Source organism: Plecotus auritus (assembly GCF_963455305.1).
Source record: "Plecotus auritus genome assembly, chromosome: 4".
Classification (NCBI taxonomy): Eukaryota; Metazoa; Chordata; class Mammalia; order Chiroptera; family Vespertilionidae; genus Plecotus; species Plecotus auritus.
The window spans coordinates 10,301,447-10,372,899 of record NC_137775.1 but is presented as its reverse complement, the minus strand read 5'-3'; the positions used below and the strand labels follow the sequence as shown (position 1 = coordinate 10,372,899).

Sequence of the window (71,453 nt, the reverse complement as noted above, 5' to 3'; positions counted from 1 at the left end):
ATTTTATGTGTCAATTTGACTGGGCCATGGGTGTCCAGATATTAGGTCAAAGATTATTCTGGTGTTTCTGTGAAGGTGTTTTGGATGAGATTAACATTTAAAGTGGTAGATGGAGTAAAGCAGATTGCTCTCTCTAGAGTGGTGGGCCTCATCCCATCAGTTGAAGGCATGAATGACACAGAAAGACTGGTTTTTCACTGAGTAAGGGAGAATTTCTCCTGCCTGACTGCCTTTGAACTGGAACATCAGATCTTTTTCTGCCTTTGGATGAGAACTGAAACTTTGGCTCTTCCTGGACCTTGAGCCTGCTGGCTCACATGTGTCTCTAGCCTGCGCACTCACTCTGCACATCTTAAGACTTGTCCACCACCGTGATCCCATGATCCAACTGCTTATAATAAACCTCTTTAAAACCTCTCTGTCTCTCTCTGTCTCTCTCTCTCTCTCTCAAGGCACACACACTCACATTTTCTATAGCCTATTCCATTTGTCTGGAGAACACTTAATACACACATCCTGCTCTTATCCTATATTATACCACCCATCAAAGCATCTTATCACTGCCTGTTTAATTGTGTCCCTTCATAAGCTCTGGGGGCGGGGGGGGGGGGGCAGGGACCAGCTCTGCTTGTTGGAGGCGGTATCCTCAGTGTCTGGTGCACTTAGGATTAGCACTAGCAGAATGCCTGCAGACAGACTGACCAATGGAATGAATGAGGTGCTGGGACCCTTAGGACGCATGGGACTGGCCAGGAGGAGGCATAGGAGGCAGTAGGGTTGGAAGCTGGAGAAGGATGTGGTAGCAGAGGTAACAACAAACTCAAGCATCTGGCCAAGAATGGGCTGGGGAGGGTGAGTCTAGGCCAGTGGTCGGCAAACTCATTAGTCAACAGAGTCAAATATCAACAGTACAACGATTGAAATTTCTTTTGAGAGCCAAATTTTTTAAACTTAAACTTCTTCTAATGCCACTTCTTCAAAATAGACTCGCCCAGGCTGTGGTATTTTGTGGAAGAGCCACACTCAAGGGGTCAAAGAGCTGCATGTGGCTCGCGAGCCTCAGTTTGCCGACCACGGCCCTAGTACATGAGAAGACCGACCTGGCTGGTGTGAGAGGCCCACAGCCTTCTTCAGACAACAAAGGAATTGCTTGGTAGACCCTCCAAGGGCCTGGTAGGCCTCTGGGGGTGGGAGGGCGTGCACTGAATTAACAAGGGTTTTCTGCTTCCACACGGTGTGTGGACAAAAGCTGTGCTTCGCAGGCAGCGTCTCCAGAGAGCTTCCTGACAGGTGCTCTGATTCTGCCACAGAAGCCACAGAAAGTTAGCATATGACTTTGCCTTCTCCGTCCCCAATGGAACATGACAGGCCGGGGCACGTCTGTCTAGCCTGCTGCAGCTCTTGCCTTGGCAAAAGGAGTGTCTGTGGCATCGCTGCCCATGAACATTCTTCTGAGGGCTCCCCACGGGCCAGGCCGCCTCTGATCCTGTGTGGGTGAGGGCAGATGGCCAATCTGGCAGACTCCTGGGCTGAATAACCAACCATCACAGCAGCTGGAGTTTGGGTTGGGTTTGAGGTTAAATAAAACCTCACACATCTTTTAGAGTCACATTTCAGTAGCTCAACAGGGCAAATTGGTCTTCAAATGATACTCTCAGGGGAAAACCACACGTCCGTTCTCCCTCCTCAAGCTCTGCAGTTGGCCCAAAAAGTTCTGAAATGAATTGCCTTCTCCGGTCTTTTGATGAGAGAGACCTGAAGGCACCAGGACGATGGTGAAACACTCACCCCGGGACAGTGTACTCTCCTTCACGCTCCTTCTCTCCACTAGGATTCTCCCCCCTGCTTTTCTTTTCATGGCTAACAAGTCAGAAGCATCCAGGAAACAGGGCCAGGGCCAGAGGAAGGGAACTTAGAAAACAGGAAAGTGGGGAGGTGCTGAGACGGTAGGGCTTCAGGTTAGAGGAGTGCCGGAAGCGTTGCCTTCTCTTCTTTGCCTTTACTTTTACCTGATGTCCTTTTTTCAGTTCTGGGATCCTATCCAAGGTACCACGTTGCATTTTTTCAGGTCTCCTTAGTCTTCTCTTCACTGGGGCAGTTTCACAGATTTCCCTTGTTTCTGATGACCGCGACAGTTGCGAGAAGTACTGACCAGGTATTTTGCAGGAAGTCTATCAACTGGCATTTTGGCTGAAAATTTTTCATGGTTAGACTGGGATTATGGTTTTGGGGAGCAAGGCCACAAGGGTCCACTTGCTGTCAACATGATTTACAACTGTTGATGTTGACCTTGATCACCTGGCTGAGGCAGTGTCTGTCAGTTTCTCCACTGTAAAGCTACTTGGGGGGTGGGAGGGGACAATGCTCTTTTAGCCACAAAAGAGCCATGTTCTCCAATTGGCTTTCTCAACAATAAAGCTGACATTTTGACCTCCATTTGTCTATCCCTTGTGTCTTATTTCTCTATTGGTTCCACACTTGAGAAAGGGAAAAATAAATGGATGTTAAATATTGAGCCCCTACGAATTCAATACTGTCCATCTGGCAAAATATTGTTCAGCCTTTAAGGCCCCACCAAGCATTGCCTTTGGAAGCCTTCCCTGATCTCCCCAGGCAGAGTCGATGTGCTCCCACAACCTCCACCTACATCCTGAGGGACCTCTCAGCTGGCTGTCATGATCCGTTCTCCCTGCTCTTTCCTCCACAGGACCATCACCCTCTCAAGGGCACTGGCCATGTTCTATTAGTCTCCATGTCCCTGCAACCCGTTCAGAGTCTGCAATTTAGAAGCTGTTTTGTAAATGTTCACAGAATGAAGAACCACTCCCCTGTCAGCAAGGGTGGCCTGACACCTCCAGGATGGTGACTTGGTGGGACCATCCTTGGGGATGGTTGGAGGAAGGCATGCATCCCTGAAGACCAGTCTCATTCTCCTTAGAGCTCCTTGGGAAGGAGACAGGGCTGACTCGCTGGTGCAGCTGGAATACTACTCGAGTCCAGGACCCATGTTCAATTTAGACTAAGGACACCATCAATATTTATAGTTGGTATTGAATGAGCAGCAGGAGGAAGGTCATCTTCTCTGGGTATTAGTCTTCCTGTTGGTTGAGCCTTTTTAAAAAATCTCAAAAAAGGAGTGTAGTTTTAGAAACTGATATATAGTAATCATCATAATAGTTATTATTGCTGAGCATATGTGGTAAGCACCATGTTAGATGTTTCATACATGTGATATTTAACTCTACAACTCTGCGGGATCATTGCCTGTACATTACCTGAAGGTCATATGACTAGAGACCCAGAGAGGTAAAGCAACTTGCTCAAGATCACACAGCCTTAAAGACCTGGACCTAAGTGGCTCTAATTCAAAGTTCATTCTACTTCTACTGATTGTACATGGATTCCCTTTATAAACTTTCTGCCTTTCTTCATTTCCTGCTTCTTTAAGTAGCTTAGTCTAAGAAACTGATGTGAGAAAGGACACAGTATTGGCCAGCAACGCACAGCAGATGGACTGAGGTTCTGTTATACATATATATTTTAAATAAGACTCCGTTTTGTAATCTTGCCCAAAAGAATGCTGAGTATAAACTGTTTCTGTACAGTTTACCTGAATCTTTATGCCACATGCATTCCTGCCACATAGAAACCTGATGGACATTTGCCCCAGAGGCCGAGACTGCCCCTTCTCACATCCACCCAACGGTTATTGAGACCCGTCTCAGTGCTGCCCAAAGAATATAGTCGCAAGTGCTCCATCACAAGGAAGACAGGTTTACAATAGCTGGGCCAAATGCCTAGCAAAGGCCCCAGGAAAGCGACAGAGTTGTTAGGCTGAGCTGAGGGATCCCCGCTCTTCCCAGCCTTTGTATTCCGTGATTCTTAGGAAGAGAGGAGCCAAACTCTGGTTTTGTGCAGTAATGAATAAAATGGCCTGGCTGTGTGTCAGCTGGCCTACCAAGTCTGACAGCTGGCAAGGAAGGAACAGAGAACTTTCAAGAAGCTGACTCGATTTGCATGTGTAATGTGTTCATATATGCTGTCTGCATATAGATTATATGGCATCCATGACATACAGAGAAGGACTTTGGGTTCCTGGGAAAGAAAGAGGCTCAGAAATAGACAATTCCGGGGTAGCACAAATCAGGATACAGATTCCGGTCTCACACAGGACGTGATCACAGCTGCCAGAGGACATTTTGGCAGCCAGGGAGGCACACGTGAGGACAAAGGAAGTCATTCCCACAGTCAGGGCTCCAACCTGAAGCTCAGAGAGGGAGGGGAGTTGCCTGGCAACAGCGGAGTCTTCCTGTCTCCCCAGCACCCCTGTCAAGAGCATGATGAGATGCCTTCTCCTTTTTTTTTTTCCTTTCTTGTTTTTTTTGTTCCTTCCCTAGACTTTCATTTTCTACTTGATTTCATCTGAAACTATTGGGAACCCAGTGTAATTTGTTTGAGGCCTCATAGGTTAGTGGGACCTTTCCTCATGGGGAAACTGAGTCCCAGGAAGCAAAATCTCATGTCACTGAAGAGTCTGGTTGCACTTATGGGCTTGTCAACTCCTCCTATGGGCAAAATGTGATGACAGATGCTCACAGCTAGAAGGGAGGTGACATGGTTCCAATGCCTGCAGAACAGCAAATAATTAATTTGTGTGCTTATTCCTACTGCAGCCCATCCTGATGTTTCAGAGACTCGGGCACTGGCTTCCAGTCCAAGATTCCCTCCTGGTTGTCGGAAGTCACTTTGCCTCTGGAGGCCTCTCACTCCCAACCTTCACTGAAAATGAACTCCCACCTCTCCCTGGTACTGTGCTCTTCTGAGATTTAGGTGAGGGTGAAAGAAAACTCATTGAATTATAAAAGCTCTTGAGGATGGGACCACCACTTTTTTTTTAATCACTGTGTTTTTAAAAAAATATACTTTTATTGATTTCAGAGAGGATGGGAGAGGGAGAGAGAGAGGAACATCAATGATGAGAGAGAGACATCGTTGGCTGCCTTCTGCAGGCCCCACACTGGGGATCAAGGCAACCTGGGCATGTGCCCTGACCGCTAATCGAACTTGTGACCTCCTGGTTCATAGGTCAACACTCAACCCCTGAGCCACGCCGGCCAGCTGGGAGCGCCTTTTTTTTTTTATTTTATTTTATTTTATTTTATTTTATTTTTATTTTTTTTTAAATAAATCTTTATTGTTCAGATTATTACAGGTGTTCCTCTTTTTTTCCCCCTAGCTCCCCTCTACCTGATTCCCCACCCCACCCCATGCCCTTATGCCCCGCCACTGTCTTCATCCATAGGTGTAAGCTTTTTGTCCAGTCTCTTCCCGCACCCCTCACACCCCCTCCCCTCTGAGAATTGTCAGTCCACTCCCTTTCTATGTCCCTGATTCTATTATATTCACCAGTCCATTCTGTTCTTCAGATTTTTTATTCACTTGATTTTTAGATTCACTTGTTGGTAGGTATGTATTTGATGTCATTTTGTTGTTCATAATTTTTATCTTTACCTTTTTCTTCTTCTTCCTCTTCTTAAAGAACACCCTTCAGCATTTCATGTAATCCTTGTTTGGTGGTGATGAACTCCTTTAGCTTTTTCTTGTCTGTGAAGCTCTTTATCTGACCTTCAACTCTGAATGATAGCTTTGCTGGGTAGAGTAATCTTGGTTGTAGGTTCTTGCTGTTCATCACTTTGAATATTTCTTGCCACTCCCTTCTGGCCTGCATAGTTTCTGCCGAGAAATCAGCTGACAGTCGTATGGGTGCTCCCTTGTAGGTAACTAACCGTTTTTCTCTTGCTGCTTTCAAGATTCTCTCTTTGTCTTTTGCTCTTGGCATTTTAATTATGATGTGTCTTGGTGTGGTCCTCTTTGGATTCCTCTTGTATGGGGTTCTGTGCACTTCCTGAACTTGTAAGTCTATTTCTTTCACCAGGTAGGGAAAGTTTTCTGTCATTATTTCTTCTAATAGGTTTTCAATATTTTGCTCTTTCTCTTCTTCTGGCACCCCAAAAATTCGGATGTTGGTACGCTTAAAGTTGTCCCAGAGGCTCCTTACACTATCTTCATATTTTTGGATTTTTTCTTTTTGTTTTTCTGGTTGGGTGTTTTTTATTTCCTCACATTTCAGATCTTTGGTTTGATTCTTGGGGTATGTTGATCTACAGTTGAGTTTCGGTATATTCTTTATTTCAGACAGTGTATGCTTAATTTCTGACTGGTCCTTTTCCATTTTTTTGGCATTCTCATTAAGGTCCTTGAAGGTCTCATCAAGTTTCTCGGCGGTTTTTAGAAGATTCTTGAGTAACCTTATAAATGTGGTTCTGAACACTATGTCGTCCATTAGTTTGCTTTCCTCCATTTCTCTCATTCGTGACATGTTTCTTTGTCTCCGCATTTTGCTGCTTCCTTATGTTGATGGAGTGGCTTTGTGTGGTAGGTGACCTATAGGGGCCAGTAGCTCAGCCTCCCCAATCACCTGAGGTGGACGCCTTTGGTACACCCCTTTGTGGGCTGAGTGCAAAGTGTTGGTGTAGTTAAGCCTTGATTGCTGTTGGTACACTGGGAGGAATTGACCTCCAGGCCAATTGGCTGTGAGGACCCGCTGTGTCTATAATGGAAGAACTGCTGCGCTGGAGACACGCTTATGGTGCAGGACTTGTTTCAGTGGGGCTTTGGTGCTCACTGAGTCTGCCTCTTGAATGTATCACTTATGGATGTGAGGAGTTGAAATCTGGTGTCTCACACTGACCACTAGGTACACTGGCTTCTGGATCTCCAATGGGGTGCAGGTCAGCTACTGTCTGAGGCCACCCAGCAGGAGCTACAGCAAGAACTATAGTTTTCTCCTCTTTGCTTGGAGTTTGGAGGTTTTGGAGCTGTCTGACCCGGGCTGCAAGTTTGCTAGGTTAAGCTGCGATAGGGCAGGCCATTCATATGCTAAAGCTGCTGCTTGGAGCTTGGGTGGGTTCGTAGATTGTGCAGGGCGGGGTCTCAGGGCGTGACTAGGCTAGGGCGTGGCAAACAGCCATGGCTGCCAGTAAGCCGGCTCTGCGGCTCCGACCCTGTCCCCGCGTCCTGCACCCCAGCACAGTAAACAATTGTTCCTGCGCACAGCCCTGCAAGCAAGCCTCCCTCACTTTCCGACCCCACGGCAGACAGTCCAGCTTCTCCCTGTAGGAGTTTGGGTCCCCCGCGTCTCCCCAGAAACGAGTTCGGAGTAATCGGGAGCTTATCTCCCTTCGGGCTGAAAACAGCAGCGCTCCCAGTCACCTGTCGCCAGCCCAATTCGCGCGTCTCCGTACCTCAGTTTTTCAGCGCTTGTGCACCCCTCAATGCTGTTTGCTCTTTCCGTCTAGTTGTAGAACTTCCACTCAGCCAGCTTTCCCGTGGTTCTGGGTGATAGACGTTCTGTCTTTTAGTTGTAGTTTTGAAATTGTTGTGCGAGGCAGCAGTTTAGGTGCTTACCTATGCCGCCATCTTGGTTTCTAAAGTCGGGAGCGCCACTTTTTAATCTCTGTGTACCTTGTAGGCACCTAGCATCAAGGCTTTTTTTTTTTTTTTTTTTTTTTTACATATCAGGTCCTCAAAAAATGTTCATTTTGTTGAATACTAAGATGCACATATTTCTGGGGCTGCCTGGCCCCTGGCCTTTCTAGTTACATCACACCATTTTGTTTGGATATTGAAAGCCAGGGTGACACCCAGAAGAAAGGCTTGGAACCGCAACAGCAAACACTTGGGTTACATTCTGAGACATTCCTGTGAAATGGCAGAGTTGGGATCACAGCACCCGGGCACTTGTGTAGATGGAGTTCGCCAGATATGCCCTCAGCCAGTACGTTCCGCCGGTGGAATACTGGAAGGGTCAAATGGGATTTAACACTCCTGGTCACTTCGAGTATCATGGGAAAGGGAGTTCACCGTGTGGTCGTGTGTCAGGTCAGAACTTCTCAGGGTTGTTTTACGGGGAAGATATGTTCTTCATTTCCTCGAAGCTTTGAGTTTTGGGACTGGGGAGAAGGGGAGAACTTGACTGGGAAGAGAAGTGATGTCGCTGACTGCTGGGCATTTCCTGACAACACAGGAGCAAATAAAGGGCAGGGGGCTCTGCAGGAAGCTCCGGACTTGGGACTGTGTGAGTGAGTCGGCAGGACTGGATGGAGACCCTAAGCTTTTGGTGGAGCTCTTGCATTAAGCCTTCGAGTTTGCATTTCTAGTGTGTGACCCAGCTACTTTTTAAGATGTCTCTTTTTTCTTGTTTTAAATTATAGTTTCTTTCTCTTGCCAGATCTGAACTCTCTACCACCGCCCCCCGCCCCTCCCCCAAAGTGAGCATTTATCTGCATGTCTGGTTTCTGAGTCCTAAACCTAGAGGAGAAGTAAAATGCCCCACTCCCTCCCCAAAGCGGACCAGTGAACTGAGCCCCATCCTCGTCTTTGTTCATTCTGACAGAGTAGAGGGTTCACTTGGTGTGTTGTTTTCTTTAGGAATGGTGGTGGTGGTGGCTGTCAATTTTGCAAAGTTTGGACATGGCTTTTCTAAGGCTTTCTCTGGTCATTCTAAGTCTTGAGCTTTAAGAACACTTATGCAAAGCTTACTTCTCTGATATTTCCTCCAAATAGCTGACAGTATCAAGTCTAAAGGTATGAAAGCTAAAGCTTATAAAGAGCCAGCTCATCTCTTTATAAAAACTAAAATGGATTCTTTAAACTTACCTCAGGGCATTCAGGTCTTTTTCCAGAGAAGAAGAGCGAGCACCAACTACACGGAAGGCCGCCGTCGAGCCCTGGTCATTGCTGTCAGAAGAGCAGCAACATTTCCAATGTGCGGAGACACATAGTAGGTTCTTCATCAGGCAGGTGAAGGAGCCCATGCACACCGAGGTGATATTATTGGCCTATAGCTTGGTCTCAAATAAATACTCAAATCATAATATTGTGATTTCTATATGTTTTTAGGGTTCATTGAAGTATAATTGACAATGAAAGTATAATATATTTAAAGCATACAGTGTGATGATTTGCTATACATAGATATTGTGGAGGGGTTCCCACCATTTCGTACTCCGCTAAAGGAATGAATATTAGCAATACTATTCTTAGGCAACAGGCAAGAGCCAAGATCTAGTCTCTTAAAAGTTTAACGAGTGCATCTGTTATCTATTGCTGCATAACAAATTATCCTTCCACTAAATGTCTGAACACAACAAACGTGTCTTATCTCACATAGTTGTCTGTAAGTCAGGCATCCAAGAGTAGTTCATGTGGGTGGTTCTGGCTCAGTCTCCCATGAGATCACAGCCAAGATGTTGGCCTGGGCTTGCTTGGAGATCTGGTTTCAGGATGGCTTCCTCTTATGACTATTGGCCAGAGGCAGCAATCATGGGGCTTTGATACTGAAAGAAAACCTTCTGAACTGAAGTGTCCCTCTGCGGCTTTTGTCAAGGGCCAGTTCAGCATGGTGGCTCCGAGCAAAGAGGAAAGTCGCTGGTGAATTGGTCCAGGGAAAGGCAGGTTTCAGTGCAGGCAGCCTGGGGAAGTGGCGGGGGGGAGGGGGGGGGAGGATGAGATCAGTTTAGGTTATACAATCCCAAAGAGCATCTTTGCGAAGCTGCTGTCTTCCTAGACACAAAGTGATGGCATTCAAAGCATGAGCGCATACCTGGGCAAGAGGTGTGGCATTTGATGAAGAGGATGTTGAGTTATGATGCAAAGGCCTTCAGCACCAGTGATAAGAGCTCGAAAAGAACCCACTTCTCCACCAATCACAGCTAGCCATGGGCGGAGTGGAGGCTGAACCATGGGTAAGCTGCTGCCAGAAAGAGTTTACTGAAAACTACTCATGAGGGGGAAAGAGCTGGATTCAACGGTTGCTTTTCATTTTCTAGAACTCCAGCCTATTCTAACTTTTATGTATCAGACATACATCTGTGAACTCTGCAGTAACATTCACATGCCTGAAATGTTAGCAGAATTTTTCCCTATCGAATTTAAGGATGATTCTTGTCCAACAACACCATCTTATAAGAATTCTAGGTTCCAAGAGTTAAACTGATATCCTCAAGGCCACAGAGTTGAGTGGCACATCCGAACCTCCTGTCTTCTGCCCGGAGGCCCAGACATTTTCTGTTTTTTCTATTATGTCACTAGAGAGCCTCAGGCAAGGCTTTAGAAGACAATGCCCGCCTCATTCCAATTCCCCAGCGAAAGTGCAGGGCGCACCACTCAGAGCTGCTCCACAGCTGGAAATACCCTTTCATCCGCAGACCTGAGGGCGAGGAGGCGGGAAGGGATTGCTTAGGAAATCCATTAGCGTGTCCTCTGACACCCAAGCCTTCTGCATTGTGACACAGGACACAGCTAACACTGACAAGCCCTCTGAAGGAATAAAGATTTGCGCCAGGAGCCCTGGCTCAGGGCTTTGTGCGGCTGTCCTGGGTTTCCAGAAACTAGCCTTCCCGTGACCTCAGGGGTCAGGGCACCCATGTCCTTTATTCCATTCCCTGCGGGCCACCCAAGGCCACCCAGGCGGACCCTGTTTCTGCCAGGAGAACCACAATTTTACTTCCCTGGGTCTTCAAAGCCTTCATGTGGGTGGCAGGGACTCCAGGCCATCCCCTGGCGAGATTGCGTTGACAGACGTCACCAACATATTAGTGTCAGCTTTTCAGAAACGCATGAAGACGTGTTCATGTCAAATCAGTCTCGACGGTGCATCATAGGAATTAGTGACTTGCTTTTTGAAGGCTGAGCCAGGAGAACAGAGGCTACAGAGCACCAAGCACTTAAAAGAGTGAGTCATTCATGACAGCGCTTCCTTCTCTTCATGACAGCGCTTCCTTCTCTGCGCTGTTCCTGTGTCAGGGCCTGGGGAGTTTGACAAGGAAGGAAAGAAGTCAAGATTGCAGCCCCAGGCTGATGGGCCCCTTCGGGGTATTTTCAGGAAGGCAATGGCTTTAGATGATGGCATTTGTCCCTAGATCCTGGCCACGATTTGCCTCTCACCCGCAAACTGACATCCTTTACAAGATAATTATTGAGATAATCTTTAAACTATGGTCCTAATTTAGTCTTAGCACTTATTGTCCCTTCGGCCCAACAATTTATCGCGCTCTTTCTGTGTGCAGCTGTTGAAGCACTGCGGTGTCTGCTCCAGGGCAGTGTGTGTGTGTGTGTGTGTGTGTGTGTGTGTGTGTGTGTGTGTGTGTGTGTTGGGGGAGGGTAGGGTGACCTAAACCAGTGGCTTGAGCAGCTAAGGAAGCAAAGATCAAAGCTTGATTGCAAGTGAGAATGTGAGTTTCACCCTGAGGCAGGAACCAGCGGGAATCAAGCAGTTAGGAGGTGTAGCAGACCAGTCACTGGGTGTCAGTTCAGCCTGATCCCACAGGCAGGGCTGTGCCAAATTTAGCATGTGGCTTTATTGGTGTTGACCAGTAGTATCCCAAGGATACAAGAGGCTAAGCAGAGTTTCCAGCAGCGTGGCCTGGGGCAGTGGTCGGCAAACTCATTAGTCAACAGAGCCAAATATCAACAGTACAACGATTGAAATTTCTTTTGAGAGCCAAATTTTTTAAACTTAAACTTCTTCTAACGCCACTGCTTCAAAATAGACTCGCCCAGGCCATGGTATTTTGTGGAAGAGCCACATTCAAGGGGCCAAAGAGCCTCATGTGGCTCGCGAACCGCAGTTTGCCGACCACGGGCCTGGGGTCAAGGGGGAAAGATAGCAGGAGTTGTGAGCTAGCTCCCTGGGCCCAGGAGCAGGCAGTGCTGGGTGTGAATAAGCAGGTCTCTGAGCTGGGGGTGGCAGGTCAGCTGGAGCCGTATGAGGCCAACTTTTCCCTTCACTGTGTGATAACATCAACAGCATGGCACAGAGGGAGCCAGGTTAGTTCTGGAAGATTCCCATCCCAGTGAATTTCAACTTTAACAATGAAAATAGGTTTCTCTTTCTAGCATAGGACAAACCAGATTGATTACAGAGATGTCAAAGATTTCCAGAACAAGTCACCCCGCGGAAAGGGTGTGACAATTATCTGCCTTCTGAATGCCAAGGGTGAAGGTACATTTTTATCTTTTTAAAAAAATATATACATTTTGTATTGATTTCAGAGAGGGAAGAAGAGGCAGAGAGAGATAGAAACATCAATGATGGGAGAGAATCATTGACTGGCTGCCTCCTGCACATCCCACACCAGGGATTAAGTCAGTAACCTGGGCATGTGCCCTGATCGGGAATCGAACTGTGACCTCCTGGTTCATAGGTCAACGCTCAACCACTGAACCATGCAGGCCGGGCACATTTTATCTTTTTTAGAAAATTGAAGCCTTTACCTGCCATCAGTGGGATGTATTGCTATGTATTCTAAGAGGGGTGGTGGGATTGGCCAGGGAGGCAGGGGCTGCTGGGAGTCAGAGCCAGCTTGTCTCCGTGTTTGTTTTATGTCAAGTAGCCTCATTAGCGTCTTCTCTACATGGAAAGTGACACGAGCATTGGAAAAGCGTACCTCTCCTTCCAAAGGCTTGGCTATTTCTGCATGAAATTTATGAATGAAGCTACAGATTTGTTTTCTTTTTTAGGAATCTGTTAAGTCCCTGGGGACTGTCCCTGAAGGCAGCATCCAAGGTGTTTGGTTCAGAGTCTGCCAGCGGCGGAGATCCTGGCTCAGCAGCACTGCCAGAGGCATGATGGGATCCTATGAACCTGCTCCCAAAGCGGGCTCTCCAGGCGCCCCCATCTGTGATTTAACAACAACAACAAAAAATGAGTCTAGATAAAGAGAAAAGCTTGATTTAGGGCTTAACCAATGACTCTGATAATGGTCATTTAAAGATAACAAACCCTTCTTTGGCTCCAACTTGGACCCATCACTCTATGACCTGGCTCAGAGCTTTCTTATCTGAGGTGAAAGGGCAGGTAAACAGCTCTTAGTTCCCCAGTTGCCCGAGAAGGCTCCGGACAGGGAACAGTGTCCCAGGCTCTTCCTTCTGCCTCTGGCCCAGAAGAGCCCCTCACCTGTGAGTCAGAGCTCGTCATTCCTCCTGCTTGGCTTTAACTCCGTGGGGAGGGCACCCATCACACCACGTTAGAGCTGGCTGTTTGCCTGCCGTTTTCCCAGCCAGACAGTGATCCAGTTCTATTACTGTGTTGCAAGTAAGAGAAATTTCAAACCAAGCCAACTTGGATAATCATTTATTGACTCATGCAACAAAAAAGTGCAGTTAGTTGTAGGCCTGGCCTGAGGTCTGGCTGGGTTCAGGCTGGGCCCCAGTCTCTCTCCTCCCATGGTGTTGGCCCCGTTCACAGGTGGACACGAGACATCTGCCAGCATCCTGTGATCACGCCCACCCTCTGTCACTTCCCATGGTTCCAAGGGGAAGAGACTTTTTCTTTCCCAGGAGCCCCTACACATCTCCTGCTTTATTAACTGTTCAGGTCAAACGTCTAATCTTTGAACCAATCACGAAGGCCAACAGGATGATGGGAAATAACAATAATTAGCAAAGGCTACTCAGGCTTCCCTGCCTCCTGGGCAGCTCACCCACCTGCCTGGCTGGGGACAGGGAAGCAGTGAACCCTCAGATCCCCAGGTGACAAGAGAGGCGGGGGCAGATGCTACAATCCCCTTCACACCTGAGGAACACCTGCGCTACAGCACTCGCCGCTGCTTGCTCTACACGCAGCTGTCCTGTTCCCTCTTAGAGGGTGACGCCTGCCTCTGTGTGACGTTGGTCTGCACGCCCAGGGCCCAGCATGTGACATTGCACAGCAGAGGTTTCCTGTGATGCCTTTGCAGTCTCCACTCTCAGAGGTGCCTCTGGCTGCTCCCAGGAGCACTGGCTCCAGGTCCGGATGGAGCAGTGGGGTCGAGAGGAGGTAAGTGGGGAACGGCGGCTGCCTGGGCCTTTGGCGGGGGCTCTTCCTGGCCAAGGGAAGGGCGTGGGGCCTCCATCCGTTCACCGTGGAGCAGCGCTAGCGTATTCCAGCATCGTGGGAATTTAATGACCCCCCACATTTAGGTCTTGAGACGACATTTACCACAAAAGGACACAGGTGGGAATAAAAATAAAACACCAACAAGCAGCCCGAGTTCCTTTTCCCAGTGCTAAAACTGCCTCCTCCGATCTCTCACAGAAAGAGATGGGTGAGTGGCAGGAGTGGAAATTAGCTTCCCCGCATTCTTGAGGTGCAATCTGGCATTTAGCTGGAGGCAGCTACTGTGAAAAGATCTGTGGCAGCAACTGCGCAAGAGAAATGAAATGTCAGGGTTTGCTCCCCGGCGGGGCCGGCACCAGGTCACTGCACAGGCATCCCCACCGTGCAGCGAGCGTGCTGAGAATATATATTAAAAAGTATTTGCCAACTTAGCAAACTATGGCACCCGAACATAACGGAATAGGAGCTAGCTAATAGGATGCTGTGTGAAAATGTTGATTAACGTGGATATGGCACTTGAAATCATGTAAGTTTAAAAAAAACAACAAAAAACCCAGAACCTAGAGCTCAAAATAGCATGAACACATTGACTCTAGCTCCATAAAACATATGCTCATTTTTAAATACTAGAAGAGTGTTTGGAGTAAAGTAAATAGAGTTTATGAAGGTGGAAGCCATAATTCATAATTAAATTAAAAAGATTTCTGCAGAATGGTCTTCTCGGGGCAAATACGTAAGGCATTTTCGGGAATTGGAATCTGCTCATCCCAGGCCAGTTGGATGTGGGCAGTGGTTTTAATCTAAAAGCCAGGTGTGGAGGTGGGCAGGAGTGGGAGTGACCCACGTCCTGCGTGGTTCGGGGTTCAGGTTCAGGGTTTGGGTTCGGGCTCTGGAGGAGGCCGCACACAAATGAAAGAGACAAGATAAGAAATACTAATTTGGAAATTGGGGGCCAGGCGGAAGCCTAAGGAAGGACTCCGCTTTGCCCTGGCCTTGCCATCTCTTTTATTCAGGTTTGGGGTATACCCATAGCCCTTAGGCAGGCAATTCCAGTAATAGCTCGATGATAGCCCATGGGCAAGGATTTACATGAGACTAAAAGGTGGACGTTGCTTCAGCTCCCTTTGTCTCCACCAGACAGTGGGTGTCTGGCTCTGACAAGGTTGACCAGCCTTCCGGACTCCTTGTCCACACCTCTCTGCTAGTGAAGACAATGGGTGGCTTCCCGCAGGAGAGGAAGGAAGGAAGGTTGGAGGGAAGGGAGGAAGGAAGAGGCAATTCCGGGGTTTCCCTGTCTAAGGATATCAAAGCTCAACATGGTCACCCTGCAGTTCTGCCAACCTAGAAACTTTCTGACCCCAGAGAGACTTTGGACAGATTGCTGTCCCCTGTCCCTGAAGCCCAGTCTCAAACAATAACGGCATGTTTATGGAGGACCTGCTGCTAATCCCTTGGTTAACATGTGGTGTCTAGGCCTGTGCTCGGAGCTATAGAGGGAACCACAAAAGTGAGACCCTGAGTCCTATCTTTAGTAACTTTCCATTGGGGAGACAACTATATAGCATATTAAACAACTGGAAAAATGCATAGTGAAGTGCAAGGTTGGAAAGTACCAAGAAAAATGCACGTGTACTATAATTGAAAAGAGCAATCAAGGAAGGCTCCTGGGAGGAGGTGACACTTACGTTGGGTCTTAAAGTATGACTGTGATTTGAATGATCACATTTCAGAAAAGGCACAAGGAACCTGTCCCCCAGCCCTCCTGGGCTTTGCTCAAAGGACACGTGGCCGCTGGTGGAGGTCCCTGCGCCAGGAGAGGAGCCTGGCAGCGCTGGGCACTGCTCACCGCTGCAGGTGAGGCCGACGCAGGGTGTCCAGGACAGCTCTGGGAATCCAAACCATTGCTGTGTCCAAGTTGCTTTTTGGAAGAAAACCTCTGAGTAGTGAATGACTGCAGAGCTCAGGTAAGGTAAATGCTTGAATGTCACGGGTGTCTGTTGAAAGAAAACAATTGTACCCATGCTTACTTTGATCTTTCCTGATGTGGGCCATCTGCTTTTTCGATCAGAGCTGGATTGCGTTAGAGGACACGGGAATAATTCACTGTTGATCAGCTTGTAACTTCCTGGTGGGGCTGTGAGAGCTGAGAGCTGCCCAGGGTGGCGGGGGGGCGGGGCGGGCGGGGGCGGGGAACGGTGTCTTCAGCACCATGCCAGCTCCGCCCCAGCGACCTCATGTTCCTTAGATTCCTGCAGCCAGAAAGGCGGTCCCTAGAAACCCCACCTCTAAAAGCACGCTGGGCTGTGGGCTGACTAGGCAAAAGCCAACCCCCGCCTCCTGCTTATGTGTGGCCAGTACTGGCCCCTGGTGCTCGGCGAGCGTCTCCTTCCTGGGACCCTCCCTCCTGAGGGTCCTAAAACGCTGAGGTCTGCTTGTTGCCAAATAACGAAGTTCACCAGTCTCCCACCTCAGTGTCTCCCCTGTCACATCCGCTAGGAGAGGACGCCGTGAGCAGCAGACAGCAGGGGCTGGGAAAGACCATGCGGGTGTCCCCCTGCCTTTGAGTCCTGGTGGGCCGTCTCTGGGTTTAACCAGAACCTTGGCACTTGAGGCTGGGAACGAGGTTAGAGGCAAGCCTGGAACGCCCAGTGGTTTGCTGGCTGCAAAGTTGGTCACACAGCGAATGGTGGCTTGTGTGACGCCTCCGAGGCTGCCCCAACCCCACTCCGCGGAACACTGTTTCTGCAGCTTAGCTCAGAGCGGCCAAGCTGCCTGGGGTCTCCCCATGTCCAGGCGGCATTTAAACTACCAACGCTTTCAGCTTTGCCTCCCACCCACCTCTAGGCTTGGGACAGCACAGGGCTGCGGTCGGCGGAGGGGGCTGCGTCTCCACGGCTCACAAACCCTGTGGGAGAGGGGCAGTGCTGCCCAATGGTGAGACACAGACTCTGGAGCCCGGAGTGTGCTCGGCTGCCTCCTCGCTGTGGGCAGGTGACTTCACCCTCTGCGCCTTGGCTTCCACGCGGGGATAAGGATGTGACCTCACTCATAGATTGTTGTGAGGGCTGGCTGGAATAAGGATCTTGTGCCGGCTACAAAGCAAGTGTTTCGTACGGGGAATAGCTGAGATGCGCTGGAGACAGATGGGTGGGAACTTGTAGGGGGGTTAGTTTGGACGGTGCGAATCCGGTTTGCTTCTTTCACGCACTCTGATTTCCCTTTCCCAGGCGTGAGCGTGACGCCTCCCACCCAGGGGGCCGTGGTGAGCTGTTGGTGTCATTCGGAGACTTCCGCCTGGAAAATCTCATTATGTGAGTCTCGAAAGTGATTTGCTCACTGGGGAAGGGGCCCCCGGGCCCAGGATTCTCCGGGTGTCTCTCTATCTGGGACAAGTGGCCTCCCTAAGACCCCTAGTCCCTTGGCACATGCCTGTCACATAGTAGGCCCTCCATAAATGTCCACGGAGTAGAGGGAGGGCTGCAGTGGGTCATTCTGTCTCTGGGCGGAGTGTTGATTTCACGCTGGGACCCTGCGGAGGCCATGTCTTCTCGAAGACCACCATCCCTGGGCTTCATAAGAAATTTTCATGGAAAGGCAACACGTGCAGTGTGATAAATGCAATGCATCTATCAAATCAGGCTCAAAATACAGTTTCCAGTGAAATGACTATGGTTTGGACTAGAAGGGAGGGACGTGGTCTAATCCCAGCAGCAGAGGGCGGGAGGCAGCTGCGTGCCCTGGCGCTGAGCCAGGCCTCGCACTAAATGGACACTCGCTGCCTCTGTCGAGCCCGGATATGGTTTCAGCCCCATCAGCAGTGGCTTCTCCGTGTCCCTCAGGCCATCCCGGTGCAGACCACGTGGCGCGGGGACCGCTCACGCAGCTAGGAGAGCGTCCCCGGCGTAGAGTGTATTTTGCCATCACCCACACATGGGTGCTGAGATCTTGCAAAGGTGCTGATTCTTCTAGGACTAGGAGCCACATGGGGCCCTTCCTGGAATGCAGAGTTAGCCCAGGTACAACATTAAAGCAGCTTTTGTTCTGAGAATTGGTGTCTAGGAAAAACACATACTATTGTGCTATTGACCACTTCTAAAAAAGAGACCCCAGTTTGAATATTAACAGGCCATATTTCACAGAACTAAAGCCAGCTGGAACTTTTGTCCCCAATGATCACACCTGCCCCTGCCAAAAAAAAAAAAAGAGAGCATATTAGCAACATCGCCAGTAGTTGAAGCCAGAAAACCCTGAGTTAAACTTGACCCGCCCACCCTGTCCCAGCCCTGGCAACACCTAACCTGCTGAGGAGCCCTGTTTGTTCCACTTCTACCTGACATTTCCAGTCCTTCCACCTCCTCTTCTGTCCAAGCCCCCCTCCCCCATCTCTCTCTGCATCCACTGCAAAGCTTCCCACCCATTCTCCACTCTGCAGCCACATGATCGTCCTCTCTCTCTTTAAAACTTCTTATTGTGAAATAACTATAGATTCATAGAAGTTGCAAAAAACTATGTACAGGGAGATTCCATGGACCCATCACCCAGTTTCCCCCGGTGGTGACACAGCAAAGCAGGAAGTAGACCCAGGTGCAATGCACAGAGTGGATTGTGTGTGTGTCTGTGTGTGTGTATGTGCATGTGCACAACCATAGGGCATGTGTTGTTTGTGCAACCACCATGATGAAGAGAATGATCTTTAAAAGCTGTAAACCAGGGCTGTTATCTCCCTGCTGAACTCTTTCAGTGGCAGCCCATCCCTCTAGAACACAGTCAGGCTCCCACCCGGGCACCTGGTAGGCCTCCCGCCAGACCAGGGTGCGCTCGCCCTGCTGCCAGGCTGGGCCTGCACCAGCCCCCAGGGCCCCTGACTCTCTGCCGCTTCTCTGGGTTTGCTTTGCTCTTGATGATTTCCTGTGTGGGTCGGCTTGTTTTTCTCCTCTGGGCCTCGCTGCCCAGGCTGCCCCATCTGAGTCGCACCCTCTGTCACAGCCCCGGGCTTCACCCTGCCCCAAACGCTTGCTCACACTTTTCTTCATTCCTCGGGATATAAATACCACAGGGGCAGGCGCCTTGTCAACAGCTACCCCACAGAACGGACCGTGGGGCCTGGCAGCCTGTGAACATGTCAAATGCTGATGGAGGCCATCTGCGTCCTCAGGCCCAGAGCCAGCTCGTCTCCATCGGAACCCGCCTGCAGCTCCGGGACTGAGTCTGGTTCCCGGGGAAGGACTGCAGTTTCTTATCTGGGGGAAAATCTCATCCTCATTCTAACCGCCTTAAGCCGAATAGAAATAGTTCTTTAAGAGTAAAAGCGTTCCGATTTTTGTCCTGTAATGTTTTTTAAAGTCTGCATCCAGGACTTTCTGACTTTATATTCTTTATCAAACCCCCTTTTCGGTCAGTGCTTGACAGTTCTGTTTCGTTTGCCGCATCGTACTTGGAGTCCTTAGGAGAGCATGGAACCCATCTCTCTATAGATACTAAGAGTAAGTGCACATTCCCAACAGCGCGATGTTGCAGGGAGTGCAGAAGTCTGTGCCTGAAACCGGTTTACGCTGCTGCCTGGGCCAGTGGCCGCTGTCCTTGGCCGCGTCCACACCGGGGCTTCGTGCCTGGTGAGCGTTTAGGCATAGCGGTGAGGCTGCAGAGCGGACCGGCGTGAAGTGGGAACACTGCTGCTTCCTGCCCCTGGCCAGCAGCGTGGCACTGAGCATCTTCTGTTCACACAGTTTTTCCTCTTTGTCACCAGCCCTCGGGATGTGTCATCATTTAAAACATGGAGGACCTTTTTCTCAATGTAGCTGCACAGAAGCAATGTGCCTCCGTCGGGACAGAGGGCGCTGCCTCCGATCACGGTGAGCTGAGGGACTCCGCTGCAGTGCCCGGGCCAGAGGGGACACAGGCTCTCTGTCAGGTTCACTGGCCATGCCTCCCATTGGCGGGGGTGGGCACCCTGCTGTGTGGGAACGGTGGGGACAACACTGAGAGGTGGAAGAAAGTTGCTCTAACATTTCTCCTCATGTCCTCCCTCTGCCTCCTGAGGGTCGCCCACTCAGCTCTCTCCAGCCTCGCCTCGATGGGTGCACGCAGGCAGGGCCCAGCTCAACGTCTCTACGTCTCCTCGGTGCCAATCCGTTATTTCATGGAACACCCACGAACTGGCACTGCTGTGGGCCAGGCACAGTGTCAGAGATCCACAGATAAAAGACACGCGCGTCTGGTCATCGAGACACTTCCGGGGCCGGTGGGAGTGCGGCTGAACGGGCCAGCCGTCTCGGTAAAACGTGAGGCTGGAGCTCGTCGGGTGTCTGGTGGAACAAGCCTCTTGTTCCACTTGTGGAGTGTGGTCCCGGTAAAGGCAGCTGAGACGGATCAAAGGAAAGAGGTAGGAGCTCTGAGAAAGGCAGCTTCGTCAAGCAGTCCTTTCAACAAAAATCCAAGCCGCCCACGGACACCTCCTGCCGACAAGCTCAGGGACAAGTGGCTTGTCCTTCAGTTGTCCTGGGGGCCCACTTGCCCCCTTTCTGGGTTGGTGAAATCTTCCAGACCCTGACAAGTCTGGCCAGGAGGTGACGGGTGATCCCTTTCCCTGTTTTTTTCCTGTTGCTCTTGCCACCTTCTTGATGCCCTGGGAGATGTAGTGGCAAGGGCAGGAAGCTCTGTGCGACCCTGGTGCCACCCACTACATCCGAGACGGAGGCCCTGGCCAAGGGCCCACGTGGAGGTCTCAAGGTCACCACCTGCTCCACTTGTGAGCTCCATCTGATGAGGGGCCTTTGCAATGTCTGGATACACCCCAGTTTTTTTTTTTTTTAAAAAAAAGATGTATTTCACACTGCTGATTTGTCTTACACTTATAAGCGCTTTCTTAATTGCATTTAGGGCAAGGGCAGAAGAAGGAAGAACAGTTAGGAGGCGATTCCCTGAGGAGAAGGACTTGGATCAAGTCCTCCCGGGGGAGACCACAGCAAGGGCAGGCCTGGGAGAGAAGCATCAGTGCCCTGTGGTCAGAGTAGAGAGGTCAGGCGGCCTTGGCTGACAAGTCTGGAGTTGCGGCCAAGACTGAGTGTGGCCAGTAAGCAGTGGGATGTAAGCCAGAGGGTACGTAATCGCTTGTTCCCACTTTGAAATGTGACTGGGGATAATGTTTATAAATGGCAAAAAGGAAATATGAGGGCAGAAATACATGGAACCTGAGCGTTAGGGAGGACTCCTCTCCGTAGGCCCCCTCCTTCTGTTTTGAACTCTTTTATCTAATTTGCTATTCCTGCTGTCCCTCTGGCAGCGTTAGGAACTGGGTGAAGAGGACACAAGGACAGAAGAACCAGCACAAAATCAGATTGCTATTTTTGTGTTTTTTTTTTGCAAGATTACAGGAAATAACTTCAGCCTACATTTTATGTGGCAACCAAAGAGGAAGCAAGACAAACCAGCAGTGGTCTCCGAGGCTCCCTCTGGCTTATCTCAGTCTTTCACGGACAGAGTTCAGGTGACCGCAGAGGTTCTGTTCCCAGAGGCTTGGGTCAGGGGCTTGAACCTGTGGTTACTCAGGCATCTCCTCGAGTTAAATCACTGACCTGGGCCGGGAAGAGGAGCACAGTGGCCACGGGAGAGGACCTGCAGCTGGACCAGAAGGCTTCGTGCAAACCCTGGTCTTCCCACTCACCTGTGACACGACCTTGGGCAAGTCACTGCACAGCTGAGTCTTCCCTCCTGTGAGATGGGGGTAACAGCACAGCCAGTCCCCATTCCTCACGGGCTCAGCGTTTATGAGTGTGCCCACTTGCTAACATGTATTTGTGTCCCCAAGCCATCCCTTTGGCACTTTTGTCGTCATGGAAGGGCTTATGCAAAGCAGCGAAAAACTGGAGTCCCCGCTGCACACACTCCCGCTGCCCTGGTGGAAACAAGGGACCCCTTCGCTGTTTGCTTCGTGCTCCATTTTTGCGTGTGAAACTTAGTGTGTTCTTTGGTGACTTAAATGGCCCACATCTAGTGCTGAGGTGCTGTTTGGAGTTCCTAAGGCAAGAAGCTGTGGTGTGCCTTGTGGAGAAAATATGTCTTAGGTAAGCTTCATCCAGGCATGAGTCAGAGCTGTTGGCCAAGAGTGCGTATGAAATAAGGTGTTTGAACAGAAGCGTACACAAAGCAGGTTTAGGAGACAATGGACAGATGTACATGATATGAACAGCAGGCAGGGACTTAGGCCACGTTTCCTCCAGGAGCGGCCTTCAGTCTTCACTAATTCAGCGTTTGCTGAGACGCTATAGAACGTGTTGGGGAGTGGGAATTTTTGAGCATGCTTCCTCCTAGTGAGAAGGCTAACGCCTATTTTGTAAAACTACTGTTTGGAATTCTCTGCTGTTTTTTTAGACGAACTCTTATTCTAAAAAATAACTTTGCTTTCTAGCCTGCTTGAATAATGAGGAAGATAAACTTAGCTGTCTGACCTTGTAGGCCAGAGACTAGAGATGCCCACACTATCAATGCCATGCCAGGTGCATTTTTTAATTGGATAGAACTGTGTTGTTTTCAAGGCCAGCAGCGAGATAACCACTAAGCACACATAGGGCTGGCTCTTTAATTAAGGAAAACTGCTTTGTTTTAAATTGTTTTAGACTGTTTGCTCTGCAAAAAAAACAGGATGTAGTGAGTGGGTTTAAATACGGTCGGACACAAAGGGTCGGGGCTGCTCTCTGATCTCCCTGCGTGGAGAGGGGACAGTCGCCGGCCGGCAATAAAGGCTCCCTAAATTTTAATTTGGTCTGGACTCCAGTGGTCTTTACTCGCGTTCGCTCTACAACAAACGTAACTGCTAGGAATAATGAGAATCGACTCTACTTGTTCTACCCAACTCAGAAGATGGTTGTAAAGAGCGAATGAGATACGAAATGCAAAACTGCTTTCTAAACTATAAGCACCGAACAGTGAGAGGTGGTCCCACTTGTCCGGCGGTTGACAGTCTACAAGTACTTAGCCCTTCATGATCGCAGGAGATCTCCCCACATCCCTGTGAGAGAGGGTTTGCTGTGCTTGCTGCTGCTCCTGTCCCCAGTGTGAGGAAGTGAGGTGCCATCAGCAGTGGGAACTCAGGCTCTGCGCCAGCCCCAATAAAATGATGAGCGTGTGTGTCTCTCATACTTCCTGGACACCGGAGTGTGGCCCCGAGGCACCGACTTGTGTCCCGTCTAATGCATTTCTTCTCACCTGGGAGGATTCGGACTGAACAGCAGGACAGCCAGTAGGAAGCTTCCCAGGTGTGTCTCCCGCCTTCCCTCTGAGCTTTGGCCACGGGGAAGATACTTGGGATGAGCTGAGGAGTGCGTGGAGGTCAGGGGATCCTGCCCTCCCACTAAGGAGAGAGTCTGGGAGAGGGTAGTCAGGTGGATGCAGGCTCTCGGGAGTGGATTTGCCCAGCTTCCCTGAGGTGCTGAAGTGACCTAGGCATAACCCACAAGGAGCTGGGAATCCCCTGTAGGCCCTGCTGGAGAAGGTTCTGCAGGTGGGGACAGGGAGGCCTATGTCAGGGCTGGGGAGGCCACCAACTGGGCCCCCAGGCCTAGAGGGGTCTATTGCACTGTGATATGGAGTGAGGCCTACGAGGCCAGGGGCAGACCTTACCTCTAAGGCAGACCTTACCCCTAAAGACCTCCATGGCTAGATCCCCCAGGGCAAAGGGAGAGAGGCAGGGGAAGGCTCCCTAAGATCGCAGCATTGTTATATCAGAGAGGCTGAACACTGGCCCCAAAGGGCCTGTCTCAGAGCCTCTAAAAGTTTATGTGTGGGAAGGTTACCCAGGGATCTTATGCAATGCAGATTCTGCGCCATGTGGCCTGGGTGGGGCCCAAGACTTGAAGGAGCTCCAAGCTGATGTCATTGTCACTAAGTAGCCAGCTATGTTCAGACCACGTCCCAAATAGCAAGACTGTGAGTGAATCAGCTTGCAATCAAAGGCAGCTGGAGTTCCAGCGGTTTTTACTTCCTCTAGCAGTGGTGGAGACAGAAGGTGTCAGAGACCGCAGAACCAGTGACACCGCTTGCTCCCGTGTCTAAGTTGCAGGTGGTAGGAGAGCCAGAGAGCCTGGGGCTGGGCCCGGCCTCCACTGCTCCTCCATCTCACAGTTGAAATGCCCAGTGTGGCTCCAACTCCAGGGCCTCTGACTGTCAAGTTCCTGTGCTTCCCCTGGGCTGCCAGGGCCCCCAGTTTCCAAGGCCTCGAGGGGTTCCCCCACTTCAGTCCATCCAGACACAGCCCCAAGGGAAGGCCCCAGGAGAGAAGTTGGAGAGGTCAGGCGTGACCAAGTCAGGGTTCGAAGGTTCCTCTTGATGACAAAGACCTCAGTTCAACGAACATTCACTGACCACCTTTCAGGGCAGACGCAGTCCGCTCAGTGCCGGCGGTGCCAGGCCATCGGGCACACAGGGTGAGGAAAGACAGTCCTGCCCCAGGGGTTCCTGTCCAGCTGGGAGGAGAGGCCACCAACTGGGCCAAGTTGGGACTCCCGGTCAGGCTCCCCAGGTTCATATTTGGAAGCCTGACAAGAGTCCCACTTGGTCAAACTGGGACTCTTGTAAAACTTAGGGCTGTGAAGTGCCATTGTTTAGTAGGATCTAATCAGGCCATGTAGAGTCAACTGTCTTAATAGGAAGTACTAGAATGGAAAAATAAAAAGTGAATTTCAACTTTTCCTGGGAACTCTGCCATGGCCTTGATTCCCTGCTGACTGTTCCGCTCACGCCACCTAGTGGCCATTTACCTGAGGTTCAGTTCCTCGCACCTCCTTGAAATTGAATCTGCAAACCTAAATGTAGCATGAAATATTAGATGTTATCTCTTCGCCGTTGGATGGAAAAATCTTCCCCACTTTGGAACCCTGACAACTTATCACTGGTGTGCCCTCAGCTACTTTGAATTTGTGAAAAGTATTACCTTTTGGCTTATAAGGTTTTAGTGAGTTGATTTCTGAAAAGGAGAGTGTTCGAAAAATGTTTTCAGTCATGGTTTGGTGCACCATGATAATGAGAGAGAGGAAGTGGGGGGGGGGAGAGAGAGAGGAGAGAGAGAAGAGAGAGAGAGAGAGAGAGGTATTAAACATAATAAAATATAAACTATTTTTAATAAAAAGATAACTATTTCTGAAAGGAATAAACATTCAATAGCACCCAAAGTAATGCATTGTTGCAGCATGTCTGAAAAAAAATGTGTATAGTACCCCACTTAAAACCACTGTATGTTACTATATGTCTCCAAGATGGAGATATAGTTACTAAGCACCTTTTGTTCCGGTGCTAGGCATTTTAGAGTAGGCTAAGCAGATTATCTTACCACTGAAGGTTGAAAACAGCAATACTATTTTTAGAAGTTACTGCTAGGGAGCGGTGAGGAACAGAAAAAACCAGTAAGTAGAGACAACAGGAAGTCACATGCCACTTGGCACCCAGAGGTGGGGAATGGTGGACCTATACTAGTATGTAGCTTCCTTTCTCATAATCTTCACCAACCCACTTCCCCATGGCATAATGTGGACACTCGACATTTTTAACACAAAAGCAGCTTTAAGCTTCATCTTCCAACCATACTGCTTCCCGTAACTCACTCTTATATAAATTTCAGGGCCACCACCTCTACATATCCAGCCCAATGCCACTTCCAGAAGTTAAGCCAAAGGTCTTAACTTCTAGTTCATTGATGTAAATTTGGTCTCTGAACAGTGCTGGCATTTATGGATGAGTCATCTGGTTCAAGGACTGAAGAACTTTCTGGCCGGTGGCTATGGTTACCACTTTGACAAGGTACACACCAGCTGGGCAAGTGAATTTCACTAGTGTGACTCAGAGGCCTGCCAGTCATGAAACAAAGCAGGCCATCCATTGCATTTAACTGCCTGATCTGTGAGGCTCAACTCACAAGTTAGTTTCCTTCCGCTGAAAATTGCTTGCAATTCACATTTCTCATTCCCATGACCCTTAAGACTGCTAGCTGAGGCGAGGTCAAAAAGTATTCAAGATTTCAGGCGAGAATGCGTAATTCATACTTGAAATAAAAACGTGATGAAAAGAAAGAAGTTGTTTGAAAGGGGTTGGCTAATTGTAACAGCATCCACAAATAAGTTCAATGGTAAAACCAAAATTTAGCACAAAGCCTCCCAGTGTAACTACCGAAGAGAAGCTAAGATGGGAGGTTTAAAGACACATGATCCAGGTTATTTCAGCACTTTGTAGAAACCATGTATGTCACTGATAGCTGATCGGTATAAAAACTAAATCGTATGGGCTAACAGAGAGAAGACCAGAGCTGTGATAAAGAGGTTATGTAGCTCATTTATTTACTCAACATTTATTTATTGAATTTATTGAGCTCCTTCCTAGATTTATTTATTTATTCATTCACTTCAGCATTTGCGTGCCAGATTCTGTTTTAGGCAAGAGTATACCAAAGCCAGGCTGTCTCTGGGCTTATGGAGCTTACAACCTAGAGGGGGAGGTAGGTACATGAATATTAAGTATCCCGTTAAAGAGTGCCTACCAACCTAGCTGGTTTGGCTCAGTGGATAGAGCGTTGGCCTGTGGACTGAAGGGCCTTGGGTTTGACTCCAGTCCAGGGCACATGCCCAGGTTGCAGGCTCCATCCCCAGTAGGGGGTGTGCAGGAGGCAGCCAATCAATGATTCTCTCATCATGGATGTTTCCATCTTTCTCTCCCTCTCCCTTCCTCTCTGAAATGAATTTAAAAGAAAGAAGAAAGAAAGAAAGAAAGAAAGAAAGAAAGAAGGAAGGAAGGAAGGAAGGAAGGAAGGAAGGAAGGAAGAAAGAAAGAAAGAAAGAAAGAAAGAAAGAAAGAAAGAAAGGCTACCAGGAAGGGTATGCTGCACCATGAAATATTTTAAAAAGGGACAAACAGGTCCAGAAAGACTCCCGAGGAAGTGACATTTGAGGTGAAAGAGGTTAATGACTAGAGAAGAGGGTAAGAGTCTTCCAGATAGAGCAAACAGCATGTGCAAAGGCCCTGTGGTTTGAGGAGCCCAGTGAGTACCAAGGACTGGAAGGACCAGTGAGGCTTCTGTACAGGGAGGGGCAGGTGGTGTCCGCCCACCGATGGAGGCAGGTAAGAGCTGGAGGATGCAGGCCTCTCAGGGACACGCTGGGAGTGGATGGATAGTGTGCTAGGCTCTCATGTCCCCTTTCAAATGCCTAGGACAGTGGTCGGCGGCTCTTTGGCCCCTTGAGTGTGCCTCTTCCACAAAATACCACGGCCTGGGCGAGTCTATTTTGAAGAAGTGGCGTTAGAAGAAGTTTAAAAAATTTGGCTCTCAAAAGAAATTTCAATCGTTGTCCTGTTGATATTTGGCTCTGTTGACTAATGAGTTTGCCGACCACTGGGCTAGGAGATCTCTTCTCATCGCTCAGAAGAGGGATCGACAAGGCAGAAAGCAAAAAATGCCTGGCAAGACTCTTTCTATTGTTGGGAGCGACCTCAGTTGACAAAGTCCTGAGAGGGCAGGTGTCACAAAGTGGCCTGCCTGTTCCCAAGGTTAGTCATGCACCCTGCCACCCTTAGGCTTAGAGACCCTTAAGCACCATAGTTTAGTAATCACACATTCTGCCCCCTAGAGCTTAGTTAATCTTCAAGCACAGTTGATTTATAAGCGTAATTGTCCTTAAGCAAGAAGCATAGCTAGACTATCTCATGGAAAGGAACTTAGGTGGCGTCAAAGGTGTTTGTACAGGTTTAGCCATTGGAATCTTAGCCAAGATAAGGAACTTTGTGTAAAGATCAGTAGGAAACCTAAAACAAAGGGGTATAATTATGTTTACCACATACCAGGAATGATGTATTGTGTGGAATGTAACTGACCCTGTATAAATGTATGGTGAGAAATAAACTCGGGACTGTAAGCGGGAAGTGCTACAGTCCTCCCGATCCCATTCTGTTTTCTGTCTGTCTTTTCTCATCCTCTCCCCCCCTTGCAGGTACTGTTCGACTGATGCCGGCAGGCTCCGGCATTTTCTGGTGCCCGAACAGGAGACCTGATATAGGGGGAAACGGTGAAGGATACTGCAATTTAAGAAGAAGGTGCACCGAGTAAGGTAAGTGGAGCAGTGAGTTTATAGTCGGGAGAGATAAATTATGGGACAAAGTAATAGTAAAGAGTTGTTTGTACATGTGCTTAAAAATATGCTTCGCGCTCGGGGAACTAGGGTAGGGCATAAACAGCTTGAGCGCTTTCTGACTTTTGTGGTAGAAGTTTGTCCTTGGTTTCCAAAAGAAGGGACTGTGAATCTTGAGACTTGGATTAGGGTTGGAAAAAGAATACAAGATTATTATTCTGCTCATGGCCCGAAGAAGGTGCCTGTGGGTACATTTTCTTTGTGGATACTTATTCGGGATTGTCTTGACCCCCGCCATGAAGGGAAAAGGTGGAATGAGGGAATGAGGCAAAGAAGTCCATCATGTCCTAGTCTAGAGAAGCTGTCTTTAAAAGACAAGAACCTTTCTTGCCCCAGCCTAGAAAAGTTATCCCTTCCTGAGGGGTTTAATAAATCTCCTGAGCCTTCAGCACCGCTAGGACGGCTGCTGTCTGAAAACCCTCACTTAAAATCAGAGAAGAAAGAGCAGGAAGTGCTGCTAGCACAGAAAGAGGAAAACCCGTACTACGATGAGCCTTGGGATCTTCTTCCTCCCGAGGAAGAAGAGGCTTTAGAAGATGCAGCCGCTCATTATCATGATAATGATAACGGTTGGCTCTTCTTTCAGAGGGTGTTGGCAACAGTAACTGATCCAGCCCCCAGTCGTATGGAGAAAATTGAGGAGGAATTAGCTGAGATAAAAAGGGAATTAACACGGCTAAACTGTTCAGAGAAATTGGGAGAGGAGGTAGAAATGAAAGAGGGACTTAAAGAAATTAAGGAAGAACTGTTACGACTGGCCTCCAAGCCAAAGAATTGTGAGTTAATGTCACCACCTGAGGAAAAAACAATTAAGCTGCAAAGTAGATGTTCTACGCCTTCCTCTGGCATAGGAACGCCTCAGGAGCCCTCCGTCCTAAAAGTAGAAAAACCGGATGAAGGGGAACCGCGCCCAATACGGGTCCCTCCGTCAGAAAATAAAGAGCTATCCTGGGGACCTAGCCAGCTAGGTTTAAATTCCCCTCTGCAGCAGACGTTGCAGAGAGCAGCAGAAAAGGGTGAGGACACAGGAGGATTTCATATGGTGTTTCCCATACTGGAACGGCCAGATGGTCAGGGACAAATGCAGAGATATCACTCTCCCATTCCATTTAAACAACTAAAGGAACTTAAAGTAGCTTGTTCCCAGTATGGGCCAACAGCACCTTTTACTGAGGCGCTGCTGGACACTTTAGCTACGGATGCTCTGCCTCCTAATGATTGGAAGAACATGGCAAGAGCTTGCTTGGGAGGAAGAGATTATCTGTTGTGGAAATCAGAATTTATAGAACAGTGTCAAGCTACAGCAGAAATAAACAGAGGCCAAAATATTCCTTTTACTTTTGAGATGCTAGCAGGAGAAGGACCTTATGGAGGACTGAACAACCAACTTCAGTATCCTCCTGGGGCTTATGCTCAGGTCAATGCAGCTGCCACTAAGGCATGGAGAAAATTGCCTTCTACAGGAAGGCAAACAGAAGATTTATCTAAAATCAGGCAAGGACCTGATGAGCCTTTTCAGGATTTTGTATCCCGCCTGCTGCAAACAGCAGGACGGCTCATTGGTGATGGAGAATCAGGAATGTTACTGGTAAAACAACTGGCATTTGAGAATGCTAACACGGCCTGCCAGGCTGCGATAAGACCTTTTAGGAAGAAAGGGAATTTATCAGATTACATCCGGTTGTGCTCAGACATAGGACCATCCTATGTTCAAGGCTTAACTATAGCCGCAGCACTCCAAGGAAAAACTTTAAAGGATGTCCTCTTCCAACAAGGAAAGGCAGGGAGTCGCAATGTTCCCGGTAAAAAGGGAAGTTGTTTTGGATGTGGACAAATGGGCCATCAAGTTAAACAGTGCCCTCAGAGGCAAGGGAATTCCAGACAGCCAGGTTTATGTCCCAGGTGTAAAAGAGGAAATCATTGGGCCAAGGAATGCAAATCTAAGAAAGATATTCAAGGGAACATGCTGCCTCCCCAGCAGGGAAACGGGAGGTGGGGCCAGCCCCAGGCCCCTCAACAATGTTTTGGGGCACTGCAGAGCGGACCCAACCAACAACAGGGAAATCCGTTCAGGACTTACACAGAGCAACCTCAGGGAGTGCAGGACTGGACCTCTGTGCCACCTCCTACACGGTATTAACACCTGAAATGGGAGTACAGGCTCTGCCTACAGGGGTTCATGGGCCTTTGCCTCCAGGTACTATGGGACTAATCCTGGGACGCAGTAGCTCTACCATAAAGGGTTTATTCATAGCACCTGGAGTCGTAGATGAAGACTATACAGGAGAAATAAAAATCATGACTCATTCACCATCTACTATTTCTGTGATACAATCCGGACAAAGGATTGCTCAATTAATTCTATTGCCCTATGTCAGGACAGGTCATACAGCCACTAGCACCCAGAGAGGAACAGAGGGTTTCGGATACTCTGACTTATACTGGGTTCAAGCTATTAAGGCTCAACGCCCAGAGTTAACACTTACAGTAAATGGAAGAAAATTAACAGGGGTACTGGATACTGAAGCAGATGTTTCAGTTATTACTCAAGAACAATGGCCTTTATCCTGGCCAAAGCAGCCTGCTCTTACACAACTTCAAGGCATTGGCCAAGCTACTAGTCCAGAACAAAGTAGTAATCAATTACATTGGCAGGATAATGAAGGTCACAAGGGAATATTTCAACCATATGTTATTCCTAAGCTCCCTGTGAACTTATGGGGTAGAGATGTTATGCAAGAAATGGGAGTTTATATTTATAGTCCCAGCGCCCCAGTAACTAAGCAAGTGTTTAATCAAGGACTGCTGCCAGGCCAGGGGTTAGGAAAAGAGGGCCAAGGAAGAATAGAACCAATCATGCCAGAGCCCAGACCTCTTAGAGCAGGGTTAGGGTATTTCTAGGGGGGGGGGGGGGCCTTTGATTATCCTGCAACCCATGCAGATCCAATTCAATGGAAATCAGATAATCCAGTATGGGTTGATCAATGGACCCTAGCATCTGAAAAGATACAGGCCGCCAAGCAGCTGGTGCAGGAACAGCTGGACAAAGGCCATATAGCACCCTCTAACTCCCCCTGGAATTCTCCTATATTTGTCATCAAGAAAAAATCAGGAAAGTGGAGATTACTACAGGACTTAAGAAAGGTTAATGAGACAATGGAACTTATGGGAGCCTTACAACCAGGACTTCCCTCACCTTCTGCCATTCCTGCAGGTACTTACAAAATAATTCTTGATCTTAAGGACTGTTTTTATACAATTCCCCTAGCACCTCAAGATTGTAAAAGACTTGCTTTTAGTGTACCATCCACTAATTTTCAGGAACCTATGAGGAGATATCATTGGCTAGTTCTCCCCCAAGGGATGGCCAGTAGTCCCATGTTATGTCAAAAGTTTGTTGCTCAAGCTCTTATTAGTACTAGAAAGAAATTTCCTCAAGTTTATATTATACATTATATGGATGATATTCTGTTAGCTTATCAGAATGAAGGCATATTGCTAGCTGCATATGCTCAACTACAAGAAGGGCTTAAAGAAAAGGGACTGGTCATTGCCCCTGAGAAAGTACAGAGACAGTCTCCTTTCTCTTACTTGGGATATACTTTACATCAGAATTGTATTACCCCTCAGAAAATACAGCTAAGAAAGGATGGGTTAAAAACACAATGATTTTCAGAAACTGCTAGGAGACATTAATTGGCTAAGACCTTATCTTAAAATCACCACAGGACAACTTAAGCCTCTTTTTGAAGTCCTCAAGGGAGATTCTAATCCTAACTCTCCCAGAGAGCTATCAGAAGAAGCCAGACAGGCTTTACAGATAGTAGAGACAGCTATTGGTCAACAGCAGGTTACATATTTAGACTATTCTCGGCCATGGGGAGCTTACATTCTTGCTACTCAACACACCCCCACGGCAGTATTATGGCAGGAAGGTCCTTTATTATGGATTCACCTGCCTGTATCGCCTGCAAAAGTACTTACACCTTACTATGATCAAGTAGCTACTCTTATCCACATGGTAAGGACTGAAGCTTGCAAATTAATTGGACGTGAGCCGCCCTATATCTGTCTTCCTTACTCTAAACAGCAAGTAGATTGGTTATTACAACATAGTGACAACTGGGGAGCGGCTATGGCTAATTACCCTGGTCAAACAGATAATCATTACCCTCACAATAAACTTTTGCAGTTTGCAAGCCAGCATGCTTTTGTATTTCCCAAAATAGTACAAAAAGAACCTATTACAGAGGCTTTGTTAATTTTTACTGATGGTTCATCTAATGGTAATGCAGCCTACAGTATTCAGGGTAAAGTAACAACTTTTCAAACTACCTATACATCTGCGCAGGTAGTAGAACTGTGTGCCATCTTAGCAGTATTACAATGTGTTCCAAATCAAGCATTTAACCTGTATTCAGACAGTCAGTATGTAATAAAAGCAATGGAAGTAATTGAAACTGTTCCCTTTATTGGGACAACTAATTCCATAGTACAAAGTATGTTGAGAGACATACAGTGCGCCCTACAGCAGCGCATTCAGCCATGTTTCTTTGGTCATCTCAGAGCTCATACTGGACTGCCTGGACCGTTATCAAAAGGGAATGAACAGGTAGACATTGCGACTAGAATAATATTATATACCCAGGAACAATTGGCTGAGCAATCTCACGCGCTGCATCATCAAAATAGTAATAGTCTCAGGCAGCAATTTAAAATTACCAGGGAAGCTGCCAGACAAATAGTAAAACAATGTACAAATTGTCCTACTACTCAATCAGTGCCTCATTATGGGGTTAACCCAAGGGGACTAAAAGCTAATCATTTGTGGCAAATGGATGTGACTCATATCTCCAGTTTTGGGCAGGTAAAGTATGTACATGTCACTGTAGATACTTTTTCTGGCTTTATTATGGCTACAGCTCAGACTGGTGAAGCAAGTACGCACTGTATAGCCCACTGTTTAAAGTGCTTTGCAGTTATGGGACAGCCCAAATGTATTAAAACTGACAATGGCACAGGCTATACTGGAAAAAGTTTTCAACAGTTTTGCCAGAAGCTAAATATTACCCATAAAACAGGAATTCCATACAATCCCCAAAGACAGGGGATAGTAGAAAGAGCTCATTGCACTCTAAAGCTACAATTACAAAAAATAAAAAGGGGGGAGTTATATCCCCTGACACCACAGAACTTATTACATCATACTCTATTTATTCTTAATTTTTTAATTTTGGATGTACATGGGCGATCAGCTGCACAGCGTTTCTGGAATACAGGAAATGCATCCACCTATGCTCAGGTCAGGTGGAAGGGCCCTTTAACCGGACAATGGCATGGACCAGACCCCGTGCTCATTTGGGGACGAGGGCATGTTTGTGTTTTTCCCCAGGATGCCGAAAGTGCGAGGTGGCTTCCGGAGAGGCTTGTGCGCTTCGCAGGAGATGGGCGAGCTGGTCAAGGGAGTTCGACAACTGACTCTCCAAGAGTGACCCTACAACCTGGCTCAGACGACGCGGACAGCAGCGGTGCCCACCTGGGGACAGATGAAGAAGTTGGCGGTTGAAGCAGAACAGATGCTGATACAGACTTCTACTCCAAAGACAGGAGTCTCAATGTTCCTGGCAATGATGGCTATCCTAAGCTGCCAAGTACCGGGCGTCCGAGGAGACATCCACTGGGCCTACGTTCCTGACCCTCCTTTACTTCATCCAGCTGAATGGGGCGGACCGTCAGTTCCGGTATATGTGAATGACACTCACACCCTGGGGATACCTTCTAATGGACATATACGACCAGAACTACATGTGGGTTTTAACTATTTTGGACAAGGGAATGGAATGCCTATTTGTTTGTCATTAGAGGGTGATGTAACGGGATGTCTACAAATGGACTCTGTAGCAATGGCATCTCCCGGCTGGACAGTGTTTCTTAAAGGACTGAGCGGAAAGAAGGGAAAGGTAATCTACATCACTCCACCCCAGGACTTGCCCCCTTGTGAAAAAGAATCCCTGACTGCCAAGTACGCTGTGCCATGGAAACGCTGTCATGGTACTCAGGCAGTACAGTATGTACTCCCAGGAACTAATTTTTCCATTTATGACTGGTCTCAACCCAATAGGACAGACTCCTTAGAACTGGGAATGTATAAGGGAATATGGGGATCAAGTAATGGGAAATTCCAATATGGGTTATGGAAGTTAGGAGCAAGTATGGGTACTCCTCTGGTTCAGAAAGATAATAAGGACATCTCTCGCCTTGGACCAGAGTCATTACTTTATACTAATCTGCCTGAAAAAAGACCTGTCATTGCCTGTGTGCCTGAATCTTAATGCGTAGAGTAGGTAAAGGCATTCTTGCACTGCGCACTGGGCTACATGAACTAAAATTAAAAGCCCAACCTACTTAATTTTTAAGGAGGGGGGAATTGTTGGGAGCGACCTCAGTTGGCAAAGTCCTGAGAGGGCAGGTGTCACAAAGTGGCCTGCCTGTTCCCAAGGTTAGTCATGCACCCTGCCCCCCTTAGGCTTAGAGACCCTTAAGCACAATAGGTTAGTAATCACACATTCTGCCCCCTAGAGCTTAGTTAACCTTCAAGCACAGTTGATTTATAAGCGTAATTGTCCTTAAGCAAGAAGCATAGCTAGACTATCTCATGGAAAGGAACTTAGGTGGCGTCAAAGGTGTTTGTACAGGTTTAGCCATTGGAATCTTAGCCAAGATAAGGAACTTTGTGTAAAGATCAGTAGGAAACCTAAAACAAAGGGGTATAATTATGTTTACCACATACCAGGAATGATGTATTGTGTGGAATGTAACTGACCCTGTATAAATGTATGGTGAGAAATAAACTCGGGACTGTAAGCAGGAAGTGCTACAGTCCTCCCGATCCCATTCTGTTTTCTGTCTGTCTTTTCTCATCCTCTCCCCCCTTGCAGGTACTGTTCGACTGATGCCGGCAGGCTCCAGCATTCTATAAAAACGTTAGAGGAATGCAGGGGACTCTGAGCTCAGGCCAAATGTTTAGAGAGATGTCACGAGACAAAGAAAGGCCCCTTCCCTCCAACTAGAAAGGAAGAGAGGTGAGGGAAAGGGGCAAGGTGATGGGTGTTGAGGGCTCTACCTAGAGGGGTCCGGCTTCCCTGCAGAGTCCCTGGGAAGTCAGGCAGGTCGGGTCTTGGACAGCCTCCCAGCTGGGAAGCAGCAGCCCGTTGGGCCTGGGACTGTGTCCCAGAAAGGCTGGGAAGCTGTCAAAGGAGTCTTCGGGCCCAGCTGATCATGTGGGCCCAGGTGGGCAAGATGAGGGACGGCTCAGTGTGGCCTTGGAAGACCAGTGGCTGGACCAATGGTTTGGCCTCTGGGAGACCCCTGGACTGACCCAGTTCCAGGGAAGGCAGAGCAGGGTTTGTGAAATCTGCAAATTAATTGGGATTCAGTGGCTGCAAATGCTACCCCCCCCCCCCCCCCGCCAAAAAAAAAATAGAAAAGGAGGTGGGCGAGGAGAACACTATATTTATGTGCTCAGTGGCCATGGACTACCTCTGCAGTGCTGGGCAACCTGGTTGGCTGTGGTTGTCTTTGGGGAGGGGACCTTCCTCAATGACCTTTTGTCTTTTTGAATTTGTGTCTCGTGCACCTCTTACCTCTTCTCAAAAACGTGATGGGTGTGCCACACTCGACCTCTAGAAATAGATTTGTATTTTGTCTGTGGGCTTTCCTATCGGCTTAAGCAGGTAAGAAAACCTGCAACCCAGTGTTTTCACCAAGGGGCGCCAGGTTGCCTTACTCTGGGTGTTGCAGAAAACCGGAATAATCAAACAAGGCAGGAGAGTTTGGAGTCACACTTTATTCACCGCGGTGGGCTTAGAGAAAATGAATTCAAATTCTAAGCAAAGCTACAGGCAGGACTTCCCTTTTTATTAAAGAGCCGGCCCTATGTGCACTTAGTGGTTATCTCGCTGCTGGCCTTGAAAACAACCCAGTTCTATCCAATTAAAAAATGCACCTGGCATGGCATTGAGAGTATGGGCATATCTAGTCTCTGGCCTACAAGGTCAGACAGCTAAGTTTATGGTCCTCATTATTCAAGCAGGCTAAAGCAGGCTAGAAAGCAAAGTTACTTTTTAGAATAAGAGGCCATTTAAGAAAAACAGCAGAGAATTCTAAACAGCAGTTTTTACAAAATAGGGGTTTTCCTTCTCATGGGGAGTGAGTGCAGATTACTTTAGGTACAATCTTGTCTTTTTTCCTCCCAATGGTTAACATCTTGTATCTCTGTACTTACCCTGATTTTTAAGCTGCCTCAAATCCTTTCAGTACAACACGTGGTACAAAGAACATTATTTAGACTGTTTAAATTTTCCCTAGGAGAAGATTCCTGAATCATTCTAGATAAGTGAATGCATTTGTATTCCTGGTAATGATGGGGATGTTGGAGGATTTTATTGGCTCCTATATAATTTCTACTCCAGTGATGACAGTGATTTCTCATTCTGTGTCAGAATTTACCTCAAATCCTTAGTGAGTGGCAGGGGATTCCCAGTTACATGTATTCTGGCTCATTTTGAAGCCGAAATCCTATGTCTGTGGTCTGTTCTATGAGTTTTGTTTTTATTGTAATTTTAGTATGGGAATTTCAAAACTCCCCAAGCAGAATCCAAGAAAGCAAACTGATGGAATGCTGGCAAACATCTGTGGCGGTAGGAGCAGGATTTCATGACATTAACCTTTAAAGAGGGTGCTGGAACTCTGGGATCACGTTCTGGGAGGGATGTTTGCTCTGGAATTAGCAACAGCGGTGTTGGAACTCCTGGGTGGTGTCTTATGGTGAAAGTAGCAGGGTTGACTGCCCTTGGGTGAGGTCTCAGATGACTTCTTTTTTAGATACCTTTATCTCCGATGTAACCTCCAGAGTCCCAATGATCTGCAAGTGATCTGAAAGCCCCTGTGTGTAGCAACTTCTAGGCTGGTTGAGGCTAGAAACGGGGTGTGCCTCAGAGCTGGTGTGTAGAACAAATCTCTCAGCGGATGGGTGAGCCTAGCCCACCACCAATGTCCCTTTTTAAGTCTATTTCATCTCAGACTGAGGCACTGAAATAAGTTTACACATTTAATAGCACATCCTTACTACTTCATAACAGGTTTGAAAGTGGAAAGTACTACTGAGACTGTTACAGAGAGAAACTGAAATCGAAGAAGGTACCGTGTTTTTCCGAAAATAAGACATCCTCTGAAAATAAGACCTACTTACAGGTTTCCTTCTGAGTAAAATATAAGGCATCCCCCGAAAATAAGGCCCCAGGCTCTGTCTCAGAATGAAAATTAATTTACCATAAACTGGTCGCTAGGGCCGCTCCGACTGGCGTCTAGCAACCAGTGACGTTATGCGGAGTCCTCACGTCACTGCTGTGTGGAGGCAGAGCGGAGGTCGGAGTGAGCGGTGAGCGCGGGGTGGGAGAGAGGAGGAGACTTTCGCAGATGCGTGTAGAAGAACAGGAGGGTTAGAGCGGACGGGACACGGCGAAGGTGGTGAGTGCTGGTCTGTCTCTGGTGACACTACCTGATGCTCGCGGCCGCCTTCATGATGACTGAAGGTTCTCAGTCAGTGGCAGACCCTGCTCCAGCCCAGATCCAGGCCCCAGCAAGCCCAGTGACAGTCCCCAGGCAGGCCCCAGGGGGTAAATGTCTGATAAAGGGGTAGGGGGGATGTCTGGTGAAGGTGTTCAGTGGCACAGGGGTGGGGGGAGGGGGATCACTTAAAATGACACAGGAGGATCAGAGGGGGCAATCAAAATGACACAGGAGGATCAAAGGGGACAATCAAAATGACACAGGAGGATCAAAAGAGGTTATTAAAATGGTAATCCCCACTCTGATTCTCCTGTGCCATTTTGATTCCCCCTCTGATTCCCCCTGTGTCATTTTGAGTGATCCCCCTCCCCCCACCTTGATACCCCAATTCCTTTTTTTTTACCCCTAGAAATGAGCGCAAAAAGAAAAAGCTACTCCTTGGAGTACAAGAAAGGAATCGTGGAAGACTCTTGGGGCCAAAATCTTACTGCTTTCTGCAAAGAGAAGATGTTGAGTATCCGATTGGTCCGAAAATGGCAAGCAGAGTATGGTAACCTCATTGAAGAAGTGGACAAGGGAAATGATAAAAAGCGCAAGTGTGGATCAGGTCGGCAACCATTATTTTCCGAGCTGGAAGACCTGATCTGTGAATGGGTTGTTGACAGGAGAGCAAAGGCTTTGGTTGTGAATAGGGCTCAGATTCAAGAATTTGCCCTTGCAATGGCACCACAGTTTGACATAGCCCCCGAAGACTTCAAAACATCACAACACTGGCTGGATAATTTCCTTCAGCAAAGTGAACTGTCTTTAAGAAGATCTACAACATTGTTTAGGTTGGAAGATACTCAAGTTATTAAGCGAGCACTTGCATTCAAGTCCTTTATTGATGATGCTGACTTCTCTAAATACAATCTTTCCAACATGATTGCTATGGATGAAACTGCAGTGTTTATGGGCCAATCATCTCAAACAACAATTGAACAGCGGGGTGCCTCCTTAGCGTACATTCCCTCCACTGCTTATGAAAGTGCACATGTTTCCTGTATTTTGGCAATTCGTCTGGATGGCACTAAAATCCCACCTTTAATCATTTCTAAGGGCAAGAAGGAAAAGATTGAACGTGTTTTGGGCGTTTTTATTCCTGAAACTGAAAAAGCCTGGGCCACACAAGCAGTTATAAGGAAGTGGGTCGATTTAATGCTGCCGCTTGTTATGCAAGGGAGCCAAAGAGGTCTGCTAGTCTGGGATGCAGCCAGCACTCACCGCGCTAAAGGCATGAAGACATTTCTTCACGAAAGAAAAATAGATCAGATAATGATTCCCGCAGGAATGACGGCCTATCTCCAGACTCTTGATATTGCAATAAACAAGCCATTCAAAGACAATTTGCGCATGGAAATTAATGACTACATTGAAAATAGAATGGAGAGAAATCAGCGTGGAAACTTTGTGAAACCTAAACTGCAAGAAGTTGTGACTTGGGTGAAGAATTCATGGGAGAAAATCACTGACAGTTGCATTGCAAATGCACTGTGAGCAGGCTACCTTGACAAGAAGTACTCATTTAAAGACAGTGCTATTGCTAAACATGAGAGATTTGGTCCACTGATTCTGAAAGAAATGGAGTCACAAGAAATTCACCAGGAAATTCAGGAATTGGATTGTTATGATGATGTTCCAGAAGGTGATGACATGATTGTCATTGAATAAATGAGTAAATTCTTGATACTGTAGGATTCACAGTTTGTCTGGTTTGTGTTGACAACTACGGTACTACCGTACCGTATACAGGTAACAAATTTCCTTTATTTTCATTTAACAATAAATGTGTACCGTATTCTTCTTCATGGAAAAATAAGACATCCCCTGAATATAAGACCTAGCGTGTCTTTGGGGGCAAAAATTAATATAGGACACTGTCTTATTTTCGGGGAAACACGGTAGTTAAGATCTCACAGTAACTCTTGCTTCCCTTTTCAGGTTAAGGTGCAAGTCTGGCTGGAAGGATAAACAGCAGAACAACAATGGTGCCAGAAACTCCCTCCTTCTTCCCTGCTTCCTGCTTTCTCTCTTGGCAGGTGCTGGTGAGGGCTGGGTGTGACTGCGAGTTTCCCTCCGGGCCTGAAGGAAGTGGGAGAGGGAAGGTTATGACATATTTTGTGGCAGGAGGTTTGGCCACAAACCTTCTGGAAGCAATTCTGATGTGCCTGTTGTCCCAGCAGCCTGACATGCCCAGCCCAGGCCTACCTCTGCACACCAAGGCGTCTAGAGTTCTGTGTGTTTGGGTTAGCATCTTCCCGTCATGATCCAGGAGCCCTCCCGGCCGGCCATCACTCACATCAGCGGAGGGAAGTCCTGCCCTCAGAGGGCGAGTCAGAATGATAGTCTCCCTTTTGGACATTTGCCTGCCAAGTAGCACCACTTTCTTCACCTGTCTCACTTGAGCAGCCACCTGTGCAGTAGGAAGAGGCAAAGGCTTTGTGGGCCTCATTTTGCAGATAAGAAAACGGGGATCAGAGAGGGTAAGAGACTTGCCCAAGATCAAACAGCCTGGAAGTGGTTGAGGGGGGACCCGAGGGCTGGCTGGGAGAACCTTCAGGAGACCTGGTGGATATTTTAGGACTGACTGGTGGTCACCCTTGTAAGCCACTTCTCAACTGAGAAGGGAGAAGCTGCAGTTACCGGGGCGGGGGGGGGGGGGGGGGGGGGGAAATCCCCAAAGCTCTGTGATTCTCTGTGTTGTGGGAAGTGGGCTATCCACTATTCTCGCCCACAGACCCCTGGGAAGTAATTCTCAGGCATGGAAATGAGGGGTACAGGGGAATACCGTCCAGTGAGGTTCCATTTCTTTCCGATAAGTAAAGATATGCTGAAAAACCGCCGGGGAATCAGCAAAAGCCCTCGGCATGTACAAATCTCCCTAAGTAACGTGTGCCGCCTGAATGCCAGGGCGGGCTTGGCTGTGTGGGAGCAGCTGGCAAGCTGCCCGTCTGATTCAAGCAGGAATCTTGTTATGCCTCACAGAACAACAATTAACCTTTATTCGTAATTCTGCCTTAGGAAAACTCATTTTTTAAATCCGCATCCAAGGATATGTTTGTTTGTTTTAAATTGACTTTAGAAAGAGGAAGAGAAAAAGAGAGAGAGAGAGATCAATGTAAGAGAAATCTCAATCAGTTGTCTCCCATAAGCACCTGGATCAGGGATGGAACACACAGCCTCGGCATGTGCCCTGACCGGGAAGGAGCCCACCACCTTTCAGCGTACCGGGTGCCCTCCAACCATCGGAGCCACCTGGCCAGGGCAGGAAGAGGGTCATTTGTAGTTTGAGCCTTGGAGGATGTTGTGGTTGGGACTCCTGTCACTTCCCTGAAGTCACTTCCTGTTTCTTTCAGTGACCTTTCTGCTAGTACTAATGACTTCAAAACACCTCTTCTGCTAGTGTTACTGACTTCAAAAAGAACATTTTTCCTCCCAGTAATGAAATGCGGTTTTCTGAACATCGTCTTGATTTCTATGGTAACCCCCACGGGAGAAACAAAGAAATAATTTCACATCACAGAAAATCCATCTCAAATCCACATGGGGAAATGGATCTGTTCGGGTGAGACATCTCCCCCCACCACCTCACCCCCCCGCCCCCCGCCACACACACACACACACACACACACACACACACACACACACACACACACACACACACACACCGCCCTGGGACAATCCCGCCTTCAGCATCACTGGTAGTCCTTGCTTTACCGCAGGGCTGGGGTAATGGATGTGGATGTTCTATTAAACGGACGGGCGACGAGCCAGCAGCCTCTTAGTTAAAAGACAGTTTGATTCGATGGGGCTTGCTGAACCACTTGACTCTCTGATTTAATTTTATTCTCCTGGGATCAGGCGGGCGGCGGCTCCTGGTTCTCACTCAGGTGTCCTCGCGGCTACACTCTCTAGTCTAGACCTCTCTCTTGCCCCCTCCCCCAGATTCAGGGTGTGAGGTGGAGACATAAGCCACATCCCTTGGGGCGGGGGGGTGGGGGGTGCTCTCTCGTGTGAGGTCTCCTCTGCAGTGTGATACTAGTGATGCACCCAGTGAAGTATCCAGGCTGAGAAGAGAAGATAAAGAGGAATGAAAAGATATTTTTTTTAGAACTGTTTCTTTTAAGTAATATTCTGGGTCAGTGTGTCTCCACGCGTGGGCTTCTTGGCCCTTCAGGGTGGCGTATGGCCACTGTGACTCAGGAGCGGGGTGGTCGGTTCCCGAAGGCACGTACGGAGAAGTCTGATGTCTCAGTTCCCGGGGCTCCTTTAACAAAGCACCACAAACCAGGGGGCTGCATAACAGCGGTGTTGTGCCCGAGGCCTGCAGGCTGGAGTCCAGGGGTCGGCGGGCCGTGCGCCCTCCGAAACCTGTAGGAGAGGCCTGCCTGCCTCCGCCGGCTCCCCGTGTGTGCTGGCATGCCCTGCCGGCTCCCCACGTGTGCTGGCACGCCCTGGCGTTCCCTGGCTGGTAGGTGCATCGCTCTGATCTCTGCCTCCCACGCCCCGGGACTCTCTTTCTGTATCTCTGTGCCAGTATCTCTCCCTTATAAGGACACCAGGCATATGACCTGGTTTTAATTTACCTAATTACATCTGCAATGGCCCTAATTACATCTGCAATGGCCCTATTTAACCTAAGATCACACCCTGAGGGACCAGGGTTAGGCCTTCAACACATCTTCTGGGCACGCACCATTTCACCCTCACCAGGGGAAGATACAGAGTCCAAGCTTCCTCCCGCGTGTGTGTGCAGAGAGCTTCTGCAGAGAATCTGGGGAGCTGGTGACCTGTGGGACGTCTTTGTAAGACGATGCCCGCGGCCCCCTGGATGCTGGAATGTGACCTTCCACATTGCTCCCAGGTCTTTCAGGCGCTCACACCTCTGCTTCCCATTTCAGTTTCCTGGAGAACCCTGGGACTTGCCTCATGAGTGAGGTGAGGAACGCCCCTGCATTTTGAGGGCGGGGTGGGGGCGTGGGTGTGGGGGTGATATTTCTATTTCTCTCTCAAAGGGAAACTCTGACCCTTTCTAAGTACATGCCTGCCATCTTGTGGCTGAAAAGACTGATTTCCCAGGCAGGAATTTTGTGGTTTTTGTTTTTGTTTTGTTTCGTTTCTAAAGTAAAACAAGATTTTTTTTTTTGCCTCTGTGAAGACTGATGTTGCTTCAAAGCCCAAACCACTGGAGGTGGCCACTCCAGCTGCTCTCTGCCCTCCTCAGCAGGGCCGTGCTCCTCCTGAAACCTGTAGGAGACACCGCCTTTGCACTGGTCTTCAGAAGGCTAGACCAGTGCTGTTTGGCCTGGTCTGCCTCTTCTCACAGGTGTCTCTGATCCCACGGATGACCCTAGGACATCACACTCCCTGGGTGCTTTGCCCTACACTTAGTTCCTTTGTAGTGGTGCTTGCACACCAACATGAATGTCCTTAATACTATTGAACTGTACACTTCTGGTCTTGGTTAATGGACCCAACCTATAACTATCAATCAATGAGCTCAGTGGCTTTCTAACTTCATTGACCAAGCTCGACAGTGAGTTTGCTTTTGATCTTGAACCAATACACACATATAGAAATATTTTTAACTCCATTAGGTATCGTGAAACAATATTTACTTCTACAGAACCCACACACTCCACTTTCTATTCTATTTTATTCTTTTCAAGTCTAGCCTCAGCTATTTCACTTTTGGATGTGGTTCACAACCATTGATTTCACCACCCGTGAATAGGCTGCAACTCGCATTTTGAGCAAAGTGACCTAGATTAAGGCAGAAATCTTTTGAACAGCCTCCCTGCATCTATCCTCATTTCTCCTCAATTTGTTTTCCACCCAGCAGCAAGAATAATCTTTCAAAAACCGAAATTAGATCAGGTCTCTCAAGTACATGCTTAAAGACCTCCAGGGTCTTTTCTTCTCATTCACATACATGAAACCCAGACTCCTTCTCAGGGCCTTTAAATGTAAGTGTGGAAGGGGCCCTTTCCAGTTTTGTCTCGTTCCATACTGGCCCCGGCTCAGCCTCTCCAGCTCAGTGGCTTTCTTTCTGTTTTGCAAACACTTACTAATCCTGACCTTTGACTTCTTTGATGTTTCTTGTCTCAGTTCCTAAGTCATCCCCTCAGAGGCCTACCCTGACCACAGGATCTCTGCCCCATCCCTGCTTACCACTTCCCCTATTTCATATTCCTCCTGGTACTTAGTAGCTCCTGAAGTTACTGTTGGTTTGCTTGCTTGTTTGCTTTCTGTCTCCCACTAGGATAAAAGGCATCCAAAGTGGACAGGAGGAAGTGAAACTGTCATTATTTGCAGTTGACATATTGTACAAAGAGAACCCGAAAGACTCCACCAAAAAGTACCAGATTTAATAAATGAATTTGGCAATGTAGCAGGATACAAAATTAACACCCAGAAATTGATGGCAGTTTTACACACCAATAATGATTCCCCAGAAAGAGAAACTTAAAAACCAACAAACACCAAGACACATTTATCATTGCAACAACAAAAAAAATTTAAGATACTTAGGAATAAATTTAACCAAGGAGGTAAAAGACCTATAACTCAGAAAACTTTAGGACACTGAAAAGAGAGATAGAGAGATAGAGGAAGATATAAACAAGTGGGAGAATATACATGTTCATGGATTGGTAGAATTAACACCATTAAAATATGTAACCTTTGAGCCTATGGCCTTTCCAGAATCCAAGGCTGGATCTAGACACACATTTGTATTGAGCAATCGCACAGTCCCAGGTGACAGGTCATCACTGACAAGCCCTCACTCCCCACACCGATGACAGACAAGTTGGTTGGGTGAGCACGTTGTCTTCAAGGAGAGAGAGAGAAATGCGTGGAATTTCTCTTGTTGCCCTCACTTCACAATCAGGAAGACCAAAACCCTGGAGATGACATATGATTTGATTGGTGCTTCACAATTAACTTATCCTCATAGGAAAAGTTAAGGGTTAGGGGTTGAAATGTGTCCCCCAAAAAGATACGTGCACGTCCACCTGGAACCTGTGAGTGTGACTTTGAGGACTTTGTTCTAAGTCAGCTGCTGTGGTAAAAAATAACTGTACAAGCTCTTCATTTTCTCTTCAGATCAGAGGAGTTTCTTTTATTTTTTAATTTTTAACAAAAATTGTGGTAAAATACATACAACATAAAATTTACCGTCTTAGCTATTTTTAAGTGTACAGCTCAATAGTATTAAGGACATTCATGTTGGTGTGCAAGCACCACCACCACTCATCTCCAGAACTCTTTACATCTTGCAAAACTGAAACCCTGCACCCATTAGACAGCAATGCTCCTTTCCCCTCCCCCAGCCCAGGCAAGAGCCTTTCTTGGTTCTCTGGCACAGGCACCCTCGGACCCTCTCTAAGTACATGACTGTCATCTTGCGGCTGGGCCTGACTTTGTATTGGGTACCTCATGTATGCAGAATCATGTATTGGTCTTTTTGTGACTGGTTTATTTCACTGAGCATTAGTAGTGTCTTCAAAGTTCATCTATGGTGCACCATGTGTCAGAATTTCTTTCCTTTTTAAGGTCGGATAATACTCCTTTGGCTGTATATACCATATTTTATTTATCCATTCATCTGTCCAGGAACACTTGGGTTGTTTCCATCTCTTGGCTGTTGTAAAATGCTGCTATGAACATGGGTGTGCAATATCTCTTTGAGATCCTGCTTTCATTTCTCTGTCTATGACCAGAAGTGGAATTGCTGGAGCAATGGAGTTTCTTAGGAAGTGCCTCGTCTTGTGGATTAAATGGGATAATGTGGGTAAAGGGTCAACACAGTGCTGGCACATGGTAACATAAATGTCTGCACCATGCAGCCCTCTGAGCAGGAATCCTATCTAATAAAAGAGTAATATGCAAATTAACCATCACTCTGCTGCACCCACAAGCCACGGCCACCAGCCAATCAGGAGCAAGTATGCAAATTAACCCAACCAAGATGGCTGCAGCCACTGAGCGAGCAGGAGGCTTGGGTTTCCCCGGCAATGGAGGAAGCCAAGCTTTCTGCACACCCTGGCAGGCCCAGGCCTCCACTCAAGGCTACAAAGTTTCAATTATAGAAAATAAATAAATCCCAACAAAAATGGCTGTGGCCACAGAGCGAGCAGGAGGCTTGGCTCTGCTCAAGGCTACATAGTTCCAATTATAGAAGATAAATAAATCCCAGATACCAGGGCCTCTGCTTGGGTCACCGGGGGGCATGGCCGGCCTGCAAACCACCATAGGCCCCTTGCCCAGGCTGCCCCATACCCTAAGGGAACCCCCACCCTGATCCGGGACACCCTTCAGAGCAAACCAGTTGGCCCCCACTAGTGCACCAGGCCTCTATCCTATCTAATAAAAAAGTAATATGCAAATTGACCATCACTCCAACACACAAGATGGCTGCTGCCATGTGGACACAAGATGGCTGCCATAAGATGTTCAGCAGGGAAGGGCAGTTGGGAGGGACTAGGCCTGCAAGGGAGGGCAGTTGGGAGGAACCAGGCCTGTAAGGGAGGGCAGTTAGGGGCAATCAGGCCAGCAGGGGAGGGCAGTTAGGGGTGACCAGGCCGGCAGAGGAGGGAAGTTGGCGGCAACCGGGCCTGCAGGGAAGGGCAGCTAGGGGTGACCAGGCCTGCAGGGGAGGGCAGTTAGGGGCACACAGGCTGGCAGGGGAGCAGTTAGGCATCTATCAGGGGAGTGGTTAGGGGGTGATCAGGCTGGCAGGCAGAAGTGGTTAGGGGCAATCAGGAAGGCAGGCAGGCAAGCAGTTGGGAGCCAGCAGTCCTGGATTGTGAGAGGGATGCCTGACTGCCTGTTTAGGCCCGATCCTACTGGGATCAGGCTTAAATGGGCAGTCGGACATCCCTCGAGGGGTCCCAGATTGGAGAGGGTGCAGGCTGGGCTGAGGGACAACCCCCCCCCCCCCCGCCCCGTGCACAAATTTCATGCACCAGGCCTCTAGTCTATATATACAAAAGCCTAAGCAACCGTTATGACCAGATGACTAGCCGGTAGCTATGATGCGCACTGACCACCAAGGGGCAGATGCTCAACACAGGAGCTGCCCCCTGGTGGTCAGTGTGCTACCACAGCCAACCTCCCACTGCCAGCCAACCTCCCTCAGTCCCTCCCCCTGGCCGGCTGGCCCCAATCGGCCCCTATCACCAGCCAGGCTGATCTTCCTCTGCCGTGTGAGGGCTCAGGAAGAACACGTCTATCGGAGAACCAGGAAGAAGGTCCTTGCCAGGAGGGAAGGCGGTTGCACCTTGATCTTGGACTTCAGCCTCCAGAACGCTAAGAAATGAATTTCTGTTATTTAAGCCACCCAGGCTATGGTATTTCTGTTAGAGCAACCCAAATTAAGACATTTTTAAAAGAGGCCCTACTTAAATTATTATAAATTAATCAAACTGTCACTTAAAGTTTTTGTATCACTTTTCCTGGACCAACATTTCCCTCTAATGCAAAATAAGAATTTCTTTATGTGTTGACACAGGCTTTTTTTTTTTTTTAATATCAAAACCTCAGGGCAGTTTCAGGAACAATTTGTTTTAAAATGCAGATGACCAGGCCCCTCTCCTGGGAATTTTCTCTCAGCAGACCTGAGCTGTGTCTGGAAATCTGTTCTATTACAAAGGAATTCTCCAGGCGATTCCTAGCTTCGGGCACACTGAAGACACGTCTCGGCTCTCAGAGAAAACATCGGGAGGACGATGAATGCCTTCTCCCGCTGCCGGTGAGATCTGGTGCCTTGACATGTTCAGTGCGATCCTGGCAATCATTGTCTAAGGATGCATTGATTGAGTACACAATTTAAAAAGGTGAATGCACCCGTGCATTACCAAACCCACAACACATCCCAGCCCACTCAGCTGTGACCTTTGCTCCTTGGCAAGTCCTCAGAGCTGGAGTTCACTGGGTTCCTCCAGGCACGCCCCTCTCCCCCTCGTTACCTCTCCTGGCATCCCGCCTTCCCTCTGTTGACTTAAATACCAGCCTGGGGAGGTGAGCACTCCATTCTCCGACTTGTGAGCATGTTTTCCCTCACTCCGGTCTTGATAGCAGTTGTCTGCATTTTGATCGTGTGGATCTTTAAAAATGCGGATAGAAGCGTGGAGAGAAGGAAGGGGGAGGCGAGAGCCGGGTCCGAGGCTCGGCCCTGGGTGGATGAAGACCTGAAGGACAGCACTGACCTCCAGCAGGCGGGAGAAGGTAAAGCTCCAGCAGGTGGAAGGCCATGCTGTGTGGCTGACACCGTGGGCGTTTTTGTGATGGGCGCTAGCTGATGGCAGGTCAGCTTCCTCGTCCACCTCTATTACTAACAGACTCATGAGTGACAGGGACAGGTCGTTCCTCTCGGGTGGTCAGCCTTCGCCTGCTGGCACCAACCCCCCTTTGTTTCTGGATTCTCAGTAAAAAGCCAGGAGGGCTGATGTGTTCCTGGCTCCCACCTGCTGTGGCAGGTGAACCCTTTCTGAAGGGGCACATCACAGGCTGGGGGCGGCCGTGGGAGTGGTGGTCAGGTGTTGGTCAAGGACTTTGAAATTTAAAAAGTGGCCTTGATGTAGGGACTTGCTACCTTTGATTGTGCCAGGCCCTGTGGCTTAGAGACAGGAGTGGCTGCTGTCCTCAGAGCTGAACGTCTTATTCAGCAGACACGGCAATAAACAGGCAACAGAGGGTAACGAAGAGATGAACCAGGTGGAACTGATCATAAGCTGTTTGGAGAAGGCTCGGGGGTGTGATGAGGAGTTAGCACAAGGATGAACCAGGCTTGTGGAATTAGGAGGACATGACTAGCAGGGGTTAGGAGGCATCTCAGGTAAGCGGAGCAGAAAGAGCAACCCCCTGGGAAAGACGCCGAGAAGATGGGAGGACGGCGCTGATCCAGGAAGGGTGAAATGAAGTGGGGCAGTGAGCGGGGTGGGGGTGGGGAGGGTCAGGTCATGGCTGACCTGAGAAGGAAGAGGTGATGAACGGGGCAGGCAGGCAGGAAGAGGTTCTTGAGGAGCCCTGGGTAGTCTGTGTGTGAGGCTTGTCTGAGGTCGGCCTGTGGGACGGATTCAATTTGGAAGAGGCTCAGTGATTCTCAGCTGGGCTAGCAATGCTCCCACCCTCCAACAGAGGCCGCCGGGAAGTATGCATGTGTGGGCATGTGTGTGCGTGTGTGTGCGTGTGTGTGCGTGTGTGTGCGTGTGTGCGTGTGTGTTCTGAGGTGGCCTAATCTCAGGATCGGGGCGAGGTGCACCACTGGCAGTCAGTCTAGGAGTCAGCGATGCCGAATTATCGCCCAGGCTTCAAGCACACGGCCTCTCAGGAGTGCCGCGTCCTCTTCCTCTCCTACGTTAAGGATGTTGCCCTCCCTGGGGTGCCAATTATGCCCAATTGAGAAGCGCTCCCCTTAAATGACACAGGAGCTGCCCCTGGTGGTCAGTGCACTCCCACAGCGGGAGCTCCGCTCCGCCACAAGCGGGGCTGAAGGCTGCGAGTGCAGTGGTGGTGCCAGGGGCCGCTCCTGCCTCCTTGGCAGCTCTAGGATGTCTGACTGTGGGTTAGGCCCGCTGGGGGAGTGGGCCTAAGCTGGCAGGTGGACATCCCCCGAGGGGTCCCGGACTGCGAGAGGGTGCAGGCCGGGCTGAGGGACTCCCCCAAGTGCACGAATTTTTGTGCACTGGGCCTCTAGTAATAATAATAAGCCTGGCTGGCATGGCTCAGTAGTTGAGCGTCGACCTATGAACCAGAAGGTCACAGTTCAATTCGTAGTCAGGGCACATGCCTGGGTTGCAGGGTCGATCCCCAGTGTGGGGCATGCAGGAGGCACCCGATCAATGGTTCTCTCTCATCATTGATGTTTCTCTCTCTCTCCTTCTCCCTTCCTCTCTGAAATCAATAAAAATACATTAAAAAGTAATAATGACACGTAGCACTTACTGGCTCCAGTGTCACATTTTACATGTAGTATATTATTTAGTTTTCATAACAACATAGTGAAGTAGACACTATGATTACCCGCCATTTTGAAGATAAAGAAACTGAGACTCAAATATGCTAAGTCACTACCTGAGCAGGTAGTGTTTGAGCGAGGACCCAGCCAGTCTGGTTCCAGGGCCCAGGCACGTAGCCGGTTTGCTAGGCTGCCTTTGCAGTAGGAGAATGACCTAGAACAGAGGTGGCAGGCGATGGCCAGCAGGGTTAAAACTTCCCTGAGAGCTCAGAGGCAGAGTGCATGGAGGAAAGGCCACTGGATTTGAAGACCTAAGAGTTTGTGGGATACAAAAGGGATGGATAAGGCTGGCAGGGAATCAGAGGCCTGGGGGAGGAGGGGAGAGGGAGAGGGACTGAAGGTTGAGGACACAGAGCAAAGCTCTGTGTTCTGTTCTGGTTCTCTGCTGATTGTTTATTTTCCCAAATCCTCTACCGCTTCACTCTCCAGTCCTCCCACCGAGGAATGAATCTGACGCATAGGGGCCCCCTCAACGGCCATACGCAGATATGCCCTGAGTGAAGAGTTCACAGTTTCTTGTTGAAATGTTTGTTGTTTACACAAGTGAGAACAACTGAGGTCACACAGGGGGTAGGGGAGAATTAACGTTTAAACTCAGTCTCCTCTGCCACCCAAGTCCCAGCTCCTAACCACTGGCTGGTGGGGGTGGGGCAGGGAGGGCGGGCAGGGTCTAAGAGAGGACCACTGCCGGCACTGCAGGTTTGGAAGGGGCATAACTGGAGAAGAGAAAGGGTTCCATTACTGAAGAAACAGACGGTTTTGATGACAGCAAGTAGATACCAGCCCACACCATTTTGAAAATTAGCAGTAAGAGGCAAAGCAGTAAAATCAGGCCATTCTAGTGTTGAGCACCAGAGGACAGTTTGGGTACCAATCCAACCTCCTCCAGCTCTGACCCGCAGAGAATTCCTAGTCCACATTCAGAGACCAGGACTCAGCGTGCGTGTGGGCAGGGGGTGGGGGAGTGGTGGGCCGTTAGAGAGGCCCTGCTCCTTTGTGTCATGTCAGACACAAGCTCTTCTCAGAGCCGGTCAAGCATGGCGTCCTGCTAATACTTTCAGGTCCCTGTTTTTCTGTAGCCGAGGTCTAAGGATAAGTAGCAATGTTTATCCCAAAGTAAGAGCTTCAGAGTGCTCCCCTAAAATGTCACTGACTCATGAAGTTCCTGGAAATGGAAGTAGAACAAGGGTAGTGTTGCTCTCGTCAAGGTTCTTCAGCTGGGTGCCCCAGACTCCCTACCCTCACCCACCCCTGTTGCTGCCAGTGAAACAGTCCGTCTAGACCGCAGCTGGGGAAGTAGCTGACCGAGAGGCCACGCCGGAGTCAGAGTGATGGTGGGGCAGCTGGGAAGGAGGCGTCCCCAGGACAGGTGTTGAGCCCTGACGTCGCTCCCAACCTCCCCTTCAGAATCTGTCTACGAGCTAGCCCATCTCCCTCTGCCTCATCACATTGCTCCTCAAGGCTCCCAAAATTCGCAGGGAGGAAACAAGGATGCCATGACACTAATTGGCCTGTAGTTTCATAGCTTGAAAATATTTGGCCTTCTTGCCAAGTTTTTGGAGTAGAATCAGAAAACACGAAAGAAACTTCTGTAGAGATGGGGCCAAAAAAACCCACAAAAAAAACCAAAAACCAAAAAACCACGAAACAAAAAAACCCCAACACCTTCATGTTAAGCATTAAAGGAGAGACGTGACCTAGAATTACTTGGCCATTAAGCCGAATTATGGAGCAATTTTGTGTTCCTTGGCATTAAAGCAATGATAAAAGGTGAATTGCTTCTGGTATCAACAGCCAACCCCCAGTGTGGGAGCTGGGGACGTATATTAAAAAGCAGACCGCAATAGCACACATTTGTTTCAGAAATGCATGGGCTTCGCAGCCAGGGTGACTTGGCTGGCCCAGGATGGAGGCAGGACAGCTGTGCAGTTTCCAGAGGTGGTTCTCTTTCCTCTTGGCGAGGACCACATTCCTGGGGGCCGTCAGGAGGTCAAGGGGAAGGAGAGAGAATTGGTGCCTTTTGCATTTGTGTTGGCTCATGCCCTGGTGGTCGCTGGGTACTGTCTCTGAGCCTGGCTCTTTCCCTAGGCGGATGTAGACCCTCAGCCCTGGGAGAGGCTCCAGAAACAGCAGCCTCCCTTCACCCCCCTCTCCCCACCTTGCCCTGCTCAGACTGCCCTGCAGGACAATCCAGCCCAGCAGTGACCAGGCCAGTTCTTCATTCTGCAGAGTGAGAGCACCTGCCCTGTGTGCCTAGCTGGCAGCCCATGGGTGAAGCTGAGCGGGGGCGGTGAAGAATTTAGAAAAGACAAGAGAAGAAAGCTGGGTCTGTGCGGGTCCGGGACGCTGCCCTCTCTGATGGAGAGACAGCGCCACGGCCTGCAAGGCAAGTCTTCGTTTTATAGCCAGTTCCCAAGAGGCAAAGGGTGTGCTTACAACCTTCTCTCAGGTTTTGAATCTACTCAGTTACATGCACCTGATCCAGCTTTGTTTACTTGTTGCACCTCCCGCAGCCCATATCACTCAGCCACGTGGGGCCACAGGTTCTGACCATAAGGTCAAGCTTACAACTGTAGCCTTTGGCTCTAATTGTGCTGGGACTTGCACGTGGCTTTGCCAGGAGAGGATCGTGCCCTCTCATTAGTCCCAGGCTTGAACCTGTGCAAACGCTGTAGCCGCTCTCCACAACCCTGGACTTTAGAAGCTGCACAAATTGCCAAGTCATGCCCTTAAGCTGCCTTTAGTTTCTATCAATGCTGGTTGAATGGATCTTAAGAGTTAGTAACTTACGTTTCAGTTCAGGAAGCGTTTCATAGTCTTGCTCATTGACTGTGTACTGATTACAGAAGTGGCCAGACTTTGTAACAAATGGTGAAGAAAGTCTCATTGGTATTGAAAGTCTATATTGGCACATTTGAGGAAGTTCAGGGTTGGTGATGATGACATCTGGGTTTGATTCAGAATTGGTTGCTGGAAAGCCGATAGCTGATTGTTGCCATCCCCCCATCACACCTACTTCCTTTTAACGTAGTACCTGGGCCTTCTCATTAAATGTGTGTAGTCCCGGACCGGACTGCCCTGGCTAGTAAAATGTCAAAAGAAGTTTCTCACTCAGAGCTATGAGCCAAATGGAACCTGCTAGTATTGTAGTTGGGTTCTCAGTCCCTTTGGAGTCAGTCCCCCTTCAGGAGAGTCCCCTCCCTCCTGCCTCCTCCCCCCCCCATCCCCAGATACCTAGGAGTGAAGTGTGTGGGAGCCAGTATCAGAGAAGGTTAATCCTCTACCTGAATTCCACTTGGCATGTCCCAGACCCTCAGGCCCCGGATCTCCTTGCTCTCTTCCCTCTGTTTCCATGGGTAATTCTCATCTTTATGTGACATCTCGCCTCTTGGACATCTATTTTCTTTCTTTTGAAAAAAATGTATTGTTGTTGTTGAAAGTATTACAGATGTCCTCTTTTTTCTTCCCCCACGGACCCCTTCTAGTCCAGAACTGGTTCATGAGACCACCTGTGGCACTGAGCTTCAAGCCCATGGCCTCCTGATGTTTTTGTCAGTGGTTTTCCTCCCCACTCACACCTACTTGCCTATGGAAATCATCCCCCCCCCCCTTTTTTCCCTGTGATTTCCCCACCTCCCAACCACTTACCCAATGTATTCGTTTGGGGCAGCCTTTTTTTCCTTCCAAAGGTCTTATTTATTTATTTATTTATTTATTTCAAGGGAAACTTTATTGAGTACTAGGCCGGGCGAGCCCCAGATCAGGCAAGTTTGGACAGCACCTGCACTGCATCTGCCCGCCCTAGCTGGGCCAGGTGTGTGCCAAGCTGGCCCAGAGAAGCGGAGGGCTCCCTTGCCACCCCCATCTCCATCAGGGCACGCAGAGGCGAGTGGCTGGGTCGCAGTGAGTAGGCAAAGGTGGACCAGGAAGCAGGCAGTCCATATTTTGCAGCCAGGTGTCGAGTGGTACCACAGGCCAAAGCCCCCTCCCTCCCCCCCGCCCCCCTCCCCGGCCCAGGCTCAGGGTCCAGCAGCACAATCAGCTCCTCCAGCACCTCCAACTCATCCAGAAGGCGAGACAGGGGCTGTGATGCCAGATTGGGCAGCTCTGCCTCCGATGCCACCAGAGAGCCTCGAGGGGTGTTGGAGCCAGGAGAGAGGTAGGAGGGCCTGTGCCTTTGCAGGGTGAACAGGAGGATGGCTGCTGAGGTCACGAGCAGAACCAGCACCAGGGGCAGGCAAAAGGCAGCAAGGCCTGCCAAGGGGCGGTGTGTTCAGATGTTCGAGAGGGGCTGGGAATGGCTGGTGAGCTGGTCTCCCGGGAGCTTAGGCCACTGGGTGTTTCAGGCTTCAGGGGACAGGGCTCCTTGGGAGGGGCAGGCTTCTCTCCACAGCGCTGCCGGCTTCCCTTGGGAGTGGGGGCCCTGGTTCTGCTGCCACAGAGGCTACATAGCTCTGCGAGGTCCGATTGCACAGCCCACGAGGACACTCTTCGAAGGGATGCATTACGTGATCACCGAAGTCACTGAGCCCGCAGTTTTCCGAAAACTCATAGTCGGGACACGGGGGAGGCCCAAAGCGCTAGTACCAGGGGTCCTCAAACTTTTTAAACAGGGGGCCAGTTCACTGTCCCTCAGACCGTTGGAGGGCAGGACTATAGTTTAAAAAAAAACTATGAACAAATTCCTATGCGCACTGTGGGCCCGGGACGAGTCGGCTGCTAAGCAGGACAGGCAGCGGCACCCGGCGGGCCGGATACATGTCCTCGGCGGGCTGCGTGTGGCCCGCGGGCTGTAGTTTGAGGACCCCTGGACAGCTGCCACAGCACAGGTTGTCGGGGTTCCAGTACTCAAGGCGGCTGCAGTGTTGGGAGGCTTCATGCGGCACCGCCTGGGCCGGGAACAGCACAGCAGACAAGAGGAGGTGCTGGGGCCTCATCCCAGCGGCCCGCGCAGCCTGGGGGCCCGAGACTGCAGGACTTCCCGCCACAGCGCCTTGGATCCCAGCCCCAGTCTCCTCTGGGTCGGGAATCCTCCAATCTGCCACAACGAGGCGTCTTCCCTTTGAAAAGCCTCAGATGGATGTGAAGTTTCCAGCACGAAGGGGCTCCACCAGTCCCACTCAGGGCGTGGCGCCTCCAGAGGTGTTGACTACCGAACCTGACCCACTTCCGGCATGAAGAGGATGCTGAGCGGGCAGCAGCTGAACTCAGTAACCGCTGGTTCAGTGGGCAGGCTGTGCGGTGAGCCCTGAGTCCAATAATTTTCCACTTGTTGGAAGTTCTTCAGCTGCAGCTGTGGCTAGAGCCCAACCTACTTCCCCTTTTCGTCGGATGTCGGGGTGGAAGGAAACTCCAGCCCGCAGCTAGACTTAAGTTCAAAACACAGAACTTTATTCAGGGAGGAGTGGCAGACCCTAGAGCAGGGGTCCTCAAACTTTTTAAACAGGGGGCCAGTTCACTGTCCCTCAGACAGTTGGAGGGCCGGACTATAGTTTAAAAAAAAAAAACTATGAACAAATTCCTATGCACACTGCACATATCTTATTTTGAAGTAAAAAAACAAAACGGAAACAAATACAATATTTAAAATGAAGAACAAGTAAAGTTAAATGAACAAAGTTACCAGTATTTCAATGGGAACTATGGGCCTGCTTTTGGCTAATGAGATGGTCAATGTCCGGTTCCATATTTGTCACTGCTAGTTGTAACAAGTGATGCAAGTGTGAATCAGTTAGTCTAGATCTGGTTGGAAATTTCAGATGTTTCATTCTGGAAGAAGTCTGTTCACAGACATAAGTGCTGCCAAAGATGGTTGCCATTTTGAATGCATGGTTCCTGAGATTAGGATATGTCTCAGAGGGGAGAGATACATAGAAATTAGGAAGGCTGCTTGACTTGAATGCGTCTTTCAGAGAGTCACAATTCTGCAGTTCAGTCAGTTCCATTTGGTAAGTTGTATCCACATTTTCAATGTCAATAGAAAATGGGTTACGGAAAAGCTGTATGTCCTGTTCATGGAGATGAAGCTCTTTAAATCTAAATTGGAACTCCTTTTGCAACTTTTCCAGTGAATACACACATGTTTTGTTTGGAATGCAACCAATGGTTTTTCCGCTAACAAATTTTGAGTTGTGGGGAGATGGCAGAAATTTTCCTCCTTCACTTGTTTGATGAGGAGACCTAATTTTACTTCAGATGCTTTCACATGTGATTGCATATCACAGATGAGCTTCCCCTTTCCTTAAAGTTGCACATTGAAACTGTTGAGTAGCTCTGTTACATCTGTCAGAAAGGCAAGGTGCCATTTCCATTCTGCATCATTGAGCTCTGGTACTTCTTTGTTTTTTGAAAGCAGAAAAGCTGTAATCTGTGGAAGTAAGTCATAGAAATGTTTCAAAACTCTCCCTCAACTCAGCCAACGGACTTCTGTGTGGTACAGAACATCTTCATAGGCAACATTTAGCTCAGACAGAAATTCCTGAAATTGTCTGTGGTTTAGTGCATTAGCTCTAATGAAGTTAACACAAGATACCACAATTTTCATAACAGTCCCACTTCAGTGATTTACTACACAGTGCTTGTTGGTGGATGAGGCAGTGTATGGCTATTGGATGAGAATGGTTATGTTTGTCCATCTCTTGTTTAATGGGAGCAATTACTCCTTTCTTAGACCCCACCATGCTAGGAGCACCATCAGTTGTCACACTGGCTAGTTTAGCCCAGTCCAGCTCCAAACCATTCACAGCTTGGCAAACCTTTTCATAGATATCCTCTCCTGTAGTTGTTCCTTTGATGCTTTGCAGTGCAGCAAGCTCTTCTGTGACTTCGAAATAGTCATTCGTCCCACGAATAAAAATTAGAAGTTGTGCAGAATCACAAACATCATTACTTTCATCGAGTGCCAAGGAAAAATAGGAAAGTTTTTTTGCGGAGTTTTGCAAATGCTGATGCAAATTGTCTCCCATTTCTTCAATCCTTCGTGTAATTGTAGGTCCTGAAAGACTCACTGTACTAAATAAATCGGCCTTCTCTGGACACATCTCTTTGGCAACAGAAAGAAGGCATTCTTTAACAAATTCTCCCTCCACAAATGGTCTGCCAGTGCACGCTATTAGCTTGGCAACTTGAAAACTTGCTCGCAGTGATGAAATATTTAGCTGCTTCTGCTTCACAAAAGTATTTTGCTGAGTTGTCAATGTATTTTTCAGTTTTAATATTTTATCTTTTCTCACTTCTCCGACCAAACAATCATATTTATCTTTATTTTGAGTTTGATAGTGTTGACACAAATTGTATTCTTTGAACACAGACACTATATTCTGGCATATCAAACACACAGCTTTTTTCTTGTACTGCTTGAAAAAGTAATCATAAGTCCACTGTTCTCTGAATATCCTACACTCTGAGTCAATTTTTCTCTTTCTTGATATCATTGTTTTCTAGGGATTCCAAATTGCTATTAGTAAAATACCAATATATATATACAGCACTACAAAAACAATATACCAGCAATAACTTTGCCCACACAGAGACATATAGACTGCACTGCCCATCAATGCAGTCTGATCAGTGCCCATCAATGCAGTCTGATCAGTGTCCATCAATGCAGCCTTGCCAGTCCACATCATTTCAGCCTCACCAGTGCCCATATTGGTGGAACTCCGCTTTTACCTCAGGCTCACACTGGTGCGGTGCGGGAACTGGCACGATTACAGAGCCTGTTCCTCCACCACCTTTCCAGTTCACACTACCCTGTGCGAACCGCACTGCGATCTGTGAACTCGCACAGGAATCTGATCGCATGGGTGAGAAGATCCATGCAATCAGATTCCACTGCAGGAAAAAAGGAGGCACGTATGCTGGACTGGATTTAGTGATGGACCTCAAACTATGAAGCTTAAGCGGTGACCTTTAGGCACTGAAATGCCTCCAATTCTGGTCTCTAATGGGGGGAAAGCAGGCACATGGACACAGACATTGCCCATGAGGTGGTCCCCCAAGTTGTCGCACACATTCATCTCTTCAGTCTCCCCATACTTCTCCTGCTGTTCCATGATCACCTCCTCAAATAAGTTATCATAGTGTTCTTGCACCTCTACGTCACGCACGTGACCTGGAGCGGGTAGGGTGGAATCAAGGAGGTGGCCTGCAGAGGGCAGTCTGTTCTGCCCCCAAGAAATGGTCCCTCCAGTGCGATCCGTCTGCGGTTTGGGCGGTGTTCTGTGGATTCCGGTACAGGTTGAGCAGCACTATTGTCAGCCTTAAAGTTTGTTTGTCGTGAAGCCGGGAGCACTGGTCCCCATGCCGGCAGGCCCTGATCCCGAACTCTCCAACTCGATTGGCTCGAAGTCACTTCCGTTGCTTCAGATTCAGAACATTGGGAAGTGTCAGTGGTCGGCAAACTCATCAGTCAACAGAGCCAAATATCAACAGTACAACGATTGAAATTTCTTTTGAGAGCCAAATTTTTTAAACTTAAACTTCTTCTAATGCCACTTCTTTAAAATAGACTCGCCCAGGCCGTGGTATTTTGTGGAAGAGCCACACTCAAGGGGCCAAAGAGCCGCATGTGGCTCATGAGCCGCAGTTTGCCGACAACTGACCTAGGTTAAGAAATAAAAAATTTTAGCACTCCATAAAACCCCCTATGTCCCTTTCTAGTCACAACCTCTTCCTGACCCTATGAAAGTAGTTATTACTTTGAATTTTATGGGAATTATTTCTTTGCTTTTATTTACAGATTTATTGCCTATGTATCCATTCCTAAATGATAGGATCATCATGTTAAAATTCTTTTGACTTGCTTCTTTTGCTTAACATTATACTTGTAAAATTCATCCAGGTTAGGCATGTGACTAAAGTTCATTCATTTTCACATTCAGATAAAATGTTTTCATGTGTCTATTTCATTTCAAGAGGATATCACAATTTATTCATTCTGCTATTGGTTAACATTTGCATACACCTTTAAAATTTTCTTATAATAATGTTATTTACAATTTAATTAAATATTAATATTATAAAATGTAATGTAATTTTATGATTTATAATTTAATATTATAATAACTTTATAAAGTGATCCTTAATTTTTAAAAATGGGATATTGATATGCTTATGAGATGAATGGTATAACTTTTCTAGCCTTTTACTTTCAACCTCTCTAAATTCTTATGTTCTCGATGTGTTAAAAACAAAAAACAGGCCCAAATTGGAGTCACTCATGCTAAGTTCCACATCACCAAACCTAATTACAGTTTCAGATCCCCCAGAAATGGAATCTTAAACCAGTCAACCAGGAATCGCCCAATCGGCACTAGTGAGGCCATCTGCCCGATAGACCCCTGCCAGGTCCTAAAAGAATCTAACTTTGCAATTACCAACCCGATTTTTTGCCTACAACAGCTTCCTTGCCCCTGCTCCCTTCTGCCTACAAAAGTCTTTCACTTTGTACAATTCCTCAGAGGAACTATGCTTTACACTTGAAACTCATAATATTGTATGTCAGCCATACTTCCTAATAAAAAACACGTCAGGACTTAAACATATAACTCATCGGCCTGTATCAAGAGCATGTAGTCCCCTGGTGTTCCATGCGCTTATTCTTGCTGCTGTGAGGGTTTCAATTATTCTTGTTGGTCTTCCTATGGTAATATTTTCCCCTCTGACTGCTTTTAACATTTTATATTTTATCATAAAATATGTGGGTTTCTTTTTCTTATACTGCTTGGAGTTGACTGGCCTTCTTCAGTACGTAGATTTGGTATTTTTTCCTTATTTCTGGGAAGGTCCCAGACTATTAGATTCCCCATTGTGTTTGGGCCTGGGCTTTGATTTCTGTCCCTCTTGATTCCTGAAAATCTAAACATGGAAATTGAAATGTGTGGGGATTGACAAATACCATTAGGGAAAGGACAGCTTCTGTGCTCACCTCTATAGGTTCATATTTTCTCTTTAGTTTTGGCCTGGGGATTTCTTACTATGTTGTCAACAATTCGGTGATTTTAAAGGGACTTTAGCAATATTTTATTGAGTGATCTTAGTGGTTTTCAGCTGATGAGAGAGTGTTTCAAACTACTAGGTGTACCGGTTAATAATGTGGATTTTGTAATCAAAGAAAACACGCTAATTTCAAGAAAAATATCAAAAGTGCTTTATTCAAAGTAATGTCCATCACTAGCTATACATTTCCCCCATCTTTCAGGTAATTTGTGGGTACCGTCCCAATAGAACATTTCTTGTTTTGAGGCAAACCATTCAGAGACCCAATTTTCCACTTCTTTGTACGTTTTGAAGTGCTGCTCAGAAAGTGCGTGTGCCATCAATCGGAACAAGTGGTCATCTGAAGGAGCAAGGTCTGGTGAATACAGTGAGTGGGTTAATACTTCCCAGGCAAGATCTTTTAATGTGTCTTTAACTGGTTTTGAAGTGTGTGATGGTGCATCATCATGAAGCAACATTACTTTGCCGTGTCTTCTGGCCCATTCTGGTCATTTTACAATCAAAGCGTGGTTCAAATTTACCTGGACATTGTTTGTCTTTCACATCAAAATCATAATTTTAAAGCGTTTAAACCAGCGTTCACAAGTATCTTGAGATGGAGCATGTTCGCCATAAGCTTCCTAATGTATACGATAACTTACAGCAGCACTTTTCTTCAAAATAATGAATTAAAACTTCCCACAAATGCTCTTTTTTTGGCACGAAATTCGACATTTTTAAGTGTAAAAATATCTATGATGTCAAACCTTCAGAAAATTTGACATATGAACTTTTGAAGCTTTCTGTCAATATAACAAAATAGCGTACGTATCAAATCGCATATATATCAACATATATGTAACTCCATCTAGTGAAAAAAATCCGCATTATTAACTGGTACACTGGTAGCTAGTTCACAATAAATAAAAAGTTGCATTCCTCATCTTTGTGTAGGGGAAATTTTTCTTTTTCTTGATTTATAACCAATCTGGAGTTTAAAGGATTGTCAAGATCCAAGTCAAGATTCTGTAGATCTAGTCATCTCATTTTTTGTTGATGCTTATGAGCTCCTAAAGTTTTGAGAACTTGATCTCCTTCCCCCAAGTGGCCACCTGATGACTGAGAGAGATCATTTAATTTGCCACTCTTCTTGTTCTTATTTGCAGATGCTGATGAGTGGCAAGAGTCAGAGGAAAGTGTTGAACACATCCCATTCTCCCACACCCGGTATCCTGAGGAGGAAATGGTTACGAGATCCCAGGAATTTTATGAGCTTCTCAATAAGAGACGCTCAGTGAGATTCATAAGTAACGAGCAAGTCCCAATGGAAGTCATTGAGAATGTCATCAAAACAGCAGGTCTGTAATCGCACACTGGGTCTTTGAGAATGTCAGCATTACTTCTGTGACAATAATGAGCAATGTTGAAGCTCAAACACAATGAAGGAAGCCTAGAATGATAAGCTTACCTATAAAGTCTTACCCAGGTGCTGACTGATGCCAGAAACGTAATTATTCCCACTTTCTATAAACTTTTGACTATTATAAACTCCTTGGGAGCAGATGTGACAATAGTTCAAAACTTCTGAAATTACTGAACATTATGAACTTTCATTAAAAACAAAAATTTCTGAACACACTATTATACATTGGAAGAGAAACATCTTCCTTTCCCCTCCCCTTAAAACATACCACACACACACACACACACACACACACACACACACACACACACACTCACATTTATATATTTCTCTTTTTGGAACCAAGTCTCTTATATCATACTCCATAATGCTCTAACACTATATTCTGATGACCTACCAAATTTACTTGTGTGAATTTGCAAAATAAACCAAATAAGAAACACCTATTTTCAATGTAAATTGCCATCTCTACAGAGAAAACAAACAAACAAACAAACAAAACCACGAGAACTACAAGAAAGTGGGAAGAGAAATAAGAGCAAGCCCCTTGTTTGAGAGTCTTCTGTGATGGGAGTTTTATTCATTTCAGTTACGAGTACAAATGCACTAAATTGCTGAGTCCTTTATCTAACTAATAGCAGTTGTTAAATTGCTTCTGTATATATTATCTGTATCTATATATGTGTGTGCACATGTGGTACATAGATAAATTTGGTATAATTGAAAATATCAGGGATGAATTTATTTCTTAGGATAGTGATGCAGATACTTATTGGGCAGATAACATAGGTACAAACTAAACTGGAATCCCTCTGTGTAGAAATTTGTGCTTTATGTTTAGCTTCTGACTTGCCAAAGCATTTCACAATTTAATCATGCCCCTCTACCGTGAGGAGTCATGGGTGGCAAACAAGCACATCATTAAGGCTGGAGGCCTGAGCCCCCTCATGTAGAGTTTATGCCATTAAATTACTCACTAGGAAGAAAGCAATAGTTGCTTCTGAAATATCCCACCAGCGGGTCACTGTGGTCTAGGAACAGTGGGGCCATTTCTAGGACTGAGGGGTGATCAGATCCAGATCAGAAGCTGGCCCAGGCCGTGGCTGGAATCTAAAAGGGCAAGTTCCTTGGGCACCGAGATGTGCTATGAAGCTTTGCCGGGGTCCCTGGGATGATCAAGGTGTGGGCTGAGCGCTCCCGAAGCCTGTGAGAGGCGGAAGACACACTGATGTGTGTATTGAACCCAGGACCAAGAGTTCTTGTGTGTCCCCCACGAAACCACAAGCCCCCCAGTCCACACTCAGAGCTTTGATGTTGGCACTAAGCAAGTTATAGTTCCATTGCCTTTGGAGGCGTGTTTTAAAACTACTTAACCATTTAAATTTCACCATAAGCTTTATGACTTCATCCTTTTTCAAGAATACCAAGACAGATGACATTTTGGAGAATCTAGCCTATCAGAATTCCCCCTCTGAGTTCCCTCTGTGGTCAAGATTCAGTTCCTAGGGACGTTTTCTCCCACTTGGTTCAAGAAGCAGTGATAGGGCCCTCCAGCCCTAGAACCACTGGCCTTGACCTCAGCCAGCGGGTGCAGAGCCTCCTACAGTGAGGCAGAATGAAAGGAGGCAGCAGCAATACACCAGGGGCTGCCGCCAAACGCTCTGTTTGCCAGAAGAGGTAACTTCATTTTCAGCAAGTGTGAACTGCTCTATTTATTCTTAATTCACAGTCTCACATTTTCCTGCAGTCTTAATTTCTGATTTTAACGGGGGACAGGAACAGCCCCAAGTGGGGCCCACACAGAGCCCTGGACCTTCGTGGTTGTGAAGGACCCGGACATGAAGCATGAGATCCGGGAGATCATTGAGGAGGAGGAGAAGATAAACTACTTGAAAAGGATGGGACAACGATGGGTCACAGACCTGAAGAAACTGAGGTACAAGCGTTGGTGGCATGAGGGATGTTTGGTTTGACTTCTTAAAATGAAATAACGATGGCTTCAGTGTCCTGCTTTTGTTTCAGGTGTTCAAATGTTTGAATCTACCTCTGTGAGGAATTATGGAAGTTAGGCCTGGTCTCACCACTATATTGCCTTGAGCATATACACTGAGTGGCCAGATTATTATGATCTCTGAACGCATAATAATCTGGCCACTCAGTGTATATCCTATATAATAAAAGGCTAATATGCAAATTGTCCCCTCGACCAGGAGTTTGACCAGCAGGCACGCTGGCCAACCGCCCATGTCCCCTCCCCCTGGCCAGGCTGGCTGGACCCCACCCATGCACTGGGCCTCTAATACATACATATATATATATGTGTGTGTGTGTATATATATATGTTCAGAGATCATAATAATCTGCCCACTCAGTGTATATCAGGTCTGGGTCAAATCTTAGCTCTGGTCTTCTCATTGCAAAACCTTGTTATTTGCAACATAAATAAGCTAAGTAGTGAAAAGAACAAAAAGTCATAAGAGCAAATATTCTCTGGAATATCTTTTCTTTCCCCCCCATCAGAACTAATTGGATTAAAGAGTACTTGGACACAGCTCCTGTTTTGATTCTCATTTTCAAGCAAGTGCACGGCTTTACCGCCACTGGCAAAAGGAAGGTCCACTACTACAACGAGATCAGTGTGTCCATCGCGTGTGGCATCCTCCTCGCTGCCCTGCAGGTATGTCAGCCTCCCACCTGGCCCTGGAGAGAGAGGTGATGCGTGGGGGCCAAGCGGTGGCCTTGTTCACAGAGGGCGGCTGAGCTTCTGGTTCAGGGACATTTGGAAATTGTTATTCTAAAGTTGAATTCCTGAGGAGGTAACACTGTTGTGAAAACTGACTCTGAATCCAGGCTGGGTGAGTACAATGGTTCAATGAGCTGGAATTCTTCCTGGAAATTCACCTGAGACGTCATTGCAGGGTCAGAAGAAAGGCCCTTCTGTTTGCCTTCATCTGTGACATGTGAAGGTCAAGGGTGTTGGGAGACACACACTTTCAGAGCCTGGAAGTTCCAGGGACTGGTTTCCTAGCTGTGTTTGCTGTGATCTACGCTGATGGAATGTTTCAAATCTGTGAGAAGGACAATATGACAGAGCTCCCTTCCTGAGAAGTTGAGTTTACATTGTATTGCATTAGAAATAAGTTCATGTACTTTAAAAAAGTCCATCTGCCTAATAGCTAGAGCAGGGGTCCTCAAACTTTTTAAACAGGGGGCCAGTTCACTGTCCCTCAGACCGTTGGAGGGCCGGACTATAGTTTAAAAAAAAACTATGAACAAATTCCTATGCGCACTGGATAAATGTCCTCAGCGGGCTACCAGTAAACAAGTAAAGCAAACAAGACTGTAGGAGTGAGTGAGCATACTGCCCAGGAACAAATAAGTCACTGTGTGCGTCTTCACCATCTCAAAGAAAAGTCTGTGCGTCACAAACACCTCACAAAGTATCGTCATTGTTTCACAAAAGAGAAATAGATTATTTGAAAATTTGTCCTAAAGGAGCTGAAATATTTTCCCCTCTCCTGATTCTGTACGCGAATAAATAAAGGAATCACTGTGCCACAGGGCACCTCCATCCATCTTTTTTTTTCCTTTTAAATAGTTTTTTTATTTTTCGATTATAGTTGATGTACAGTATTAGATTAGTTTCAGGTGTCCTGGGAGAAGCGCGCTGGTCCTGGAGCGAGCTCAGATCACTGGTGGCCTTCAGCCTTTGACTCAGCAGCTTTTGCCATTTTAGCGTTGAGTTTGCTGCCCTCTAGCGTCCCATAAGGCATCATTCTGAGTGCAGGTCTTGATTTGCGAGGGAGGAAAGAGAAATCTCCCAAAGCCCCCCTCTGGACAGAGGGCATAGTGACTGGAGTTGTGCAGGACTCTCAAAGGCAGTTCCAGAACTTTCTGGCTCAGGCTTGGCGGTGATTGGAAAAGTGAGGGGTGAGAGGGTTGGAGGGTTGAGAGGGCCAGCTGGGAGGTGCCTTTAAGGCTACACATGATTTTTATTAGCTGTTTATTATCTGGGGGGCTTGGGAAGAGGTTGATGAAGTATTCTCTCTGCCTCCCCCCTTGGCTGCTGGGTCCTGTCTCACTGGATGTGGGGTTATCAGCTGGGACAGTCCATGGGTGGATCATAAGAACCACTTGTTTTTTTTTGTCATTCCTTTAATGTAGTTGGATTCCCCAAATTCCTTTCCATGAAATAATCATTTCTATTTCTTAAGCTTAAAGAAATGTAAGACTGGCATTTTTCTTCTTCAAGAACCTTCCTACTGTTTGGTTAAAAGAAGGTGGGGGCTTGGGAGAGTGAGGAGAGCAGGCATGAGTCACGTTACCCCTGTGCCTCTTTGCTGCCCAACGTCCGGGAACTGAAAGAACAGGCAGGTCTAACAGGGCCAGAATGCCCCCAGCCCTGAAGCAGAGCTGCCACTTTGCTGCTGACGTTGCCATGTACTCTGTCCTCTCCCGTTTCAGAACGCAGGACTGGTGACTGTCACTACCACTCCTCTCAACTGCGGCCCCCGTCTGAGGGTGCTCCTGAGCCGCCCCACAAATGAAAAGCTGCTGATGCTGCTCCCCGTGGGGTTCCCCAGCAAAGAGGCCACGGTGCCCGACCTCACACGGAAACCTCTGGATCAGGTCATGGTGACTGTGTAGGCCGGAGACCAGCGGGGAGATGCTGGAGGGGTTTTCGCCGCTCCCCTCTCCTGTCCCTCTTGGGCCTCTGGCTGCCCTTTCTCTGAGTTTAGGTCTCCCCAGCACTCCACGCTGGCGGGGGGGGGGGGGGGGGGGCGGGCACTCTGTGTGTGCAAAAACATGTCCACATTCTCCAGCACTTGGAGTCTGAGACCCCTGCTTCTGATAGTGGGGTTCGGGAAACATAGAGTAAGATCAACAGGTACGCTCTCTTCCATTTCTCACCCACGTTGGAAATGGATTACAATTTTATTAAAAACATGCTCTGGTGTTTAAGTGTTTTAAATTGTTCCTGAAAAATCATGGCTGATTTTTTTTCCTTTTACCTTAAATAAATCACACAGAAAGCACAGCCATCAGAAAATGTAATGTAGTCCCATGAATCCAGCTGTGATGATTCTTGAATTTAAACTTTTGACAAATCAAATGACCCTCTGCCCCTAGGATTTCTGGTGGTTTTTGAGATACTCTTTTACTGGATCTCATGAATATTCTATCAGTTTTGAATAATTAACCATCGAAAAAGTAAAATGTCATACAGAGCAGAACAGTGCATGCTTGAGTAGGGAGGTTGAATCAGCAACTGTCTGAACATGTAAGTGGTTAGTTGCACTGTCTATTGGAGTGTTGGAGCTGGCTCACATCAGCATGTGGAAGCTGATTGTTAATTATTCAGGAATTTGTGAGCCAGTTATTAAACCACTTGTTGCTTAAAAATGCCCACAGTGGGAGCATTTACACCACCATAATCAGCAGACACTACAAATCAGGACTTTTTTTTTTTTTTTTCCTTAAAGAGAAATGTGTTCCATTCACAGCACTAACCATGGCTCCCTTCTTTTCTACTCCATCCCATAAAACACACTTATCCCTTCTCTTCAGATGACAGTCAGGCTGTTCAGAGATGATGGGGTCATGGGTGCTAGGTTGGGAATGCCAGTCTTTCACCTGTCACCCCTGTCTTCCCCTCCAGGGAGACTGTACACCAAGGCACACTCATGGATCAAATAGTTGTTCATCAGGCACTCTACTCACCTCTTTATCCCCTTCTACTGTGTCCTCCCTCAACTTTTTTTCCCACTCAGTTCCCTCAGGAAAACCTCTCCTGCCTCTTTTCATTCCACGTGTGAGTCACACGACTCAAGAAAAGCCCAAGTATCATTGTTGAGAGTCAGAGCTGGTGACAAATCTGTGTCAGAGAAAAGGGAGACTTTTCCCCTTTGACATATAATTATATATTACAGGTACCCAAGCCCACAACCTCCAAAATCTTTTGAAGTACCCAGAAGTCTCTTTTAGAATCTCCCAAATCTTCCATCCCTATCTTCATTTTCCTTTAAACATGCTTTCCCCCAATTCTACACATTTTAATAAATACAAACTTTCTTACATTTTATTTCTATTCTTTTTGTAAAAAAAAAAAAATCATTAGTTTTGTGATAGGCATTTGTCCTGTACTCTTTATTGTAAACTAGAGGCCTGGTGCACGAAATTCGTGCATTTGAGGGGAGGGGTCCCCCAGCCTGGCCTGTGCCCTCTCATAGTACAGGAGCCCCACGATCAATAGCCCCAAAGAGGTAGGCCCCGCCCACCCATCTGGGGCTCCTTGATGTATTGCCCCAAAGCTAGAGCCAGGGGTTCCACCTCCGCACTGCATAGGGCTGCGGAACCCCCCGGCTTCACCACGCCGAGCCGCCAGGACCCGCCTTTACGCCATGCATGCAGCGTCAAGTCCCTGCCCACCTGCACACACCCACTGCACACGCAGCCTCCTGGTGATGGATTGTGATGGTGTGATGATGTGACGACCATTTGCATTTTAGCTCTTTATTATATAGGATGAGCTTGGCTCAAAGTACATATGGCTATTAGACTTAAGTGGGCTGGAATGGGAACCTAACCACTGTACTTCATAGTGTTTTTAATAGGAAAGACACTATTAGTTCCAAATATCAGGATAGTAAACACACTTTAGCATCACAGTGCAAAAAATTGAAGTTAAATAAACATCTATTTCGTATGTTTAGAAACTATTTGTGCCCAGGGAGTTCTTTGGTAGTTTCAGTTCACTGTGCTCAGGTGGGCTGAGAGCTTGGCCTTTGGGGTATGGAGTGGAGAGGGAATCTGGCCGGTGGTGGTGGCCTGAGTACAGTCATTCAAGTACAAAGCCACTTGAGAGGAAAGAAAAGTCTAGAGTGCGCATGAGTTAGGGGCCCCCGAGGAAAAGAGTGCAAAGGGCTGGCCACCCTCCAGATCACCACGCCCGGAAACAGCCCTGATTTGTCAGATGGCGAGCAGAGGTACAAAGGCATGGATTTGGGATGTGCTGCAGCCAGCTTTCTCTCTGGGGGATGGAATTAAAACTAACGCGGTCCCCAGAGCACAGCACAGATGGATCTGATTCAAGTTTCTCTTCGGGCATTCGCCAGCTGGAGGCCGTGGAAAACAATACTTTAAAGCCTCGTTTTCTTCATCTGTAAAATGAGGATAAACGTAGCACTTATCTCAGAGTTACTGAGGCAATTGAATGTGATGATTCACATGCAGTTCCTAGCTTATGGTGGTGAACACTAAGCTTTCAGGGTCGACTCCTGATATTATGGTTAGTACTGTTGTTACTACCATTTATACTTGTAATGTTTCAGTCCACACATATCTACACACAGTGATGAGACTAAAGCAGATGCTGCTCCAGCTCTGCTGCTCGGTGCCCTCACTCCCAGGAAGGCTGGGCAGCCTGGCCGGCATGGCTCAGTGGTTGAGCATCGACCTATGAACCAGGAGGTCACAGCTCGATTTCTGGTTGGGGCACCTGCCCCGGTTGCAGGCTCAATCCCCAGGAAGGGGCATGCAGGAGGCAGCCAATCGATGATTCTCTCTCATCACTGATGTTTCTCTCTCTCTCCCCGCGCCCCAGTGGAGAGAACGGGCTGATGCATCTGAGGTTGAGGAAGATTAGCTAATGAACAGGATGTCCTAGGCAGGCAACTCTGGAGGGTGAACAGCAGCACCTGGAGCCAAGATCCCGCCGAGTCAGATACAGTAGTTGTGAGGAAATGGGAGATGCTATCATCCCATTTGGGGAATTCCCAACAAGTCCCAAGGAAGAGGAATGGTTTGTGTCATTACCATGACTTTAGAGTAATGGCATGGGGCCAATTGTTCAGGATTAAACCCAACAGCCTTAAAATTCCCTTAGAGCAGCATGGAAATATGCTAGCAATGTCTGCAGAGCACCAAGAGCATAGAAGCCAATGAAGAAATAACGAAAGTGAGCTCACTTGGGTGGAGGTGGAGCTGCTGATTTTCATCTCTTCTAATAATTAAAAATAAAGGAGAATCATGAAGAGGAGACGGGCATTAAGGTTCTAAAATCAAAGCCCACTGAAGGATGTCCCCTGTTGTCAAAGTGACCACAGAAAGGGTCAGGGCACTCACATGCCGACTCTGCTCCTAAGCGACCTCAGCTTATCTGAGACGTTCACCATATTGTGGTCATGAGTTCCTGACCTGGTAACTCTGACTCCCTTGAGGCAGAAAATCTGTTCCCCGGTTGAGTAAGTGACTTTCCACATCTGGGAATGTTTAGAATTAAATATGGAGATGATGCAATAAATCAGACCCGTAATATTGGTACTTTCATGTTGAGCTTAGGAATAATCTTGTGTGTGTTTCTTATTTAAGTGATTCTTTAAGTGGAAACTTATGATTCCGATTTAAAACGTGAAATTGATTTTAGGCTTGTGATTTTAAGTTGGAAGATGTAAGAAAATGTGACTGAGCTCATTAATAGTTTTAGGATAGATTCACAATATGTGTAAATTGAACTTGTTAGATTTAGAAGAGATGTTTAAATAGCTGAGAACATTTTGGCTTACTTGGTTGTAAACTTGCCAGGTCAATTATTTGAAGTGTTAAACCAGAAACTCAACTATTATTCAGTCTATACAAGCAACTTAAAGTGTTTAAGAGATTTTACTAAATGATGCTTGTAAATGAGAACGATGGTTTAAGGGAGTTTAGCCTACTCAACTTGAGTTAATTAAACACTAATCATAATGATTCGTTTTATTTTATTTAAATTTACTAGATATATAAATATAGTAATAAAACATGTGTATTAGGTTAGAATGCTTTTGGCATAAAGCAACAAACAAACAACCCCCCGCCCCCAACTATAATGGACTAAATAAATAGGGGGTTATTTTTCCCCGTAATGACAAGTTTGGATGCTGGTCCATTGGTTCCATGAAATCTGCCAAGATCTCAGTGTTCCCTTGGCCTTTCTTCGTGACCACAGAATGCTGCTCTAGCTCCACCCATCACAACCAAGCACAGTGCTTGAAATGTAACAGGCACTCAATAAATATTGGTGAAAGCATTTATGCAAAAACTTTAGATAGATCATAAAGTTTTAGAATGTGAGATCTGAACGGGACCTGGGAGTCTATGTTTCTCACAAGCACTCCAGGTGATTCCACTGACCGAGAAGTCTGGTGAACTCGGAAAGCATTCTCTGGTGACCTCATTCACCTCAAGGCTCTAAGTACCTGTCATCCCACAGGGCCTCCCAGGTCTATTCCTCCAGCCATGCTCTCTTCCTTAAATTGCAAATGCTTGCACCCAACTTTTTTTTAAGAACCTAGATGTGCATTAGGCGTCTCAATGGTTACATGCTCTAAGTAGCACTTAGGTGACCTTGTCCTCCCTTGCCTCGACCCTCAATTTGTTCTTTTGTGGATGCAGCCCGACACCTAGAAAGCACCTTAAATTTCTACCATTCTCTTATCTCCCACATCCAAATCCACCAGCACGTCTTACTGACTTTACCTCTGAACAGTACCCCAGGGAAGGGAGCATGGAGGACCCATGTGAACACGAAGCTCACGCTGCCTGCTGGCATGAATAATAAAATCCTTTGCTCTGACCCAGATGTCTCGTGTCTCCTGCCAGCTCCCACGAAAATGGCAGGCTACCTTGCTAGCTTGCAAGCAATGTATAACCTCAGACCCTTCACAATTCCTGACATTTTGCACTAAAAGTTCTCTCTACCTGAAATGCTCCTTTCCCAGATGTGTTGTGGCTGGCTCCTTCATGTCATTCATGTTTTCAGCTCAACGGCTACGTGTCTGAGAAGCTTTCTTTGACCACTCAACCCAAATACCCCCATGCCAGCCACTCTTGATCACATCATAGCACCCATCAAGCCTTAATAAAGTAAAAAAATTTAAGGCAACATTTAAAATATACACACATTCTAAAGAACATTACAGTAAATACTGGCAGCTATGTATTCACAACTGAGGTTAAGATAAAGAACATTATCAGTACAGCTGATGACTCATATACCCCTCTCCAATTCCATGTTCTTCCTTCCCTCCATGGAGGAAAGCACCAACCCAAATTTGGTGTCTTTCATTCCCATCCACTAAAAAAATACCGCTGCTACTCAATAATATAGAATATTATTTTGCATATTTTAACTTTACACCGATGACATTGCACTTCACATGTTTTCTGCTACATGCTGCTTTAAGCCAGTATCATGTTTGTGAGACAGACTGTGCTGATGTGTGCAGCTTGGGTTCATTCACTTTCACTGCTGGACACCACTGTGGGAATATATCACGC

General features: G+C 47.5%; 1 protein-coding gene and 1 pseudogene across 3 annotated transcripts; one reads left to right on the top strand and one right to left on the bottom strand.

Moving 5' to 3' along the window:
* Positions 1-47,748: 47,748 nt before the first annotated feature.
* IYD (iodotyrosine deiodinase) lies at positions 47,749-69,879 on the top strand (the record flags this gene model as incomplete). Of its 2 annotated transcripts, XM_080663377.1 has the most annotated exons (5): positions 47,749-47,943; positions 60,880-61,071; positions 62,913-63,072; positions 63,657-63,813; positions 65,601-69,879. In XM_080663377.1, 5 exons carry the CDS (start codon positions 47,766-47,768, stop codon positions 65,781-65,783), a joined length of 870 nt encoding a protein of 289 aa, XP_080519503.1. In that variant the 3' UTR covers positions 65,784-69,879. The 2 variants fall into 2 exon arrangements, with proteins under 2 accessions (XP_080519503.1, XP_080519504.1); XM_080663378.1 differs by lacking the exon at positions 47,749-47,943 and having other exon boundaries at positions 60,880-61,007; positions 62,917-63,072; positions 65,601-67,853.
* LOC308245701 (IGF-like family receptor 1) lies at positions 53,496-54,672 on the bottom strand (annotated as a pseudogene). The gene is made up of 2 exons: positions 54,541-54,672; positions 53,496-54,315 (listed from the first exon to the last, which is right to left on the bottom strand). The product of its transcript is annotated as an IGF-like family receptor 1 (transcript).
* Positions 69,880-71,453: the final 1,574 nt, after the last annotated feature.